The sequence below is a fragment of the Squalius cephalus genome, assembly GCF_949319135.1.
Source record: "Squalius cephalus genome assembly, chromosome: 20".
Taxonomy (NCBI): Eukaryota; Metazoa; Chordata; class Actinopteri; order Cypriniformes; family Leuciscidae; genus Squalius; species Squalius cephalus.
The window spans coordinates 25,329,420-25,390,367 of NC_137141.1; the positions used below are offsets into that span (position 1 = coordinate 25,329,420).

At 36.5% G+C, this 60,948-nt stretch overlaps 5 protein-coding genes across 8 annotated transcripts in view; 2 read left to right on the forward strand and 3 right to left on the reverse strand.

Moving 5' to 3' along the window:
* Positions 1 to 1,115, reverse strand: part of fank1 (fibronectin type III and ankyrin repeat domains 1) — a gene marked incomplete at its 5' end in the record, with an annotated part of 2,453 nt that extends 1,338 nt beyond the window's left edge. Inside the window, 4 exons of the mRNA XM_079854134.1 lie at positions 337 to 352; positions 448 to 521; positions 700 to 799; positions 909 to 1,115. Of these exons, the coding sequence (XP_079710260.1) occupies positions 337 to 352; positions 448 to 521; positions 700 to 799; positions 909 to 1,115 (397 nt within the window). The remainder of the gene's footprint in view (positions 1 to 336; positions 353 to 447; positions 522 to 699; positions 800 to 908) is intronic.
* A 2,117-nt stretch (positions 1,116 to 3,232) lies between these two features.
* dhx32b (DEAH (Asp-Glu-Ala-His) box polypeptide 32b) lies at positions 3,233 to 12,640 on the forward strand. Of its 2 annotated transcripts, XM_079853731.1 has the most exons (12): positions 3,233 to 3,347; positions 3,441 to 3,711; positions 4,032 to 4,225; positions 4,718 to 5,096; positions 5,621 to 5,851; positions 5,968 to 6,061; positions 7,196 to 7,345; positions 8,852 to 9,043; positions 9,426 to 9,566; positions 9,684 to 9,874; positions 10,234 to 10,424; positions 11,507 to 12,640. In XM_079853731.1, the coding sequence occupies exons 2-12, from the start codon at positions 3,469 to 3,471 to the stop codon at positions 11,685 to 11,687; spliced, it is 2,187 nt and encodes a 728-aa protein (XP_079709857.1). In that variant the 5' UTR covers positions 3,233 to 3,347; positions 3,441 to 3,468; the 3' UTR covers positions 11,688 to 12,640. The 2 variants fall into 2 exon arrangements, with proteins under 2 accessions (XP_079709857.1, XP_079709856.1); XM_079853730.1 differs by having other exon boundaries at positions 3,267 to 3,711.
* Positions 12,641 to 12,957: 317 nt separating this feature from the next.
* LOC307147739 (uncharacterized protein) lies at positions 12,958 to 17,405 on the forward strand. 2 transcript variants are annotated; one of them, XR_013819355.1, is made up of 4 exons: positions 12,958 to 13,514; positions 13,662 to 13,720; positions 14,936 to 15,051; positions 15,244 to 17,405. XR_013819355.1 is itself a non-coding variant. In XM_079852681.1 (3 exons), exons 1-3 carry the CDS (start codon positions 13,053 to 13,055, stop codon positions 15,341 to 15,343), a joined length of 621 nt encoding a protein of 206 aa, XP_079708807.1. In that variant the 5' UTR covers positions 12,958 to 13,052; the 3' UTR covers positions 15,344 to 17,405. The 2 variants fall into 2 exon arrangements, 1 of the variants encoding a protein (XP_079708807.1); XM_079852681.1 differs by lacking the exon at positions 14,936 to 15,051.
* Positions 17,264 to 21,513, reverse strand: klf11b (Kruppel like factor 11b). Of its 2 annotated transcripts, none has more exons than XM_079852679.1 (4): positions 21,267 to 21,513; positions 19,804 to 20,058; positions 18,045 to 18,819; positions 17,264 to 17,962 (listed from the first exon to the last, which is right to left on the reverse strand). In XM_079852679.1, the coding sequence occupies exons 1-4, from the start codon at positions 21,306 to 21,308 to the stop codon at positions 17,667 to 17,669; spliced, it is 1,368 nt and encodes a 455-aa protein (XP_079708805.1). In that variant the 5' UTR covers positions 21,309 to 21,513; the 3' UTR covers positions 17,264 to 17,666. The 2 variants fall into 2 exon arrangements, with proteins under 2 accessions (XP_079708805.1, XP_079708806.1); XM_079852680.1 differs by lacking the exon at positions 21,267 to 21,513 and adding an exon at positions 20,144 to 20,279.
* Positions 21,514 to 31,764: 10,251 nt separating this feature from the next.
* Positions 31,765 to 50,980, reverse strand: grhl1 (grainyhead-like transcription factor 1). The gene is made up of 15 exons (XM_079852682.1): positions 50,810 to 50,980; positions 48,071 to 48,257; positions 46,824 to 46,897; positions 45,731 to 46,073; positions 45,204 to 45,280; positions 44,753 to 44,909; positions 44,052 to 44,163; positions 43,421 to 43,515; positions 40,547 to 40,793; positions 40,289 to 40,419; positions 36,580 to 36,608; positions 36,215 to 36,300; positions 34,682 to 34,767; positions 33,188 to 33,252; positions 31,765 to 32,652 (listed from the first exon to the last, which is right to left on the reverse strand). The coding sequence occupies exons 1-15, from the start codon at positions 50,827 to 50,829 to the stop codon at positions 32,538 to 32,540; spliced, it is 1,824 nt and encodes a 607-aa protein (XP_079708808.1). The 5' UTR covers positions 50,830 to 50,980; the 3' UTR covers positions 31,765 to 32,537.
* Positions 50,981 to 60,948: the final 9,968 nt, after the last annotated feature.

Consider the following 60,948-nt stretch of genomic DNA (forward strand, 5'->3'; position numbering starts at 1 on the left):
ATAGATAAACAAAATTGAGTAGATGATATGAATGATTATAACATGAAACTGCATCTGCACTGAAAAGGCATATGCAAGCTCACCTGTTTTTTCCAGTGCTATCTCTCTTTTTAATATCAGCTCCGTGCCTCACCAAAATGTCTGCTAAGCTACAAACCAAACAGATGCTGATCTCAATCGTGTTTTTCTCTCATGAAACCACATAGCAACTGGGAGTAATGGGAGATTCAGCAGCTCGCTGCTAAATTAGCTTTAGAAACATCAGATGCAATTTTACCTGGTGAAACCTTTCTGTGCTGCTACCATGAGAGGGGTGAAACCCATTTAGTCACGAACATCCACATTGACCATTCTAGGGAGAGGAATTACATGAGATGGGTTATGAACAATATGTCAACTGGTATTTAAAGTGATTTTGTGGTCTTCCAGATGGTCAGTGGTTCTCACCCTGACTGTGGTCAGCTCCTGCTCATTCTCCCTGTTCAACGCCTGGTGGAGGTTCTTCCCACTGAAAGGCTCTCCTGTGGTCACACCATCAGAACATTAACCATGCTTGCTGAGTAAAAATATTCATTTCTTCTTCTTCTTTTTAAATGGACCACAAACTTTTGAAACTGTTTTTGAAGATTTGTTTGTTTCTAATCAATAAAAGCAAGGAAAATGAGATTTACTAGGTTTAAAATAGGTAAAATATCTCACGGTTGGTGAAGACAGAGACTGCGGGGCTGAAGCTGCACTCCCCTGAAGGTCTGGTGACCATCAGTCTAAAACTGTGATTGGTGCTGGACTTCTGTACCCTCTGTGATAAAACACCAAAACAGGGCTGTGTTGCTGAAAAGACAGTTTAAATATGTTGTAATAATTTAAGTATTTAAAGAAATAATCAATCAGAGAGATAGGACACTGACATGTATATGGAGCTGAATGTGTGTTTTGGGGTCCATCTGCTCCACAGAGAAGTGGGTCCAGTGTTCAGGGGGGCCAGTTCGAGATGTGTTCTCTTCATTCATCCAGCTCATCTCGATACTGTGGTGACTGACCTTCCCAATCACAGGAGCCTGAGGGAGGTCTGGAGATTTTGCTGGAGAAAATAAGTGGCACGATCTTAACAACATTATGTACATTGTTTGTATTAAAGTGTAGGATTGATGTGAATTTTAGGCATATCTTTGCAGTAATTTCCAACACAGTTATATTACTTTTTGTTAACCATACGCGTGTTTTGACAAGGGCTGAAACCCAAACCAATCCATGGTTATGCAGTTATTTGATACTGCAGCATCCATGGAATGATTTTGCTATTCAGGTGTGACATATACTGTATGGGTAAACAGCAGCCTATTGGTTTCATCTTAATAAAGGTCATGAATATCATGTACCAATGCACTAAGAATAACTAACAGAAGATTGTTCCTGGATTAGTGATTAAGTTAAAAGATTATCCATTACTTTTTAATCACTGTTGCAGATCAGATGTAGCATTATTTTCCAAATACATAAATACATTTGTATTATATAAATCAAATATAAGAGAGGAATAAAGGAACTTTATGTGGTATAAGAAAATTAATTTATTGAAGGTATTTTGTGGTGGTGTTGTTTTGAATAAAGCTTGTTCCTGGATTAGTGATTAAGTTAAAAGAGTATCCATTACTTTTTACTCACTGTTGCTGGAGAAAACTTGCGGATGTTTTTATTTTAATTTTTTTATTTTAAACAGGTCTGGCAATGTAGCATAATTTCCCAACTAACTACAGTAACTGGATAAATAAATGCAGCTCTTCATAAAGTTAAAAACCTGATATTGTAATAAATGTAGGCTATTAAAATGTATAATATATATATATACGTTTTTTCTTATATTAATCAAATATAAGAGAGGAATAAAAACTAGGCCTATATGGTATATTAAAATTATTGAAATAATTTTGTGTTGTTGCTTTGAATAAAGCTTGTCTGAAAAAGTTGTAAACAATTCTATCAAGCATTACGCATGCCAGGCCTGCAGTTTCCATCTCTTCTTTATGTTTTCCTCTATTAGGCTATATTTTACAAACGTAAACAAGTTTTTTGGAAATATGTTTTTTATGTTGATAAAATGCCCTGACAATAAACTAGTAGCCACGAAACACAAATCAAATGTCTATCTGGGTTCATCGTCGTCTCAGTCAGCGTCCTTGTATTGAGAAATTCCCCACACGGAGGATGATAGTTCTGCTGCTGTCTGTGTGTGTGTGTGTGTGTGTGTGTGTGTGTGTGTGTTTGTCACTCTCACAACTCTCTATGCTAGCAACATCATCGTCACTGTGACAATATGACAGTTGGTACTGCAGACAGTAGGCTATACGCGCAATCTGTGGACCATTGTTTATTGCACGAAACACGAGTTTCCCAATTTCAGCATATGTTTTTGTTTAAACATGAGAGCGAAGTAGCCTACGGTTATCAAGACTGAACCTTGTTAATGTGTTTACCCTGCACTAGTCACTTTCATCATCTGGGGCTCTATTGTGATGATGAGATTAAATGACCACATGACCGCTTAAAATCTCTGCCGCTGCGCGTCCGAGCGGTGATTCAGTGCGCATATGACGGTAAGACCGAATCGGTTCTTTTGAACAATTCATGTTAAAAAGAACTGGGTCAAAAAGATTCAGTGATTATTTTACGTCATCACGTGGTCCATGGTAAATTACATCATGATTATACATGACTTAAAATATTTTATAGTAGGCCTATATATTTTTAATATTATATAAAACATAGACCTAGGCTAGGCTACTCATTATAACAATGCTTGTGGTGTTTTAAAATGTTATAAAATGTCACACTTTTCAAATTAATAAATATTAAATTCATCTTGAGGCTCCCTTGGAAATTTGCTGAGGCCCCCTTATGGGCCCCGGCTCCTGGTTGAGAAACACTTTTCTTTTTTTTTTTCTTTTTTTTCCCCATGTATCCACATTTAGCTTGTTTGGTACCTAAACATACATTTACAACAAACAATAGGCCTAGTAGGCTACATTAAATTATTTATTTAAAAAAAATTATAGCCTATCATGTGTAGGCTATTATTAAAACTGTCAAACAAACTTTTCACTTAAATCCTTGGTGCACTTAAAATGCTATTACCATGCTGACTCGAGAACCACTCGGACCGATTTAGTGCAACTGGTAAACGAACCGGTTTTGTTCATTAAAAGGATCCGATTCAAAAGAACGATTCATTCACGAATCGAACATCGCTAGTGCGCTGAGCGGGAGTCGGGACAACTGATGTCACAAAGAGTCTGTATCGCCTGAGCGCGGGTCTCTAAAACTCATCTGGAAGAGGTCATCTATTTAAGGTCATAAATATGTCACATAATTAATAGAGCGTATAATCGTATCGTATACAGAAAAGTCAACTTGTTCCTTTTGATTTATTTGTGCAATTGAAGAGAGAGGTGAATTAGGAAAGCGACGGAGATGGAGCTATCAACAGATTTGGAAAAACTATCCGAAACCAACGAAACTCAAGATGTTGATTCGGATGATCTGCTGGAGTTAAATCAGTTCGACGGGCTCCCTTTTTCTTCAAGATATTACAAACTATTAAGAGAAAGAAAAGGTCTGCCGGTGTGGGGAGCGAAATGCGAGTTTATGGACAGTTTGATCAACAGTCAGATTGTGATAGTAACTGGCACAGCTAAAACAGGACAAAGCACTCAGGTGAGTTTATGTCTTTTGAACATGGATATTATTTTGTACATTAAAATGCTATTAAAGAAATATTTTAATGTTTTTTTTACTCATTATTCCATATTCTGCCCTAAAGGACACATTAGGGCTAAATTTTGAACTGAATTGAGGTTATTGTTATTGAATTTAATGTGAACACATTGCTTCATCTTTAAAGCAAATGTAAATAAAGTAAATGGACGGGGCAGATACAACATATTCACTACTAGTTTAGCATTGAAAGTACCAAAGGTGTGTTATTTGTGAGTTTTATTTTTGAGCATGTGTTATCCGTCTTAATCTTCATTTAGATCCCTCAGTGGTGTGCAGAGTTTTGCCTGTCTACGCAGTATCAGAATGGCATGGTAGTGTGCACTCAGATTCACCAACAGAGCACGGTGGAACTGGCCCTCCGTGTGGCCGACGAGATGGACGTGAACATCGGCAATGAGGTCGGATACAGCATCCCACTTCAGACCTGCTCCTCCCCTGACACTGTACTGAGGTGTGTATGATCCCGAGGCATCTTCAGAAATGTGAAGCCTGCACAACATTATTTGGCCATTTGCCCTGGACATTTTCGTCCATTAAATTCCACTATCTTCCCCTCCCCCCGTCATTACCACCACACGTGCATCTCCTTTTCAGGGGCGCCTGTCCTTCTAAACAATATAAAAGCTAACAAAAGGCTGAGGGGGCTCGGTCTGAGGGTCTCCACGGCAGCTGCCGTACTTCCATGCTGCCCATATGCTTCATCAGACCTTTCAGAGCCGCCATAAGTCAGTCTGGCGAACAAAGAGCCAGAACAGTGATTAGAACAGCTGAGAGGGTCTGACTTAATGAAAATGCTGACCCTTAAGAAAACACTGACAATTCCCAAAGTAAATTATCATCTAATCGTGTCTGCCTGTCTTCACTTAGCTCGTTATTTTTGTTTGTAGATGCATACAAGGATTTTATATTAAATAGCACTGCAATGACATCTGTTGCTTTGCAGGTACTGCACAGATGATGTGCTGCTCCGGGAAATGATGTCGGACCCCCTCTTGGAGCAGTGTGGTGTGGTGATCATTGATCAGGCCCAGGAACGCACCGTCAGCACAGACCTGCTCCTCGGGCTGCTCAAAGACGTGCTCCTCGCACGGCCAGAGCTCAGACTGGTCATCCTCACCGCCACTCACTCCGCTGAGAAACTGCTACGACACTATGGGAGCGTTCCTCAGATCCGGCTGGAAGGGCCACAGCCGTGCGAGGTGGTGTATGGGAGTGGGAGAGGAGGTGTGAAGGATTACCTCTGCTCTGCTCTTAGACTGGCGCTGGAGATACATCAGAATCAAAACCATGGAGACATTGTGACATTTCTGGCAACTGAGCAAGTAAGAGACATTTAAACGTTGATAGATGAGACAGTGCTGCTGGACTAGTTGATTACATTTTGTTGACTTTTCTGAAAATATGTATTATTTACAAATAATTTTATAAATTAACAAATGAATATTTTTTCTTTAAACTATCATATAATATAGTCGTTTTATTTTTTTATAATTAATATTTATATTTATAAATAATTTAATTTATGAATAAATATAATGTCTAATTATTTAAAAGTTGTTTAAAAGTTATTTAAAGTTATGTAATTATTTAATTTTCTTATTTAAAACAAAGAATAATTATCTATAACATTTACTAAAATTGTATGTTTTGACTGTGTATATTTTTATGTATATTTTATCTCAACCTGTATGAGTCCAGGCAACTTGCAGATCATTATTTTTTAATGGATCCTTAGTTTTTGTGCCACGTAAATGTCCCCGTCTTCCTTCGACGTATCTAGCATAGAATTGAAAAAGGTCCCATTTCCATGTTAATAGAAACTTTCCTTTCTTGTTTCATTTTCAAGGAGATTGAATGTGCCCATGCCATTTTGCGGCGAGAGGGAGTCAATCTTGCACTGTCTCATGGCGAGCTGGTGCCCGTGTCTCTGTGCCCTGCGCAAGGAGACAGTCTCTCAGTGCTCTCTGAGGAGAGCAAGAGTAGGAGAGTCTTCCTCACCTGCAGCCCCAGTGAAGACTTATTCTGGGCCGTTCAGAGCATTCGCTTTGTGATTGATGCTGGAGTGCAAAAAAGATATGTATGTAGTGATTGTTTCATTTTATTTAGAACTTTACAGAGACTATTTCTTATTATTAGCTCTGCTTTATACATTTTCATTGGTGGACATGAAACAGTGATGTTTCATTGTGACAGGTTTACAATCCTAGAATCAGAGCCAACTCCATTGTTATTCGACCAATCAGCAAGAGCCAAGCTGAGAGCCGAAAACAACTTGCAGGCCCAACAGGTGAGTGCTTTTTGCTTTCTAAAATTATAAAATAAAGATATTACTAATTTTAAAATAATTAAATATTTCCTCATACACTAGCGTTCAAAACGTTTGGGGTAGGTATTTTTTTTAAGTAAGTTATATTTTTATTCAGCAAAGAAAAGACACATTAAATTGATCAGCAAAGACATTTATAATATCAAAAATGTCTACATCAGTTAAATGCTGTTCATTTAAACTTTCAATTAATCAATGAAAAAAAAGTTTCCAGAGAAATATTAAGAACAACTGTTGCACTTACTTTTGATCGTCCCCTTTAGATATTCTGTTGACTACATAACGTTGCACCTAAATGTCAACTAACTCTCATTGGAGTATTAGTTGAGCATTAGTAGACTTTCAGGGATAGGATTAGGGTTATCAGAATAAAGGGTTATGGGTTAGTAGAATAAGTTGACATGTAGTTGCGAAGTTACTTATAGTCAACAAAATGTCTAATCAAAATAAAGTGTTACCAGAACAACTGTTATCAACATTGACTGTGATAAGACATGTTTCTTGAGCACTAAAATGGACCTGGCATATTATGATTTCTGAAGGATCATGTGACACTGAAGACTGGCGTAATTAACTGCCATCAGAGAAATAGATTACATTTTAAAATGTAATAAAACAGAAAACAGTTATTTAAAATTTTAGAAATATTTCACAAAGTTAATTTATTTTTGATTAAATTATTGCAGCCTTGGTGAGCATAAGAGACTTATTTCAAAAACATAAAAAAATCTTACTAACCCCAAACTTCAACGTTCAAACAGAACGATGATCAAAACATAGATGGAGTAGATCGAGTCCATCAAAGCTTATAAAGTCATATACCACTTCCTGGGTCGACATTTCATTCTGTAACATTAGGCAGTTTGGATTTATATACTGTTTAATGTTGACGATCACATTTGTTTGTTTCTGTTTCTTCTTCGCCTGTGTTTTGATCAAGAGATTCTGAATTCTTTCAGATGTCATAGCGCCCCCTAACATATAACAATGAAAACACGGAAAGCCGGAAATTTCTGTCAATGGCTGGGAAAAAGTTAAAACAAGTGTTTCTGGCATGTTTTTAAATCATATAACAGAGATGTTTCATGTATGCAGGCAAGTGTTTCTGTTTGTATCAAGAGGACACGTCACTTCCTGTTGAGAGCGTCCCTCACATTCTTGAGTCTGACATCACTTCCACTGTGCTCTTCCTAAAGCGCATGGAAATTGCTGGCCTGAGCCACTGTGACTTCATTGACAGACCAGGTGAGATCCTTCTTATTTAATCAAACCTCTTACTTCCAAATCAAAAAAGCCCACTCTAGATCTGGTTCGGGTCCTGCCCTCAATGTAAATGTAAGGGATTTTTTGCACTACTATTGAAATATTGTGTAATTATACTAATTTCAAACAGTGAATGTATGCATGTTTTCCACATATTGGAGATAACCGCATTCAATAATTCATACTCTTAAACTAGAATCCCTCGCATGAATCTATGCAGTCCATCTGAATACAAACAAGTTGTTCACCCTCCGCTGTTTACAGCAGCCAAGCAAAGCTGGGATCAGGCAGGTTCTCTTGGCTCACAGCAAGGGTGCAGATGGGCCTGTTCTGCTCACTGCTGGTATTAAGAGGTGGTGAGCCGTGCTTTAGCTGAGCCGACAGCACTCTGATTGCGTTCATTGTTCCAGAGATAACCTGCTTCCATAACATGCACCAGTCAGATGAGCGGCATCATTAGTGGAGCTACGACAAGAGCGATGAACTAGATGAACTTGTTTATCTCATGATGCAACTGAGGAAATATGTGGGGTGCTTTTGTTATGATGCCACAAATTAGTGAGAGTTTATTGTCTGTTTACTGTCTGCTCTGTCGGACTAACAAGCGTTTCTATTCAGAAAATGCATTGCAGCTAACAGTTGAGAACCTTTTGACTTATTCCCACAATAATACTTGCTCAGGTGGTTTTTACCTATAGACCTTATTCGAGGCTGTGAGGGATAGACTTGCCGTGTTTTCAATTACATCCGTTGTATGAAGCTCCTAGATCACTTATAATTTTCCACAGCTCATGTTGTCTGGAGTTTTTTGTCTACTGTAATTTCTCAGAAAGATATTTTTGCAATGTTTCATCAGCAGAACAGTGTCTATCCCTCACAGCCTCGATTTCATTCTCGTTAAAAATCAAAGATGGCGCTGCTGTGAAAAAGGTCTATAGTTTTTAATTTTACAACCCATAATTTTACTGTTTTGTTCTTATTTTATTCAAATTAACCAGTCTACTACTTTTAAAACAATTACTCATTTATTGTTATGAGTTAATTGCTTTATTTATTTAATTATTATTTATATACAATTTGTGTTATACACAATATGTTTATTAATACTTTGAATTAACTATTTTCGGGTTTCATTTTTCTTTTTCATTGTCAAGTTTTAGTCATTTTATTATGTGCTTTTGTCTTTTTTTTATTCCTATTTAGCTTTAATTTATTTTTATTTCAGCTTGAGTTTCAGTAATTATAGCACTTCAACTACAGTAAAGAAAATAGTTTATCATCTAATATTATATTTTATTTCAGTGCTATTTCAATTAACGAAAATTATTTGAATGGTTTTAGTTAAGAATAACACCACTGGGTCATTTTTTTTTTAAATCAGCCTATCAACTATTCGGCATATTTTTCTAGAATAGATTAATGCCACACTTGGAAAACTGTGATTAATAGTTTGAAATATACTAAATATTTGATTTCACTCTATCATAGATCCAGAAGGCCTCATGCAAGCTTTAGAGGAACTCGACTATCTTGCTGCTTTGGATGATGACGGGAATCTGTCCGAGATTGGAATTATCATGTCAGAGTTTCCTCTCGAGCCACAGATGGCTAAGACTTTGCTTGCGTCTTGTGAATTCGACTGTGTGAGTGAAGTGCTGACCATCGCTGCCATGCTAACAGGTAATCCTGTCTCAGTTGCAATCCACTCAACAGGTGTACCACCATGTGTCAGCATTTCCGATATGACTTTGCTCCATCCAGTTATATTTGGAAATCATGTCAGATCACTGTTGTTGTCCCAAAGTGATTGTACCTTTTTCACCCCATTAAAATGTATGGATAATTTGACCTCTACTAATACATTCAGTTACTCCGCCACTATTATTATTATGAATACTAAAAAAAAAATACAATACTTTAACAAATATTTATTTTTATTATATTATATTTTGTTTTTTTATTATTATTATTATTATTATAACATTTAATTATTAAAAAAATATATATATAATTGATTATAAAGCTTTAAATTGCTCTCTTTCTCTCTCTCTTTTTAATTTAGCTCCGAGCTGTTTCCTTACACCCCCAGTGGAAACGAGACAGAAGGCCTTGCTGTGTCATCAGAGGTTCCAGCATGCAGAAGGAGACCACTTCACCCTTATTAACATATTTAATGCTTACAGATATGCTAAGGAAGGGCCATGTGAGTGATGCAAAGCACAAAAAGTATATAGCCTATAATAGCCAATGTGATGAACAGGACTGTAATATAGGCTACTCGATTTAATATAGTCGATTCACATTCACATTTGTATTTCAGACTCTAGTGTGGAAGAGTGGTGTGAAGACCATTTCCTTAGTCTGGCTGCTCTTCAGACAGCAGATGCGATACGCTCTGAGCTAACAGAAATCCTGAAACGGATAGAGCTGCCAGTGTCCTTACCCGCCTTTGGCTCTAAAAACAACAGCTTGAACATCAAACGTGCATTACTAGCTGGCTTCTTCATGCAGGTATGGATATAGAGGTTAAATACATAATACAGAATAATATTGTACTTAGCACTTTGGAAATATCTAATAAATTGCTGGGCTTTGTTCCTAATGGTAAAAGGTCAGAGTTTCTCTAAAACTGAATAACAAAGAGGATTAATCTCTTTCTAAAATGCACTGTGTTAATGCACAGCAGTGAAAACCAGTGCACTAATTCTCTTTCAAATTATTGCCTTGGGACAGTAATGTCTGTGATTAAGGCAGATTAGCAAATGGCACAGTGATTTACATATTTAAGTATCTTTAGTGCTCCTAAAACACTGCCTGGGTGCTTTTCTAGTGCATTTTCAAATGTTTAATCTCTCTGTTGGGTTTTCCAGGTGGCGAGGGACATTGACGGGTCAGGGAATTACTTCATGCTAACCCATAAACATGTGGCTCAGATCCACCCACTGTCTGGCTACGGAACCGAGATGAACAAGAAGAATCTGCCAGAATGGGTTTTGTACCATGAGCACACGCTGTCAGAGAACAACTGTATCAGAACCGTCTCTCAGATCTCAGCACATGAGTAAGTACTGGATCATCTGCTTAGTCTAGAAAACCAGACGACAGAATTACTACTCACAATGTAAACAACTCCAGCTGCATTTGTTTCAGAAAGTGACTTCATTATTATTATTATTATTATTATTCATTTAGCTATGCTAATTCTCAGAAACAAAAGCTCCAAACTGACTTGAAAGATTAAGTACTTTGCTGTAGTTAATGCTTGTGATAGAGCAAATGTATCTCATGAGAAAAGGTTTTGTATTAACTTGTTCAATTTGAATCATACGGAAGCAGACAATTTTTAGAAAAAAAAGAAAGCAAGAAGGTCCAACCCTCTACCCCCAAACATATAACCGTAAGCAGACCATACGCAAACGTACTAATGAGATCGTATGAATTCATAGGAATTAGCCACTAACTGGCCAAAACGTACAATAGTTATGAATTGCCATGAGTGTGTACACCCCAACACTCAAAGAGGAAAAAGGCTTAAAAGGGATAGTTCACCCCAAAATGAAAATGAAGTCATAATTTACTCACCCTGGTGTTGTTCTAATGCCGTATGTCATTTTTTTCTTTTTAATGGACCATAACAGAATTTTTTTTAAATGTCTCGTTCAAGTTAAAAAAAAAAGAAAGATACTTAAAAAGATTTTATTTGATGTACAAAGAGCTTTAAATAAATATGTAATATAAAGTATTTAAAAAAAAAATATATATATATATATAAACAGTAATATAACCATTAAATAACAAAATAAATAAAAAAACAAAATGGAACTAAAAGAATAAGAAACATAAAAATGCATAAAACAGCAGAGTTGGCTGAATATTTTAATATATTCCAATATAGAACCTTAATTGCCAATTATTTTCATTTAAAACATGCATTGAATTGTAAATAATCAGTCATTAATAATAACAATAATTTAATTTAGCTCAGTCTCTTATAACTTCATTAAAAAAAAAATCATTTCAAATGTCCTTATGAAGCTTTTTAATTTGGTTAGCAAGCCATTTACTCTTTCTTTCAACCATTTGAGCAATTTTTTCTTCTGTGCATTGTAATTTTATAGTTTCTTTGCTGTTTGCTTGTGACAGGTTCATTCAGATGGCGCCACAGTACTTCTTCTATAACCTGCCACCTAGTGAGAGTAAAGACGTACTGCAGCACATTATAGATCACGGTTCAGCTGCCCCATCTAAAGGCGTGAGAAAATCCCAGACCCCCAGCAGCCCTGCCAGTGCGGAGCAGCCCCATGAGCGCTGTACCATACAGTGACTGGGGAAATGGCATACCTTGCTACTGCGTTACCCTGACATTGACAGTGTGAAAACGGGATGCTTACACAGCTGGCCTGCTATACAGTAACCATGGAATGTATGAGGCACAATGAGGAATCTCAATAGACTCACCTAATTAGTTTGATTAATCAATAATGATGAAGAAAAGAACAATCTGTTATGTAATCTGTTGCTTAAATTCAAAGGGCGTGCAGAAAAAACATTTAGTGTGCCCGGGATAATGCTTCTAGGAAATAACAGTTTGTACAGTTGTCTTCTCTCTGCTGAATTTATAACAATTTAAATAACCTACTGCTGTGCAGTAGTTAATGAATAAATTGTCATTGACTTTATGGTGTCTAAAATGTATTTTATAAACTGTAGCTACTAGTTAGCATTTTTACATAATATGCGTGATTTAGCCATGTGCATCATGATAGTACAATGAAACATTATTTTCCTTTTTGCATTGATTGTGTTTCCCATTGGTTGTATTTAGTTCAGCAGAGCTGTGATAGACTGTAATTGTTTTTTTGTTTTGTTTTCCCAGTTGTATACGTATTTATTTGTAAGGCATTTGTTTAGCTAATATAATATTTTTTTTAATTAATCTCCACTTCACCTTGATAATTCACTCAAAATAAGAAATTACATTTAAAAATATTGTTAATATTGTATCTCTGATTTTTTTTTCTATAAAGCTCTCATACAGTTTAAATAAAGTTCAAAATGTTCTGAAATGATCTACTTGATTTATATCATATTTATTAAGCTGTTACATATGCACAAATATCACTGCAACTTCAAACTGAACACTGCAGTAAAGTCATGCAAACATCTAGGGAATCATTTTTTAAATCAAAGCAGAAAATGCTAGAAATGTCTTAAAATTAGACAGTCCTGTGGTGAAACACCCATTTTGATGTTGAAAATTAATGTGTAATATAATTTAAAAAAAAAAAAAAATTATTAGAAAATAACTGTTTAGTTGTAATATTTTTTAATGATTTTAAATGTTTGGGTTTTTTAGTCAAACAGCAATTCTTGTATTGTATCGTCACCCAGCTGTTCCAGTTCACTCACATGACAGATGGCGGAGGTGGACCGAGGTGGACGCGACGCTTGCGGTTTGTAAACAAAGTCTTTGATTGGTCGAATGAGTGCCGACGTCATCCACAACTCCCACACGCGTCGCGTACTTGCAGCGCGTACTTTTGCGTTGTAGTTTGTTGCGTAGCGTCACTGGTTGCAACGACTGCATTATTAAATCTAATAAGATAAAAAAAAAATATATATAGACTATTTGAGTAGCTGACTTTCCAGTATGTCAAATAGTTTGTTAGGCATTTGAGAGCATTGGGAAATGGGCACAACAAAAAGCAGGATGAAAAAAGTCGCACCTATGTCAGTGACAGAGGAAAACGTCTGTTGCAGCGGCAGTCAACGGGATGCAAGTCAATTGTTTGGTCCCTCAAACAACAAAACTTCAGATCGGCGCTTGTCTGTCAGAAGAAGAGCCCAGGGAGACTGTAACAGTGACGGGCAGGACTCAGAGTTTTCAGCCGAAGATCTTGCGGTGGAGGTGGACAGAATTCTCGATGAGTGTGACACCACTGATATAACACTACGGACTTCCTATAATATGCCAATATTTGGATCAAAGTCGTCTGGACTTTACTCTGACAAAAGACAAGACAGCAACAACGTTTACAGTGGCAATACACATGATGGATCACAGTTTGGTGTTTATGTGACGATTGGCGAATTTAAGGACAAAAATAAAGTTAACTCGGTGAACAAACCCACCTCAAACATTCATGAAAAGGTATGGCGGCTGCAACTTTTTTTTAGATGAAGGTCTCGCCAGTTTCCAATAGGCCAATGACAACTAGAATCAACTGTGAATTATTAATAGAAACAATTAAAGTCATTAAGTACGGAATCCGTATCTATTTCCTTGCTTTCTGAATAGATCATGCCTCCAAAGGACCTGTTGGGCGGTACTAAAATTGAGAGCACAGCAACAGCTTCGTAAGTGTTTTTCATTTATTGATCTGAACGTTTATTATTGATCATTTCCACTGAAAGAAGTTAGGTTGTGTCCAGTGCTATGTTTGGTCGAGAGTGGTGGCCTGTGTATTAATTCAAATGTTAATGTTTAAATGGGTGGTATAATGCCCTTTTCACAAGATGTAAAATAAGTCTTTGATGTCCCCAGAGTGTGTATCTGAAGTTTGAGCTCAAAATACCCCACAGATATTTTTATATAGCATGTTAAATTAGTCACTTTTTGAGGGTGAGCAAAAACGCACCATTTTTGTGTCTGTCCCTTTAAATGAAAATGAGCTGCTACTCCTGGCACAGGGGGCGGAGCTACAACAGCTTATGTCCTTTTAACTCACACAGACATGCACTGAAAATTTCAAAAACGTTTAGCCTTTTATGTTCAAACCGAAGTCAGAAAGATGGAGACTAATGAAGAAGTGACAACATGTAGACAACATTTCTGAATGGTTATTTGGTGAATTTATGTAGCTTATGTGTAGTTATCTTCTAGTCATTGATTAGCATATTCTGTCTTGATGATCTATAAATCGCATTCCCGGGGGCGGAGTTTATGTAAATTTTAGGGTTAGTGATGTCACTAACCCGGGAAGAATGTCATGTAGTCCCTACCAGCCGTTTGTTGTAGTCCTTAAAAAGGAATTTCTTTAAAAGGAAATATCTCCCTTTGCTTTGAACTTTGAGCGTCGTAACTTTGCAGATTTATGCTCAAACAGCAACATTACACACTAACTAAAGTTAGAAAAGTTAAATCATATTCAACCACCCCTTTAACAAAGGTATGTGACCCCACTTCAAGAGTGCACTTTAATTTATCATTTGAAGACTTTGGATGTCTATTGAAAATGAAAAATCCCTGTATTAAAATGTATTAATACCTAATTTGGTGTTACCTTGACCAGCCATGTCAAATTGCTTGTAAATCTCTCATTATGCTACAATCACCAAATATTGGATTCAATGTTTTTGTCAAGTTGTTGTATTTTATTAGCACAGGTGTTTTATTTCTTTATGCACCTCAGTTTTTGAGTAAAAAAAGTTATTTCTAGCTTCTTCATCTAAAGAAAAATGGGGTGCATAAGCTCAGATCAATGAGGCCTACGATCAGTCAGTTCCAAAAATAAATACAAAACCTGTGCTAGTTGATAAAAAGATTGAATAATGAAAGATTTATTTTTGTAGGACGGCTATTTTTAACTGGGAACAAATGTAACACATTAGTCCAATGTGATAACATTAGTATTTTCGGGAAAATGAAAATCCTCTCCATGTCAAAGCGGCTGGAACACAACATGAAGGTTTATATGACATCCTCTTTTTTATTTTTAGTGGTTAATTAAATAAAAAATAAATATTGATGTATTACCTGTATATTTTATAATTTTTTTTTTTATCATTTAAAGATTTTAGTTTCTTCTGAAAAGGAAAGGCCCCTGTATTAACTTTGAAATCCTCTTTATTTTTTTTTATTTTTTTTTATTTTTTTTAAGAGGTTATGGAATTGGTGGTGGCTCATCTCTGGCCTTGCCTATCATGTATGATGCTTCAGAAGAGGACCTCATGAACACCATCGAGAGCGAGTTTAGTTAACGAACATAATGATCTTCTGAGACAACTATGAAAAGAGAAAATGTATGAGAAGGATTATTGGATTATCACTACACTACAAAGTATTGTGAATCATTTTTATATCTGTCACTGATATTACAGCATATTTTTCATTTTAAGGCATATATATGGCACATATATATATAATTCTTTTATTTTTATTTCAAATTACAGCTGGTCAAATAAAATAAAAAAGAATAAAACGTACTTTCCTTTTGACATTTTTTTCATATAATATTATTCTGTAAAGCAGCTTGCCTGAGAGAAAAACATATGGAGTGGATAAGTAATTTAGTTCCATTTCCTGACCACATTTCCAAAATCCTCCACCCATCTAAGACAGGAATGCACATCAGCAGTTTTTAGTGACTCCATGGAGGCCCCCAACTACCCTAAACTACGCTGATGTGTATGTTCAGCCAACTGAACGGCCTCCATAATGCTGAATACAATTTCTTTTGAGGTACAATGAAAATCTGCATGTCACAGTTGGAATTAATCAGGTGTATTATGTTTCTTTAAAATGATTTAGTTCATTTTAGGTAACCTATTAGTAGCTATAGCAACACCAGAAAAAGGAAATGGCTCCTGCATTTAATACATGTTTTTATTTTTTTGAAAGCTGTCAATATTGTTTATATCTGTCGAGAAAATTCAGTGGATGGAGATGAAAATCTGTAGACATTTTGTAGTCTCCTGTCATTCATTCAAGATATTTGTCAATGTGTTTAATAAATATATTTTTTTGTAATTTGTAATTGTTATTTTCGCGTTTAGTGATAAGGAAACCACCCAAAAGGATAAACACATTCACAAAATGGAAGAGTAGGCTAGATAGGTTTTGAAGCTTGTTTTTTCGAGTCAATAGGCTATTTTAAACTAGCCCATATTAAACTGCCTGGCCTTTGATTGCAGAAATTAAATAGCACAATATTATATGTTTATTTTATTATCTTCTCAATAAACGCACCTTTCCGAGATAAAGAAAAAAGACATAACGCAATAAGCCACACGGTTTCGCTGTTGCTGCATTTTTGGACAATCGATTGAAGGCTTGTTCATGGTTGGGGAAAGTCGGTCAGTAAGGCAGGAGGCGGGGCACTGTTCTAAAAGCTGATTGGTCGCGCCTCCCACACCTACAGTTAGTCTTGCAATCTGATTGGCCATCGTAAAACGCAATAGTATACGGAATATTTTCTATTTAAATATGTTTGACAGTGGTCTGAGCGATAATTACAGGCATCCGGTTTCAATCTCTGTGGGAACATTAGTATGACTGGAAAGCACACGATTTATTCCATGCCTGTGGTAATGAACAAAACTTTTTTCTTTTTTGTTGCTTCACAATGTCCCTTTCCAAAACTAATAAAAGTTGTTTTTTCTCATCGGAACAGCATGTGTTTGGCAAATAGAGAAGGCTTTTCGTGATAAAAGTACATAACTTACAAAAAAAACAATATTTATACCTTATAAGAGAAGGAATTAATAGTAAGGACATTTATCGAAACATGTCAACAGCCAACTTTATAATAAACTAATGATATATTGTTCGCTCAGAGGAGTTTATTTTCAAATAAAGAGCAACTTTGCTAACTTTTTACTGACTTAATGGCTACTGAACGAAAATGACTGTCAACTTGCTGCTGAGAATGGCCTATTAAAAGGTGATGCATGAGACAAAATATCCAGTACACAGACCTCACGAATCCGACAGGAAGTGATGCATCATGCCAACAATGTGAGTGGAAGATCTGTTACTGCCAAGAGCAGCGAGAAGCAGAACAGCCAAAACACTCCAAACCACATAGGAGTTGCTGGATTTTTCTGATGTCACAGATTTTTTTTTACCTTTAGTGCTTAAAAAAAAAAAAAAAAAAAAAAAAAAAAATCACAAAAACACACTTAAACTTCATTGTTTAATAAAAAAGGAGTATTAAATAAAAGGCATTATATGATAATCACAGTGTAGATAATTATCCACATATATATTTTTACATATTTTCCTTTTTCTAATTTTGTGTGGTTTAGCATACATCATACATTTCCATTAGATATGTACAAAAAAAAAAAATGAAGAAGAAAAAGTAAGAAATTTTAAGACAAACATAGTACAAAGACTGGCAAAAAGAGTGCATAAATCTTTTACACAATAGTAAACAAAATGTGCGAAATATGTGCAGCAAAAGAAGACAGGAGTCCAGTGCATAATAACGTTTTTGCCCATGAGAGAATCAGCAGCCTTGCCCTCATAACATGAGTCCCTGCATAACAATGGTGAGGGTTTAGAGTTCAGTCTCCATCAAAGTCAGTTAGAGGCTGGCAGCAACATGCTGACCGGTAGTGCTGTGCCAGTGGGCAAGGCCTTGGCAGCGGTGATCTTGTTGAGGTTCCGCACCTCTGTTTGCCAGGATGGGATCTTCTTGGTGGTCATGTGTCGCCGTGCGTGTTTGGTGAGGTGGTCGCTGCGCATAAACCTTCGGTCACACACCGGGCAGACAAACTTCTTTTCCCCAGTGTGCGTTCGCCGATGCCGAGAGAGCTCGTCAGAGCGAGCGAATTTCTTATCGCAGCCTTCCCAGTTGCAGCTAAAAGGTTTCTCTCCTGGAAGGCAGAACAAGACATGTTAGATGACCTGCTTGATCTAGACTTTAGAAGTTGACGCTACATACTGATCATTATTTACCTGTGTGGGTTCTGAGATGAGCCTTTAGGTGAGAACTTTTAAAATAGGTCTTCTGACAACCTGGGAAATTGCAGACGTAGTTGCGCCTGCGGGAAAAGTCGACCTGCGTGATGCTGCTCTGCCCCGAGGGCATGTAAACAGGCGCGGGAGCCAGAGGCAGGAGCTTGGTGTTGCCTAGAGTCATAACAGTCTGTTGGCACTGTGGGGCCGAAGACACCGGTGACTGGGGCATCACGAACATCACCGTCCCCTGAGGCACCGGAGAGCCCATCAGGAGCGGCTGTGGTAAGATAGACTTCACCCCAGGGCTGGGCTTCTGAATAAACGTCGCTGAGATGACTCCAGGTTGGGCCACCGGGAACATCTGGCATATGATTGGTGGACTAGAGGTTGGGGGCGGTGGCTGAGGAGATGATGTAATGAAGCACTTTTCATCCTTAGAAAGAAGTCTGCTGCTGTTTTGGCATGGCGGCGTGGTGTCGGTCTGGGGTTGGCAGGACAGGGTGGGTGATGATGATGAAGGAACAGTCTTTTGTGGAATGTTCTGATACAGGGAGCTGTCGGCCGTGTGCCGTATTACGCTGGTTGCCATGGCTCTGCAAGGCAGGGGTGTGGTCTTTTCTGTGGGGTCCTGAGTGGTGGAGGCCATGGTGGGGCATACAGATCTCGGGCTGGGGAGGCTGGGACAGGACCGGGTAAGTGGTGAGGGGGAGGCTGGCACTGATGTGGTGTTGGAGGTCTCAGTAAAGCTCGGGCTGTGTGGTGGGGTCATGCACTGCAAGGAGAGAAGACAATCAGAGTTAAGAAGTGTCCAGTATATCAAGGCCATATTGGTTATCAGATTTCTATATCGATATTGTATATTTAATTGTGCATGCTCATTTCCCCTATTTTTACATTTAGATTACATTTGTCGTCTTCTAATGCTCACTTAAAGTTAACTTTTTTAAGGAGTGCACCAATATTAAAATGGCCAATACAGATACACCGATAATTATTTTCATGTTATGATCGAGAAGTGATAAATGGTTGATATTGAATAAAAAATAAAAGACTAACTAAACTAAACTTAAATTTACACAAATTATAAACAATGTACAGAATGAAAAACATTTTAAATAAATTTTAAATAAAAACACTAATAATTTATTAACACTGTTAAATGTAAGCTTTAGAAAATCTAAAAATAACTATAAATTTTCCATACTATACACTATACCTAAATTCAAGTATGACTTTGGTTTTAGTGTTTTATATTTAATTTTCTTAAAATAGTACAGAATTTTAATACCGGACATTTATCAGTTACCGACCATAACATGCAAATAATTATTGGCTTATCATCGTATCGGCCATCATAATATTGGTGCATTCCTAAAAATCAAGCTCTTTTGCAAACAACTAGTGGAATCTCCTTATGGATGAATGGCTGCTCTATTCACTATGTCACAGCAGTGCTACTTTGTCCATTCATCTCTCAGCATCATTACAGCACAGGTGAGTCGTGTAAACACAGTAAAGGAGCCTGTGCTGAAGTTCAGTTTGCAGATGTAGCTTATCTCAAGACTACCACCTGTCCAGGGTGTCATAAAACCTTCCCAAAGTTTTCAGCAAACAAATCAGGTTCTGATAAGAGCTTTGTGCTACGCTGTGCGGCGCCTGAGGTTCCCCGGTGTGAATGTTGACAAATTAAACAGAGCTTGAAGTGTACATATTTTACCTTCTAGCAGATCGTTTCAACGAAAGAAGACTCGCTTACCAGTGAAGATAGCGAGACGAAGTCCCTCGGGGTCTCCGGTGGTTCTGGGGGCAGGAAAGAATCGCAGGAGTCTGAAGCTGGTGTGAGAGGGCGAGGTTTGAAGGTGTTGGGTTTTGGAGACATCTGACTCCAGAAGCTCATGTAGACCAGAGCCTCAGCAGCCTCAAGATCATTGTATTCCAGAACACTGCACGAAGAGTGCTCACTGTGCTTTTTCACTTCCAGAAAATCCTCACAGTCCTCCATCCGAGCTCCCTGAGAACCACAAGAAAACAACAAAACTAATGTAAGGTAATGTGTTAAAGATGAAAGAAAACCCTCTGGTTGTTTTGACACATACAGCTCAGCTGCTGGGTGGATCTGAATGAGTCTTTCTCAGTCTTTATCTATTCATGGATCCAAAAGCAGTATGACAGTTTAACAGAGGAGCCCTTTTTAATGCAGCCCGTCTGCAGGGACCCTCTATCACTAGGGCTGAAGTCAACTCCCACTGCCAAATAAAGCCAAAACAATGACGTGCTCACAAGCTGGCCATGTGAAATGGCTGAGAGCAAAACTTGAAACCCCCTGATAGACACGGGAGCAGTGCCAGAGGCCAGAAAACTTTGACTGAAAGCCCCTCCCAGCCAATGCTCTTCAGAGAAATAACGCCATTAGTGAGCAGCATGCACTGATTTTCTTTTTTTTTTTTTTTTTTTAAAGCAGTGTCAACAAGGTGATTGCCAACACACCTGATTGACTTCTGTACAGTCTGCATATAGTGTGCAGTATGGTACTCAACTGCTTTACATAATACAATGCACTGGTGGGATATTTAGGTTCCAAAAGACCACTTCTCTTTTGCATATTTCTAAGTTTGCATATTTGTAATTTTTTTTTCATTCTTACCAAATATAATATTTAAAGTTTAATAAATATAACACTAGAAATCCACTTGTCAAAATAAATTAACAACATATGAGACTAAGGAAAAACATGATAAAAGTGTCTATGTGTGTTTGTGTGAGAGAGGGGGTGAGTGTATACACATACATTTAAAAAAAATAAAGGCAAGACAGGAGAATTAAGATACAAAATTGCGCACAATGATTACTTGGTTGTCAACTTGAGGGTTAAATGAGTCCAACAGGAATAACGGTGCCCACTGAAACTGAATGTAGACTACAACAGATCCGTATTGTTTACTATAACAGGGCCAGTCAACTCGAAGAAGACGGCTACATGTTTTCAGAACTTTACAATGTTATACATTGTAACATTTCGTAAGGATACGGCAAATACAGTTACAATGTAACATTAAGTAAGAGTTGACGTCATTCACCTCAGTTCCATAACCAGTTAAACACAATCAGCAATGACCAGTCAGTGTCAGTAAATCACAAGCAACTCATTAAAAAAAAAAAAAAGTCAAAAAGTATATTACATAAATATAAATGCTATATAACGAAATATTCCGATCTTACCCCACATAATCGTTCCATGTTAGAAAACTGGCGTGTTGACATCTATTCAAACGTATGAAAAAATATTAAATGAAAAGTAGAGCAGAACAAAGACATGGAGCTGCTCCGCCCGTTCAGTGACGCGACTCACACCGGAATTCAGTTCGCTTTTACCAGCAGCTGAGTAAAACAAGCCTCCGAAAAAAAGAGAAAACAAAATTCACAACAGTCTGGCGGGTGGCAACACGCCACCAATGAAAAACAAATGTGTGTGAGACCTTGGCCAATGGGGTGAAGGCCGGCGCGTGATCAGTGCGTGATAGGCGAGCGATTGGAGGAAGAGGGGTGCGTGGCTGCAGATGGGCGTGTGGAGGGAGTCAACAGTGTCGCTGTAAACTCGCTGAACTATGAGAGGACGGAACTGGGCGAAAGGTCGCAGCCTTTAGGAGCCATATAATAGTGAAACATGTTTGTGCATCTATAGTCAGCTTAAACAGGTAACGGCTAAACACACAACACGAGGAGCCAAATTAGCTTAGCAGGCATGGAGAAGCAAAAACAATAAGCCATAGGCTACTTACAACCAAGTTTATGAATAACATTAACGTTTAATTGGTAACATTTTACAATAAGGTTCCATTTGTAACATTATTGTTACATCAGCTAACAAGAGCTAACAATGACACATGCTTCTAAAGCATTTTTACATGTTAGGTAATTTTAATTTCAACATTTACTAACACATGAAGTTGTGTCTGTTGATGTAATGAACAGTTGTATTTGTATTAAAATCTGTTTAAAAAAAGGTTAATAAATAGGCTACTGTAACATATTTACGGATGTATTGCAAATTTTTAGCCAACATAATGCATTACCTAACGTTGACTAATTAGCCTCATCGTTATTCAACAATCCTTATTTAATAACATTAAATTATGCAACCATGACTAAGGATTATGGGGTGATGACAAATTGGGATTAGTGGTTTAATCATCAAGTAAGAAGAATTAAAATGCTTGTTTTTACTATCATTTTTAATAATAACGTTTTTTTCTCACTGTATTTTTTATTTTTTACAAAAAATCAATGTGCTATTTTATACCTCATTTACTTTTAACACATAGTGTTTGAAGGGGGAGTTTTCTGTTTTGACAACAAAATAATTTACTGCTTTTTAATAAGATTTTTTTAATTGTTAATATTATTTCTGCTCTCCATATTGCCTTTTAAACGTATTTTTGGACAAATTAATAGATAATTTCCTAACATGACTGCACAGAAATGTGAATGCAAAAATGTGAACAGTGAATTTCAATCACTTTCCAGATGCTTATAATAACAACAAGAGTATGCAAATAAATACACACATAAACAAATAACATATAATAGAAATTGTCTGTGCAAAAAATATCAATATTTTGAATGTTTTAATCTAAAATATTTCAATTTATACTATGAACACGATTTTATTCATTTCCAGGCCTGGAATTTTACAATTGTTTCCTGTAGTATATAGATCCTGCAATGTAATAAATTGTGAAAACACTTTAGGTTCAGGGCAGAATGTTTATAGTCTTTATAGTTTACTCAATATGCACCTCATTCAAATCTGGAAGAGCAGTTATTACGATACAGTGCTAGTACAATAAACATTCTTACCTCAATCTCTGGTCTGATCCGAACCCATTTAATGACCTTTAAAAAAACAACAATAATTATTGGAGTTGTAAGGTGGATGTAACTGTCTTTATTTATAATAATGTGTCAAAAATCCTTTTATCTAGCTTGAATTCATACGTGTTTTAGTCACACCCTCTCTGACTGGGAGGATGGGATTACACTAACTCGTCATTTTTCTGCCTTTAAAAGTAGTGACATTTAAGTAAGTCAATGTTCAACGAAGTCATCCTGGAAAATGTCAGGATGTTCTGATCACAGTTCCTGCAGGTGATAGATGATGCTGTAAAAGTGCCATAGATGAGGTTATTCTTTGAAAGAAAAATCTTTTCAGGGAATATCTTTTTTTAGTCCCAGCTAGAAATACACACTGATACTGAGACACTGAGCATGAATTCTGTCAGGTGTCCAAGCTTGTTATCTCGACCCTAAGCCATTTATCAGTCATTGTAGTTATAATTTAATAACTGAAATACTTACATTATGCTTGAGTCTTTGAAGAGAATTAGAGAAAGAGTTAAAGAGTTAGTTCACTCAAAAAATTAACATTTCGTCGTTCCAAACCCGTATGACTTTAGTTCATCTTTGATACAAAAATATATTTGAATGAAATCTGAGCAATTTCTGTCCCTCCATTGACTGTCCACGCAACTACCACTTTGGCAATTCAAAAAGTTCATAGAGAGATCGTAAAACTAATCCAAATGAATTGAGTGGTTTAGTCCAAATTTTCTGAAGAGACATGCATGAATGCTCAAGCATTCTTGCTTGATGCGCTCTTGCACAATGAGGTTCCTTCTTGTGTGTTATTGTGCATTTTTGAGCTTCTGCAAGAACCAGTGAGGTTTGTTCTTGCGTGTAAAGCAAGTACAGTTGAGTTTCTGTTTCTGTTTCTACACCCCTAAATTGCATTATTAAAGTCACTGAAATATTCATGAAACAATATATTCCAATATTCCAGCATGAAGGTTGTTGGTGATTACTCTCAGGAACATTTGGACCTATGTGACAGGATTTTCTAAATTAATACTGTTGATCACATCAGCAATGGCTCAAATAAGATGGTAATGTCATCATGCTTAACATGTTTAAACATATTAAGATATATTAGGGTAAAAATTATTTAAAAAGGATTGTTGTCATAAACTACTAATTACAGCTTATTAGTGGTTAGTAAGGTAGTTAAGTTTCGGTACTGGATAGAATTAAGGGATGTAGAAAATGGTAATGCAGAATAAGGCATTAATATGTGGTTTATAAGTACTAATAAACAGCCAATATCCTAGTAATATGCATGCTAACAAGCAACTAGTTAATAGTGAAAACTGGACCCAAAGCTAAAGTGTTACCAGGAAAAAATGTTGTATCTTTGGGTTAGGGTTAGACCCCTTAAACCCTCTTCATATTTATTTGAGGTTCCTCCAGGTTGGGAATCATTGCTCTAATCAATGCAATTTTTCAAATCACTACATAAGCAATCAGAACAGCAGTAAACATCCTCCTCAACTGGCCGTCTAGGATGTAGGCCACATGTCAGTTTGTCTGCCGGTGGGCACTCAGGAAAGCAGCGGGGTCAGAGACAGCAGAATGCATCACGTAAGCTTAGACAGTATGTGCTGTAGTGACCGATAGTGTTCTGCCAACTGCAGTACGGCGAGTGGTGTGTGGGATGTGTAGGAGTTATGTGAGGACTGAGAAGCATGCTTGTGATATAAGTGAGCCAGACTGAGAGAGAGAGAAAGGAAGGAAACTAGAGGAAAGGTTATGCTATTCACTTCAACCCATTCCCACTGGTCCCAGTCCTCCCAGCACCCGACACCAGTTCTCACATAACGGCTTCAGTCCAGAGAAGAGCGTGGGTCAGTTATTTTTAGAGGTGTTAAATATACTACTGTGCTTGAAGTGTTGTTGTATTATGCACACAATCTGGTCTCATGTTTGTGTAACGTTCAATATACAGCAAGTGTTTAATAGGCCTATATTTTTCTATATTTCTCTTATTAAGATCTGAAGACATCAGCAGCAGTCATTAAAAGGTATTGGGCACGCGTGTGTGTGTGTGTGTTTTGGCAGCACATACAGGCAATTCAGATGTCCGTAGAACTCAACAACAGGCTGATCAACAGAAACTCCTCACTTGCTTCATAGTGGGTGTGTATCTGGGTGAAAGGGCAACAATTGGGACTGAACGTCATTTTTGTTTAAGAACAGATCCTGTTCTGTGGTATGTTAGGTGCTGAGTCGCACATTTGTCAAAGTCATCTGGTCTGCCATGCGGAGTGACTTAGATGTGACTTAGATGGTTGAGATGATAATGCAAATTATGCTTTAAGATTACATTTACTTCACATTGAGGGACAAATGATAAAAATATGGACAACATTAAAGCATCTTTTTTTTTTTTTTTTATTATGAAAACAAATGTTTTCAGCTGTGTTTGTAAGATGTGTTCCATCCAGGCTATACAGATCATCTGACGCATGGTTCATCACTGTACTTTACAGTATTTTCCAGATATGTCAGTTATGAGTAAAGTGTTTTTTAAATGATTCTTATCTTCAGAAAGCCCAAACATTTGGTATTGTTTTTGTTGTCAGATGATTTCTTCATGATGGGGGTGTTTAAGAACAGCACTGTCTTAAATGCATCACAGACTAATCATTACACGTACATTTATGATTTGTTTTTTTGTGAGATCCACTCATAAAGATCTGCCCTATCATTGTGCACAGAAGTTATACAAATCATAAAAAGTCAATTTAATCTATAAAGACACTGTAAGACTAGGACATATGCAACCAAAATAGATGGGCAAAGTCAGTAAACAATTTTCTGTAATTTCACATAAAAAGCTTGTGAGACACATTCAAATTTATCTTACAATTTAGAACTCATAGACATTTTTATCATAAGGACACTTAAAACGTGATGTTCTTTTAATACGTTTATGTAAATTACCAAATTTACCTGTTCAGAACTTTTGGGATTTTTTAATTGTCTGTTAAATCACAAAATAAGTGAAGCTTAAGAACCATTTTGGGGATTGATTCAGCATTTGAATCAATTCCCTTGTGCACAAAAGTTCACAAAATATACATATACGTACCATAAATATCCATGCACAGAAAATATTTAATTCTCTTAAGTTTATTTTCAGTGCTTCAAATGAATGTCAACATCGCTGATGAGGTATGTATGCATATTGAAAAAACAAAGGCAATTGAACTGACCAATGAACAATGAACATTTTGCATACAAGCTCCTCTTGCATTTGAAAAAGCATCCACAAAACCATAAACAACAGGTGTAGAAGAATGACACCTACAGGGAAAAACTTTAAAAGTTTTGTTTGACTACATACTGTAGTCCATCACTGTGACAGTTTGTGTTCTAGATTACTGTATATGGGAAAGAGTTACTCTGTCAATGCCACAAACAGGAAGAGTGAACTGGGTAATTTGCTTGCTTGAGGTCACTACTGTAAGTGGAACTCTGATATTAATGAATCCAGGAATAAAGTTTAGTACAAGTTAGGTCAAAAGCCAAATAACATTGCTAAAACTTCAATTGATCAGTTATCCAAAACAATTCACTTTCTTGGATTTAAGACACGAGAAACAGGTGGAAAAACACTTTGGACCTTCCAAAGTCATCAGGCATCTTTAGTGAGATTCCAAATCACAGGGATCGTATATGTCGATCAGTCCGTAGAGCACTGCAAATTGCGTAGGGAATATGTACACATGGACGTATATCTTTACCCATCAGTCGTTGCGTTTGCATTTATTATTCAGCTTAACTCACTTAATTTATGGCAAATGGATGCAACTACTAAAGCTGTTAGCATGACAATGGGTTATGCTAAATGTTATATTATTATAAAAACATATAAATATATTATATGTAATGTTTTTGAAAGAAGTCTCTTATGCTTACCAAGGCTGTATTTATTCATTAAAGATACAGTAAAAACAGTAATATTGCAATAAAAACATTTTCTATTTTAATATATTTATATTGTATTTTATATATGAATTCCTGTGATAGCAAAGCTACATTTTCAGCAGCCATTGCCCCAGCCCTTCAGAAATCATTCTAATATGCTGATTTTGTTCTTAAGATGCATTTCTTATTATTGTTAATGTTGAATTATTAATGTTTTTTTTTTTTGTTTTGTTTTTGAAAACCTTGATACATTTTTTTCAGTATTCTTTGACTTACAGAAGATTTAAACTAACAGCAATTATTTAAAATATATAAATCTTTTGTAACATTATAAATTACTTTAGTGACACTTTTTATTTTTAAAAACTTTTAAACACTTTTTAAAAAACAAATAATGATGTATGAACGCAATGACCAATCAGAGGTGTTTAAGGGTAGAAAAGTTCTGTACGCTTGCAAACTCTCTGACAAAGTGTATGTAAATAAGAGATTCATTGTGTTGTTTCATTAAAGGAACCTTTTTGAGATTGCGATGAATGAGTGACAGCTTTTTAGTGATTATAAAGGGAGTGCTCTTTGCACGCTGTCTATGTGATGGTAATTCATATAATATATTCAGAATTTAAAGAACACTTGTTTTTCATGCTTGACAAGCAGCCATGTACACGCTTCAATAAATAGGCTCATTTGCATGAGAAATATAAATGCCTCAGTCATGTGTCCTGCCGCCGGGCCTGCCTCAATTGTAGAAGTGAACTAAAATAACCCACATTTATTTCCGATAAGTTTCCAAGAATAGGTCAAGACGAGCAATGCAGTGTATGTTTTACCAGTTCTCTCAGACACAAAAGGTGTAGTTCAAGTCTACAGCAATAGGGCTTGAATACTGTTGTCTCTTGCCCTATCAATCAGTTGTCTGAGCGAGTGGACGAGAGAAGGGTGTGTCTGTGCTGAGAAGTACTGAGGTAATCCAGTAAGATTGTGCTGACTCAGAGAGGCGATGACACAGTCCTCGAGACTTAAATAGTCACAGCTGCGAATAGGGCCATTTTGAATCTACATTGTTTCTCCACATTGCCTTTGTTTTCTTTGCCCATTTTTAGCCATTAACACAAAGCAAAGTGTTTAGAGCTGAAATGTCGCGTTTCAAGAAAAGAGTAACCATTGACAAGAACGGGGGAAGGGAAAAAAACAGGATCTGTGGAGAGATTCTGTTTCCCTCCCCTAATAACTTTGTCACAGCATGGGATTTTTTGCTGGCCTTTCAGCATTTTACCCACTTGAGAACAAGCAAGTGCTGTTATTGGGAATGGATTAGGACAAGAATGTTAGCAAACAACATAATGGGAGTTTTTGTGTGCGTGCACAGACACACACAGGAAGAACAGGCGACTTAATATCCTTCCTGACCTATATTTTAACATTTTAAGTGTGTCAAACTTTCCACAGGTATAAAACAAACTCATTACTTTTTCTCTTAAAGCTATAGTACATCACACCTAATATCAACGATTACGACAACAACAAACGTGTAAAACGCTATCTTTATGGATTTATTCAACTTTGTCAGCTCTAAAAAAGCCTTACACACTTATATAAATGCTATAAAAAAGCACTTATCCTTATTAAATGTATTATTGAGGGGTAAGTGCAAGGATGAAGCTGAATCCATTACGTTAGGTGAAGTTAATATTATAAGGTTGCATAAGGACAGAAAGGGTTCAAGGAAAACTGTGGAGTGTGGAAGAAAGATGGAGAGGTGAAACTTAAAGCAGATGGCTCAACGCATTGTTGTGACGCTAGATTTCCTCTGGTAAAAACTATCCAGGGGTGTGTTTCCTGTTCAACAACGTAACTCGCTGCTTAAAGGAACACGCCGACTTTTTGGGAATTTAACTTCCCAGTGTGTATACGGTTAGAAGATTGCTGTGTCTCATGTGACCTTGTTATTTGAACACACTGTGACTATACAAATCACAACATGTAAATAGGAAAATGTTGGCGTTATTTTGTCACTTATTGGGAGCAGTAGGCTAGCTGGAGCTGTTTACCTCCAGTCTTTGTGCTAAGCTAGGTTAGCGGTGGGTGCGTCAGACAGTTACGGCACGCACGGAGATGAAAAGGGTATGTGTGGACTTATCTAACTCTGGGGGATACGTGAATAAGCTAAAGTCCCAAAAAGTCAGCGTGTTCCTTTAACTACCATATGATGCATCGTTGAAGAAGGTAGTCATGACTGTTTCCCGAAACCATATTGTAGCAAATTTGTCGTTCAATCAACCACGTTGGTTAATAATGTCAGGCAGGTGGTGGAGTAACAACTTCGTAGTAATCCTTTTTGAGATCTTTTCTTTTCCAGAATTTTTGCTATAAATTGCAGACATGGCATCTGTGGACTAAATAAAAAATTTCTTAGTTATTTAGCTTTATTAACTTTATTAGCTTTGTTCAATCATAGGCTCCTTCTTACGTACCAGAGCACATTCGCACATACGCACTCTTCAAAAGATAAAAATATAAATGTTATATAAAAGTTTTAAAAAATGATCTAACAATAAATATAAATGGAATACAACATAAAAATAAATTTAAATGGAATATAAAAATAAAAATAAACAAATGGAATATAAAAATAAATATAAGTTGTACTGTATACAAATGTAGAAATAAATGTAACTGGAGTATATATATATACCTCTGAAAGTGTCCTGTGGTATCTGGCACCAATACATACATTAGCTGCAAGTTGCGAGGTGGGGTCTCCATAGATTTTGTTAGTCCAGCACGTCCTGACCTTTGCCAAGGCAACACCTTGAACTCTTTGACATGTTCCTCAAATAAATCATGAACTTTTTTCTTTCAGTGTGGCAGGGTGCATTATACTGCTGAAAGAGGCCACTGCCATCAGGGAACACCATTGCCATGCAGGGCTGTACGTGGTCTGCAACAATCTTTAGGTAGGTGGCACGTGTCAAAGTGACATCCACATGAATGCCAAGACCCAAGGTTTCCTAGCAGAACATTGGCCAGAGCATCACACTGCCTCTGCCGGCTTATCGTCTTCCCATAGTGCACCCTGCTGCCATCTCTTCCCCAGATAAACGACACTCACGCACCCGGCCATCCACCTGATCTGAAAGAAAATGTGATACCTCAGATCAGGAAACCTTCTTCCATTGCTCCATGGTCCAGTTCTGAATCTGATGCTCGCATGCCCATTGTAGACGCTTTCGGCGGTGGACAAGGGACATAATGCGCACTCAGACCGGTCTGAGCCTATGCAGTCTCATACACAGCAAAATGTGATGCACTGTGTTCTGACACCTTTCTATCATGGGCAGCATAACGTTTTTCAGCAATTTGAGCTATAGTAGCTGTTCTGTGGGATCAGACCAGACGGGCTAGGATTCGCTCCCCAAGTCCCCATGTGCATCAGTAAGCCTTGGGTGCCCATGACCCTGGTTGTCCCTCATTGCATCACTTTGATACTAACCACTGGGAACACCCCTCAAAACATGCCGTTTTGGAGATGCTCTGACCCAATCGTCTAGCAATCACTATTTGGCCCTTGTCAAAGTCCCTCAGATCTTTTCACTTGCCCATTTATCCTGCTTCCAACACATGCAATTCAAATACTTGCTGAATTCGGAACCGCATATTAGTCTTAATAATTGAGCCATAGAAAGATATGCTAAAAATAGTAAGAGTTGTATTCTAGTATGCAGGTCCAACTTCAGCAACTGACTGTTCACTTGCTGGCCAATATATGCTACCCCTTGACAGGTGCCATTGTAACGATATAATCAAAGTCATTCACTTCACTTGTCAGTTTAATGCAGCTGATAAGTGTGCATAATATATCGCCAGTATTGTAGATGTCTCATTCCAAAATATTGTTAATGATATTAAATTATATATATATATATATATATTGTGCATTACATGTCATCTGGTTCCTCCCTGGTGAAGAGTGAATATTTTTTCCAAGAAGGAACTTAAAGGAGGTAAACTGAGGCTGAGGGGGTATTTGAGGCCACTTCTGATTCAAAACACTCTCTATTTAGCTGGCCACTTCCTGTCCACCAGACAGATGGGCTATTGGAGCACAGCCTGTTTCCATGACAACTGCTTTGGCTACAGCTAGCTGAAAACCACAGAACACACAGACAGCCAAATAAAATACACAGTCCCAAGTGGCTTTTATTGGAGCTTAAGATGTGTATTTGATACAAAAGGAAACATATCTGACTAACAGTTCAGTAAAGGAAAATAGTATCTTTGCATATAAGAACACTTAAATATGCACATTAAAACCAAATCAGACATTAATAACAAACTAAAAAATTTCCAATTTGCATAAATAGATCATTTAGAATGATTTCATTTAAAATTTTAAAAAGATACATTAGAAAACTGACCTTTTGCTATAGTTATAAAAAAAAAGTCCCATCCCAGTAATAAATATATACACAATAAATGATACAAAAGAGAGTATCAGTTATTTAGAAAACATTTAGAAGCTTTTTCAAAATGAATTAAAACCTGTACATTTCATCAACGACAACAGAAAGGATGAATACGTTCTCCTCTCAAAGTAACAGCAGTTTTATGGGGCATCATATAATGGGTACTGTAACCACATAAGCTAAATCTAATACTACTTATTTGCTGATTTTCAAAGATTCGTGCATGTATGTTTTTGGGCAAAACTGATATAGCAGTAGCTACAGGAACTCTGGTAGTCATGAATTACATTAGAACTGATCGCAAATTTCTGTTATAAATTTGTAGGGTTTCTTGGCATGTTTGTAGAGCATTTCAGTTCATTCACCAACGATTAATATAATGAAACAGAATAATGTTTATAAATCTGTATTGTTTTTTTGTAAAAAAAAAAAAAAAAAAAAAAAGGTTTATACTGATTATTTGTGGATCACATTTTGAAAATACCTCCTGAAGGATTAATCAGAGGGCCTGATGTATGGACCGTATTTGTTCATATTAGGAATGACAAACTTTGGGGAAAGTCTGAAACTGAAAATTGGTGAAATGACCATTGTTGGTTAAAAAAAGGGTTGTACCACTACATTTTTAAATCTTAATGCACACACACACACACACATACACACAGTGCTTATGGCACTGCACCTCATGGAGTTGCTGAGCAAGGGATAATATACTGTACTCACTAAATACTGCTCAGGGTATTTGTATCAATACAGTGAAGCAAATAGGATCCCCCAAACCCATTTTACTACAGAAGTAACACCCTGTTCATTTGTCCTTTTCAGAGATTAGCGTCTCCAGTGCTATGACTTTAAACAGGAAAACGAAGAGTAAATTGTTATTGTGATCTCTTTCAGAGTCAAAAAACGAATGAGAAATAGTAAAAAGCCATAGCTGTTCGCTTATACTCAGGAAAATTACGAAATATGGCTCAAAACCTTTAAGGTGTTTGGAAGAAACACTTGAAAGAGATACTCTACATTATTTCACTCTAAATTCACAAAGTACTTAAGGCTCATACACTTGGTCACGCGAAAACTGTTCATTAGATTATTCTGAAAGATGACAGCGAGTTGCTGAGGGATCTCTGGTATCCTAATAGAGTAGGAGGAAGGGTCTGTGGACTTGTGTAAACCAGTCTGTAGGATGACTCAAAAATAACTCTCAAATCTCTGTCAGTGTAAGCTTAATCATTCCTCCCATTTCCTCCATCTGGATCTGGAAGGTGTCCTCGTTAGAGTAGTGCTTGATGATGTTATCATCCATGTTAACCATGATCCTGAAATGAAGCAGAGATGGTGGGACACTATGGTTTAGTTTTACCCCAGACTGACTGTGGTTCAGTGACTAATCAAAGGACATGTGTGGGATACATGAATAAAAATACATTTGATGTATGATCACACACCACAAACAGCATGTGGGTATATTAGGTATATTAGGGTCCAATTCTCACTATTAACTATGACTTTTGCCTCAATAAACTCCTAATCACTGCTCATTAGTAGTTAGTAAGGTAGTTGTTAAGTTTAGGTATTGGGTAGGATTAAGGGATGTAGAATATGGTCATGCAAAATAAGGCATTAATATGTGCTTTATAAGTACTAACAAACATCCAATATCCCAGTAATATGCAAAAATTGGACCCTAAACTTAAGTGTTACCAAATATATAAATAAAAAATCTGATAAATACCAGTAAAAAAAAAGACATTTTTTTTAATATTAATAATAGAGAATGAATGTGATGCAAATCGTGCTCTTTATACTGTAATCAATTTACAGCCATAGTTTAAAGAAACCTGTGTGTCTTACCCTTTCTTGCATTTCTTGAAGACTTTTCCCATCTTCTCAAGAGGAACTTCATATTTCTCTGAAATCTGGTGGATAGGAGATCCATTAGCAGGCGCCAGAAGTAAAACTTTACATTACTGTGTCTATCTGGCATGCATGTTATTGTCATTTACATTGCAATGGATCATTTTAAGCAACTCAGCACAATAATTATGAAGCATTCGTGCAGTAATTCATGGTGAGTAATGCAACCCTATGCACTTATTAAATGGAACATTTGTAGACCTAAGTCATTTTTCAAGCCAACTAGTATCAAAGTTCATCTTATTTCGGGATACAAATGGTTGAGCTTAATGTTTTCCCAACCCCCCTGACGTTATCCTAACATTCCCTTTCCTCATTCTCATAGCTAGCTGAAGTGTTGCAATGCTTGGAAAGCGTTCTATTACGCACACCACACAAAAACACGCACACTTTCTTATACCTGTCGCGGGACCCTGTATAGGCCATGCCAGCATTTGTTTTTATTAGCTGGATGTGTTTTTGAGGCAGTGTGATTCACATGCTGGCCTCCTGCTATGTTTTAATGCAGACGGCCTGTTGACAGTCAATCCTCTTGCTATATAACTCAAAGTGCCTATTAAATCACCCTGCTTCAGGCTCTAATTTCAGGGACTCTGCATTGACCACATGCAGTTACTGCACTTTTCTAGATCTGTTTTTCTTGTCTTTTTTCCTAATTTTCTCTGGGAGGTGCTGTGCTGCATTAGAAACGTGGCTGTAGTTTTGGATGGGATGTATAATTTTTGGGAGGGAGCTCTCTTGGAAACAGTGTTTGTGTGTGTTATTGTCTGTTTGTGGTGCAATTAAAGAATGCATTACTAAACAAAATTATACTGTTACAATGTTTAGAACATAGAATGTTTTTTTCTCCATTATTTCTGACTATGTCCTTAAATAACCCTCCACTAAAGGCATTGAAACATTAGAATAGTATTAGTTAAATTAGATTTAGATTTCCTGAAGAAATGTGAGTGGTTCTTGCCTGAGTTAAAACCCAGCACCATGATGTAAGAGTGTTGTGTATGGACAGCAGGGCGGTGTTATTTGCTGAGGTACTCTTGGGGTTTTTAGTTCACTTCTATCAGTTTTATCATCATCCGGGAGAAAATTACAAGTATGATTGTTTCAAAACGTGCCAGAACATGTCTTCTAACAAGATGCAGGATTTGGCTTGACCAGCAATTGATTTCAATAGAGCAGGCATTCTCAAAATAGCAGGCCGCGGTCTGGCACTATTGGCATTATTATTTGATAATATATTTAATAATAATAATCTTCAATTATACTATTTAATGGATAGCTTTCGAAGTCCTCTATTTTGGATATATTTGTTACACAGAGCTCATCAATTCATTATGGGAATGTGTGTTCAAATTCATAATCCTATGTGCCTTAGCAGACTGCACTAATAATGTTGAATGAGGACATTTGGGAAAAGAGAAGTGAACTCACCGCTTCCACTAGGCCTTTTACAGTAGGAGTTTTCAGCATGAGAGCATCAAACACTTCTTCTGTCTCCTTGCGCACATACAGCAAAACTGCAAAGGCAGAAAAATGTGGTTAGCTATATGGTAAATCATGCACAAACTGCAAGCCCAGTTTTCTTGAATGTGAGGTCAGATTTGCAAACCAAAATAAACCAAAGTAAATTCGAAGTCTACTGCCAAGACTTTCATGTGGCAGATGATTTGATATGTTTTTATGATGCATGCCTTTAATGACTTTGTATCTCACATGCTGGTCCCTGTAGTTGTGGTTTCTGCTCATGTCTATAAACTCTGACCGGTCCCGCCCCCCTCCTCCCCTTTCACCCAAAAACCCGAGAAGGACTGGGCAGCATCCCAAACCATTACTGGGAACACTGTGCTTACAGCAAGGGACTTTCAGTAATGTGGACAGTCCGGAGTACACAGATTACAAACATTACATCCTATTCCAAAGCCGACGTGTTGCCTTTGGCAAGAGTATTTTTTTTACATAGATACAAACATCCACACAAACCCACAAATGGCTGACCATGACTGACTGCTATTTAACAGGCGAACAAGCTGGAGACGGCACATCGTGTTGGGAGGGCTAGCAGCCTCAAATGACCTGCAAATTTCCATTCTTTTTTTACCGGATCCCACAGATGTTTGGTTCTACATCCTTTGTTGAAGTGACCGAAGCAGCAGAGTTTGCCTCTGAAATGCTGAGACACACTGGTCTATAATTAGGCCCTTTCAGGGTACAAAACAAATAGCTCTGTTCCAAAACCTATAGTCAGCTACCTTACTAGTACGTACTACCTACATAGGCAACTGGCTTCTAAGGCAGCATCCTAATGTCATGGAACCTCATAAGTGATGACCTGGAACACTTGGTAGAGTCATGTCACATAAGTAATGCCACTCACATGCAATTGGTTCCAATAAAGTTTGATATTAGTATATTGCAAAACTAATGCTGCAATACTCTAATAAGCATAAAATTAATGGCATTGCACACAAATACTGGGCAAAATAATCCAAATGAAAAACAATATTTGAACATTTATTTTTATTATATTTTTTACAATTATTAGATCATATGTATTATATTATTGAATGTTATTATATTTTATATACTATTTTATGGATACTTTTCAGTTCTGAACAAAGTATAGTCAATCGCCTGCCATCTTGATTTTTTTTTACTGAACTTGTTGCAGTGCATTATGGGATTGCCTTCTCCATGAAGGATACATGTGATTTTGCCTTTGAATATGTCTAAAACAAGGCATCTTATGAGGTATCCACCATAGGCAGCACACTAGGTTTTGAAACAGAGCAAATGTGTTTTGAATTAGGGTGTTTTTGTGTGCGGTTACTTGTAAGCAACCAAATGGCATTGCACCATAACAGCGCTAATACTATAGTGCCAACAATACTGAAATAAACACAGAAATACCCAAAGATCTGTCTCATCCACCAAATCACATACAACTCAGTTCCAGTTAAAACACACCTCTTTTGGGCTCATCCATCCTTGCCAGCTTATTGGGAGGTGATCCAAACTCCTCCTCGGAATAAGGTAATCTCTTCATAGCTGAGCTGAAGAACATGAGGGAAAGAGGAAAAGTGAGGAGACGAGGAGGGAGATGCAATAGATGAGTGTAGTTCTGAGAAAACCTCCATCCCAATAGAAAAAACGAGGCGAGTACATCATTACCAATTACACAAACAGCACCTGCACATTTCCTGGAAACGCTATACTCCAGGGAAAAGCTAAAGGCTGTTTGCTCTTTAATGCACATTTTGAACCCTTCCCCTGTCTTGAACAAGCATTCCGAACATAAATGAGCTCAAAGAAGATAAGAGACAGAAACGTACCCCTCCTCTGAGTCCTCCGGTGAGAAAGGCTATAATGAGAAAAGCACAATACAGCATTAACAAAAAATATAGAACCATTTTAACAGTTAATTTACCATTCTTTAACAAAAACCTTTAATATTTCAGAATAAAGAGGCATTTTAGAGTTATTCCCCATGGTGAATAAAGAGATAGAGCCCAGTTACATATTGTATTAAAACTGAATGTTGCTATTTAAGTCTGGCCTATAATAACAGAATATACCGTATAAATATACACTAACGTTCAAAAGTTAAGTGTCAGGGGTATTTGTTCTGTCTTAGTTTTCATTGTGTTCAGTGTCTATTTTCCTTTGACCCAGTTTTCCCATTTATCTCATTGATTCATCCCATTCACTTATTAATTAACTCATTAGCTCCTTTGTTTGCCCTCTGTACTTAAGCCCTCAGTTTCAGTCTGTTCCTTATTCTGTATTGTTTAACGTCTACGTTGAAGTGGTTGTTCTAGTCCAGTGTCGGCTCCAGCCCATGAGCCCGCTCTAGAGTATGCTCCAGCATATGAGTCCGCTCCAGTTCACAACCCCATAGCTTCTTCCAAGAAAGTTTGGGGGAGGGGGGGAGTGGCTGTATGTCCCCAGCCATAGTGGCCGAGCCAAGCTCCAGTGTCAAGGCCACGGAGGCCGATCCTTCCTGGCTCCTGGCACTACTGGTGCCTCCCTGGTTTCCTGAACTTCCGGTGCCTCCCTGGCTCCCTGAATTGCTGGTACCTCCCTGGCTCCTGTATTACCGGTGTCACCCTTGAGGCTTCCTAGCCTGCCAGCACTGCCCTGGACACTTGCCCGTTACCTTCCACCACTCCAGGGTGCCCAGTTGAACTCTTTTTGGGTTTTTGATCCATCTTAGTTTTCATTGTGTTCAGTTGCTATTTTCCTTTGACCCAGTTTTCCCGTTTGCCTTATATCAGTAACATAACGTGACACTAAGATTCTTCTTCTTTTTTTAAGAAGGACTCATTAACATGATAAAAAGTGGCAGCAAATACTTTTACATTGCTACAAAAAATCAAAGAAATTCTTTAATCAAAGAATCCTGAACATTTTTTTATCAGTTTCCACAAAAATATTAAGCATCACAACTGTTTTCAACATTGAAGAAATGTTATTTGAGCACCAAATTAAAATGTTTTTTTTTCTTTTTTTTCTGAAGGATAATGTGACACTGAAGACTGAAATTTCAGCTTTGCATCAGATGAATACATTTAAATTGTAATAATATTTCAAAACATTACTGTTTTTACTGTATATTTAATCACATAAAAGCAGCTTTGATGAGCATAAGAGACTTATTTCAATACCCCAAACCTTTGAACGATAGTGTACAGGATATTTACATGAAGCTTACATTAGAAAGACTTTAAAATGTTACATTTTAATTTTACTTAATATATTTTAATGTAGGTGGAAAATTAAACCTTCAGCTGAAATTTCAGCTTCTAAAATTCTTTATTTTTTTCCACAAAAATCAGTTTGAGATGAAACTGTATAACCCTGCAGGGCCACCACAGTCGCCCTGCTGAAGACCCAATGGGTTAAACCATTAACACATACATTTTCACCTACTTGTGATGATTAATGATCCACTCCTAAATTCAGATCAACTTTCTTTCTTTTTATGTAATCTTTTATTTACATTTTTTATGCAGTTCCTGCATACTGCAATGTAAACTCAATACAAAAGCTGTCAGACCCCCAGAGCATAAAGCAGATCATTCAGAACATTTGAATCAGCACAGGTGCATTGCATAAGCACATAAAAGCACATTAACATCCTTCCATGGCTCTAAACTTCATTTGTGTGGCACTAGAAAAGTATGGCAAAGTTCACATTTCTTGTTAATTTTGTGTGATTTAGTGAAAAGTAAATAGCCAGAAGGTTTATTTTTGGCTCTAGATACACTCTGGGCATCAATGTCACACAACTACTGATGATCAAAGGTCATGTTTAAGGACAGTGTCTAACATTTGCTTTCCTACAGAACAGGGAGTCATGTGATTTTTGCCATATGGGTGAACAGGTTTGTGAGCCAAAGGTGGAGGGTGAAGTAAAAGGAAGGGTTCTACCAAGAAACTGAAATGATTTAAAAAATAACTTCCAGGTCTAAGAACCTTAAAGTTAAAAGACATGTGATCCAGTGATGGGTACCATTGATGTTTATGGTATTTGGTAAACTGAATGGTACTCTGAACAAAGCTGGCAGGACAAATTAGGCATGTTTTGATTCGTTATGAAAGCGTGTGTGGGCTTAAGATAAGATTCCTTGCCAAGAACTTTCTGATAACAGCCAAACCCATGCCATAAATGCCAGATTTTATAACTGTGAGAAACGACTATATTCCTTGCAACTGACTGCATCATTCCGGTCACCGTGACCCAACGACAATCTGCTATTTCTGTGAAATGTTACAGTAGTCTGCGCTCACACATGCAATAAAAAGCACTGAAATGATGTTGATGTGCTTTTACGCAAAGCCACTTATATGTGGAATGATTATGTTAGGGGCTTTGTCATAGTGCTACTGACATTTAGATCATTAATCATTTTGGCAAGAGACCACAAATTTTAATATTAAAAAAATCATTTTGTTTACACTATAAGGGCATTTTAATAGGTTGAAAAAACATTGCAGTGTCAGGTTAATTTTCTTAATTTGATGTGATTGGAAATAAAAACTTGAATTCAAAAACAAAATAAAAAATTCACTGAGGTTTGACTAGGTCAGGTGAAATGATAAAAAAAAAATTATTGATAAGAAAAATAATAAGAGGTTCATTTTCCAAACATATAATAATTAATTATAATTATAAGAATTTTTTTTTATTATTTATTTTTTATTTTTATATTTATTAATAAATAACATTGTCATTTAATAAATTTTAATTATAGAATGTATTTATAATGCTTACTTTTTTACATGTTTATCACTGGTTCTCTGGGACACACAAAAAAAGGCACATCTTTTAATTATTGTTTGATTGATTGATTGACTGACTGATCTGTCAACAATCTTTCTGTTCCAAGCCACTGAGTGCATTTTCATGCATTTTACACTGTTTGTGTTTAATAACCCGTATTGTACAAGTTCATGTAAACACATAAAGCAGTGTTCTTCTTATGGGGAAATGTCATAAACTGTTTAAACAAAAGACAATTTGCCCTGTGGCTTTTTGCCAATCACCCTGTTCTCGCACCGGCATTCTGGTGTCATTCATTTTTCTCTGATTGGACCATCGAGGCTAAGCCTAACAGATAAGATATGGGGGTAATGCAGAAACTGCAGTTAATGAGGTCAAAATCATTCTAAACTATATGATTGTGCTCACATGCTGCAGAAATGTACATTATCGTACATTCTCCTATCTTTGTATCTTATCACCAGTGCTCACATGCAATGTTTCACAACACACACTGCACCTGTACACCTGTAGAGCACAGAGCATTTGAGTTTCATAAGTCTGCCAATGATGTAAATGTTAAAAAGCTGTGAATATCATAATCTTGCCCCCTTTTTTGGTCTATAAACCTGATACACACTTATTGACCCCCAAAGAGGTCATCTGAAACGTTGTAACTTATGATATTTACTAAATATCTGGTATGTTCAAATGTGAAATTTGTGCACAAAAAAAAAAAAAAAAAAAATTTGCACAGAATGTTAAGGACTGGTACTCACATGACGCTGGAAGGTAGAGAAGTGGATGTCGGGGATAAAAAGAACAGGCTGCGTCTCGTATTCTGTCATTGTCTTGAAGACAGTGATGTCGCTGCGCTTGTGCAGGAGGGGCACCTTGACATCTGGCCCAACTGAGAAAAATGGGGCAAGAATAAAGTGAAAGTCTCTCCAGAGCTCAGACTTACATTTTCAACGAAAGTACCATCGGGTCAGTTCAAATCTATGTGTCAAATTAAAAAAACCTGAACGTGTGCTTACAGTTTCCCATAGCAGGGTTGACGTCAGGGCCCTTGCTCTTCCTACGGGACTGTTTCCTCTCCTCATCACGGATTTTGCGTTCTGCACCCTTGTCGCAGAAGACCTTAATCTGGCAGAATGCGCGGTGGATGGGTTTATTACTGCGGTTGTTGTAGCTGTAGGTGTCGATCTGTAGGTTGAGCGGAAGGCCCTTCACTCCCTTCTGAGAGGAGAAGTCTGTGCTCAGACAATTCACTGAGATAAAGATCTAAGGAGAGAAGAGAGGGAACAATTAATGTTACAATGTTTGTTACATCATTTGTTACAAATCAATCCTTGGAAATAGAGAGTATTGTTGCGTTCAGTCCAACTTTTCTTTTTTTTCCTTTTTTTTTTTTTTTTTTTTTTTTTCCTTCACTTGCATGAAGCAAAACAAAAAGCTGCACACTGAACAAAAATTCAGACTGGTTTATTACATGTTCAACAAAACAAAAAAAGTGCAGTAAAGTAAAATAGATTAAATAGACTGATTTTAAATTAAAAACCAAGAGAAAACCACAAAGTGGAATGCAATTTAAAAATTGGTTTTAGTCAAAAACTTTATTCAGTGTGTGGATAGCGTTGTTTGTTTTGAAATTATAAATTCTGTTTTCTGTAAATGCTCAGGGTAAAACGTTTGTGAGAGGTGAAATGGGAACACCAGAGTGTCATGTATTGTATGTCGCCCCCTTTTGGTAACAAAATAGAATCACAACACAAAGTTTTTAAGAGCATTCTGGAAGTGCTCTTCCATCACTATCTAATAAATAAAATATTAGTTTATGATGTGATGAAATAAATATAACTTTAATACAAACTGTGGCATTTTATTATTATTTATTATTATTCTGCTTTTGAAAGCATCCTGCTTTTTAATTCAAATTCAGACACAACTGAAGTATATTTATGGAAGTTTGAGTATATATATATATATATATATATATTATTATAAAAAAAATTTTTAATACATGCATTTCCCTTTATAAATTTGGGGTCGTGAGATTTTTTATTTATTTATTTATTTATTAATTGGAAAGGCATCTCTTATGCTCATCAAGGCTGAAATTTATTTGATCAAGAATACAGTAAAAAAAACAATATTGTGAAATATCATTACAATGTAAATGTATTAATAATGTAAATTGCAAATAAATGTAGTAAAATATAATTTATTCCTGTGGTGGTGAAGCTGATTTTTATTACTTTACTTTTTATTACTTTTATTTTATTGCCATTGCCACTCCAGTCTAATATGGTGATTTGGTGCATTTCTCATTATTATCATCAGTGATGAAAACAGTTGTGCTGTTTAATATCTTTTGTTGGAAACCGCGATGCATTTTTTTCCAGAATTCTTTGATAAATAAAAAGTTCAAAAGAACAGCATTGATTTGAAATACTCTTTTTGTAACAATGTAAACGTCTTTACTGTAACTTTGATCAACTCAATACGTCCTTGCTGATTAAAAATATAAAAAAATTATACTGACCCCAAACTTTTGATCTGTTGTGTATATGTAAACCTCTCGATCCTCATCTGTTTATTCCAACCACTGTATCACCAATGCAAAATTTACTTAACTTTATCCAATGACAATACCGCATCTTACGTAATAATGGATTAACAACAAAAGGCCTGAGACAAAATGAGAATTACAAACAAATGGGCATTCAACTAATCAAATATTTGCACAAGCATTCACTAAATGCCTGTAATGTCTCAAAAAGTCCACTAGGGTGCGCCACAATAACATTCCAGCCATCCTTTTCCAAAACCTTTTAAGTGTTTTGCCCTGATCTCTCTCTCTTCGAGTTCTGTTTCTCACCCAAGTGCACAGAATCCAAACCACGCCCACATCCGACACTGCCAACAGTGTTAGACACTGTAGACTGAGCACACGGATGAGTATCCTACAGCGCAGGCCTATCTTATGATCTGCATCCTGGTTATAGGACAACACTGCACACTCCAAAATACTCAATTTCATTCTTTAAACTTTGAATTGTTTACTTTAATGGGATAATTATACTTACATCAATACACAAATGTTCGTGACTATTCCTTTAACAGCCTGCTACGATCCTTCAACTTACACAGATGAAAAATCAAAACTAATCAGACAGAGGTAGAAGATTTTAACCAAAATCTGTTCGTCACTTGATGACGGGTTTAACCCGACCAGTCTGGACACACTCGTCGAACAGGATTCCATCAGCCTTCCTGTCACAGTGCTCCCCCGTTTATGTTTCCTCATTCTTAACGCTATTGTTGGGCGCGTCTCCTCATTAACACGTCAGTTTCGCACAAAATAATGATCCGAGAACAAATCGTACACTACTCAAAGTCAGCGAACAACAAATATCTCCATCAGTCCAGCATCTGCATCTGAAGACAACTGAACTAAAAGCTTTGATCAATGTTGGAAACACCAATGACCAGCTCAAGTAACTAAGCTTGACCAAAATAATCTTGGAAAGCCCGTTCTTCCCTCTTTCTTTTATGATTTTTCTTATGGGCCACAGCACACTTTGTTTGTGGTTCCTGAATAAATCCTTTGTTTGTGCACAAGTATTGAGCATCAGGTTTATTTTGAGTGTAAATCTCCATGTCAGTCATACTTTTCCTTTTTATCTCTATTTTAAGATTATTTATCCACATACCAAAAATAAATACCAAGAATTCTAACAGAAGGAAATTATTCACCTTTAGCCTAAATCGAACAGAAAGCCATTTTCACTAATCTCATATTAATTTCTTTAGATATCAAGAGATGTATCAAATAAAAAGAGCAATAATGTTGTTTATTGATTATAAACTATGAAAATAGTGTTACAAGTGCCCAAAAATGTCTTTACCTTTGCTTCCTCACTTATGTCCCATGTGAATGAAATGGCGTTGTATGAAATCTCCTCAATATTACTGATGGTGTTGAAACTTTCTTTGTAGTCCGCTGTGGGAGACAAGAGAGGCTTGATTAATGAGTATTTTGAGAATTCATTTTGTAAATGAAGGAGGTAAATGGGGAAGGAAATGTCATATTTTTAAATCTCAGTTGCAGATATAAGACAAGTAGAACTGACTATAGTAGACTCTAATTACATGTTTATGAGCTTTTTAGATCAAATCAAGACAGTTAAATGTAATCAATTCAACATATGATGGAAAAACTGTTGTAATACAACATTATAACAAATTTGTAATGTAATATTAAGTCTCAAAAGGTATTTTCCCTCAGAAGTCGACTTTCATTGAAAGCAAGATAATGCTGTGTTACCCTTTCAAGCTTTACAATGTTCATCGTTTATTTGTTGTGTCATTGATGGCTCTCCCCTTGCCCTATTGTCTTGTCCCCACCTGCAGCCCCCCTTCCCTGCGTCCAGTTTGTCTGTGTTTGCTATCTGTATCGTTACTCCACCCTGAACTGCACTGGACCCAAAGAGAATTGAAAGTGTGACTGTGAGATCAGAGGTGTATTGATATCCTCACCGATATCAATGCATCTCTGTTTGGCCGTGTGCTGTCTGGAGTGCCAGTATTTCCAGTGCTTGAGTTGGTCATCTCTGGTCTTCTCCTCTCCAAACACTACCATCACAACACTCTGAAAAACAGCAGGGTGTTACTGCTTTCCATTATAGTGTACACACTCAAACAAGTGCTCATTTATTCAACGCTCCAAAAAGTATTTAAGTCACGCTTAAATATATACTGATTTGATTGGAAAGTATCTGGAAAGTATCTAGCCTCATTATATTAGACTAGAATATGTGGCATCTGCAAAACAAATGAATAGTAGAGATTTTTTTCAGAGCCATTTTTGGTGTGTGTGTGTGTTCGTGCACATGTGTGTGGTTCAGGTATTCCCTGCATTGTAATACCAGAAATGTTTGATCTTGTGGGGAAATTGTTTTGGTCCCCATGTGGAAAACAGCTTATAAATCATATTAAATAACGCATTTTTGAAAATGTAAAAATGCAGAAAGTTTAGGGCTGTGTTTATGGTTATATGGGATATAATACAGTCAGTACAGTATAAAAATCATTATGTCAATGAAAAGTTCCCATAAAACATGAAAACCCAACGTGCGTGCATGTGTGTGTGAATTGTTTTAAAAAAATGTAGATGAAGTGTCCAAATACTGTTTTGGGCCAAAAAAAAATAAAAAATCTTATTTTCAAACTAATCTTACCCTGACTTTACAGATGGGGCCGTGCATCAGTTTGCCATTGTCGGTTTCCCTGAGGGTGATGGGATAGAACTGGCCCTTGTTGAGGTACGTCATTGTGCCATCACCAGACTTCTGTCTGAGAGACTTGGAGGCTTCTAACGTGTATTCAAAATTATTACTGTTGACCAAACACAAAAAAAGGGGGTCATCACATACAGTAATACATATTTGCACCATCCGACAAAATACACCCATGACAACTTCCCTGTTTGCTATTACACAGAAGAGCTCATCGTATTTGTTTTAGGCTCACTTTCATTTGCCCATGGGCCATGTGCACCTGTCAGGATCCACCAGTGACCCTATTCTGTTTGCACACACTCAGCTGATAAAATCTGCTGACACTCGGGAGACTCTTAAAGGGAATGAGGTTTTTCTCTGGGGTTGTTTTTGGCAGTAAACGTTCGCTTACCTTGACACTGTGTCAAAAGTTCCGTAGTCCTCCTGCGAGACCATGCGTAACTGGAGATCCCCTGGGAACGAGAACACCTGTAGTGCACAAAAGAGGGGCGAGAGGGCCTGGCATTAGCGCAAACAACCACCACGCTGCCACACAGTCAGTCAGTGAGAGAAAGCTGATTGCTGAGCCAAAGAAAAAAACAAACGGCTCTCCCAGCTCCCTGTGTGTGTAAGGTTTTTGTGGAACTATCATTTCTAAGGAAATCCTCCCTCCAGGTTTAAAGAGAGAGTAGAGAGAGGGAGCGGGAATGAGAGCGGGCAAGAGAGAGAGAGGGAGGGAAAAGGCCCTGGCTATTATGTGAGAGGAAAATACAGCACTTTATTGTGTAAGAGAGACAATGGCATAATGACATGCTAGCTGCTATTTTGGCATGTTCAAATAAAAATAGGGAGGGGGCTCAATACAACAATGTCTTTAGAGTCGCCAGGTAAATGAAGTATTGTCTGAGGGTGGGAGACAGGAGATGTGTGTGAACTCACATCTGAGTTCTCTGGGAAGGTCGAGTCTGGGGTGCGCGGCTGTGTGTTCGGGCTGAACTGGTTGTGGGGGAGCTGACGGTCAAATCCAACCGTGTGACTGTCTGTTTCTGAGCAGTGGGGGTTGGGGACTGTGACGGAGAAACTGTGGGATGAACCCTCGGTCTTCACTGAGTAGTTCGGCACAGCCGCAATGGACACCGTCACCGTAGTGTCAGGTGAGGGGAAAAGGCCTCTCTTGTCCTGTTGGTTCCCTGGAAGAACGATATTTACGGGTACTCCTTTCAGAAGCTGAAGTCTGTTCTCCGACGGCATTGACGTCTCTTGGAGAGGGGCCATCATGTTCCTGTTGAGAATGTAAATAACAAAATATACAATCTAAATGTTTGTTTTTGAACATTTCAACGACCTACAAGCACATGCACATGCCTTAGTTTAAAGTTTAACAATTACTTTTCTCTCTTTTTTTTGCGAAATGTAAACATTTTCCTGGTTTTAAACAAGATTAAAATACAGAATATAGATAATAATATATCTGTGCTGGGGAGAAACTATCACAAGCTCATTAAAGTCACCATGAAATCGACACAGACTAATCTTTCTTTCTTTCTTTTTTTTGTTGGGAATATTGTAGGAATTATTATAAATGATCACAGCACTAGCAAACCACAACCCTCCAACGACCCAATCAGTTTTCAATGGACAAATTCAAGTCCATTGTCCTACATTTAGTCTTGTTCGAGAAATCGTTTCAGATTTACATCAAAATAGGGAAGAAATGCACACTGACCCGGCAGAACGGCAACATTAAACTCTATGCGCATGATATTTGAAGCTTTTAATATAAAGTGCACTTATGCTAGGAACAGTTTAGCTTGTGCACGTTTTTGCTACTATAAAGTCACTGACTTGGCTTCTGCGTGCCCGGCAAACAGACCAAACAAATCAATCGTATAAATGGTTGTCGACTATTTTCTTAAAAGATTATTATTGATTGTATTTGCATTCCTAAAAGAGAATAATAAAAAGAAGGGTCTCGTCTTCTCAGTGTGGAAAAAAATGGCATTCATTATTGCATCTTTGATGAGAGCTTCACCTTTTGTTGGGATCCACATCAGAGCCCAGGACGTCAGTCTTTTGCTGGGATATTGTTCTCTTTTCCCGTGGCACCTGGGGAAAGTAAACAAACTCTATGTTAGTCTGACCACATCCAATAGCATCAGCTTTACCCATTATATCTGTCAGTGAACATATTTAACAGACTTAGATGTCAGATATCATTAAATTCATCCTTAGTTAAGTAGAACTCAAATAATAATCATACTGATATAAACATTAAATAAGGTTAGTTTTTTTTAAGTGCCTCCTTCCTTCCTTCCTTCTGTAAAATAATAATTATATGATGTTTCCATTGGTCTGTTTTAAGATACAGTCAAACTAAAACTTATTCAGACACCAGATATAATTTGTGATATTTTTTTACTTGTGGGTGCAGGATACTATAGTTCATTTATGTAAGTGAGGATAAACTGTGACATTATACCCAAAAATTCTCCATACAATGAGACCAGTTAAACATACTTTGACCTAACCATGTTTTGCTTAAGTGTTTTGTCTTTAATTGATAATGCGAACTTATTACACCACAGACTGAACAAAATTAAGCATTGCTTGGTTATTGGTTGACCTAAATTGGTATTATCTAATTGTGAACTTAAATTTAACAGCTGACAGCTATTTAACTTAATTCATTTGTGAGACAGTCTAACACCAGTGAAATATCAACTGATTTGATAACTCTGAGTTCTTGTCATATTTTATTACCATTTTATCAACTATAGCGAATAAACTGTGATAATGTGAGAAATGTTGAAGGTGTATGAATAAATTTTGGTTTGACTGTATTAATAAAAACTCATTTTTAAATAATTAATAAGGTTACACTTTATTTTAAGGTGCCCTTGTTACAGTGTAATTATAGTACTGGGTAAGTACCACAACCCTCTGCTTAGTGTGCTTACTAATTAGGGTTAGGGTTTGGTTTAGTTGCTTGTAATTATGATAATTTACTCTTACTACAATGTTAAGTACATGCAAGATGTGTTACAGGGACACTGTAAAATAAAGTGCTACTGGTAATAATTTATTAATTACAATTAATGTAATATAAAATCATTCTTTGTATATTTTTGTTTGCTTATTTAACCTGATATTTTATTGTGTTCATTGATTGAATTGAGTGCTTATTTTGCTAGTAGTATTTTGGGTCTTAGAAAACCAATTGCTTTTATTATTATTACTATCATTTTTCTTAATCTTCTCTTCTTCTTCTTCTTCTTTTACCTTGTAGTAGTCGTATAGCAAACCCAGAGCTGCGGCACTGTCCTCATCTCCATTAATGCTCATCATGGCCTTGGTGGCGGCTGTGAGGGGGTTCTCCAGGAACGACTTCCAGGCCTCATCCTCACTTGTGTAAGGCCGCCGCTGGTTGTAAGCCGTCTCATTCGGTACCACGAGCACAGGCCGCTTACTGTGAGGAACAGATCAGAAAGAGCCATCAGTACAACACTAAAAGATATATGAATCTCCGGGCAGAGAAACAATCAAAACAGTTAAAAGGAACGAAAAGATGGACGATGAGCTTCAACAATCTGAAGATGTTTTGGCGATATTGCTGGTGTTAAAGTTAACAGAAGAGCAGGTTGTTGTGAAAGGCCTTCTTTATCTCAGGATCTGTGACAAAAACTGCGCCTAACAACAAATCTCTGCACAGACCGCAGCTTCCCGTTTGACAACATGTTTCACTGGCTCTTCCAGTAAGACAGCAAGTAAAGTGTCAAAAGGAGATCTGGTGACTTTTCACTAACTGTGACAAAGTTCATTAAGAAAAACCGGTTATGGCCTTTTTCATCATCATTAGGTCATTCTCATGAGTACCATCTTATATTTTTTAGACAAAGGTGGTTCACAGAGATTGGATTTCTCATAGCGAGTGTCATGGCAGACCAGCAAACCCAACATAATTTTGCAAATACTACTGTTGTTTGTCACGGAATGTAGTTTTAAGAGTTTTTTGGGCGAGAATGTATTTGCCGATTTAAAAATGTGCTTCGACGTTTTCAGAGATGTGAGCTCCAGGCCGTCAGCGGCCGTTTATTGCTCTTGTACCCGCCGAGAACAGTTTTATCTCAGCCAGTCCTTTGGGAATTTGCCACTGGCTCTTATGCAGACAGTGTTTAAACATGAGGTATAATTCATTTTGGGTATATCAAACAAGCAATCTTTGCTCTTATTAATCAATTACTTGTTCCAGATTTCACGGTGAATCTCCTTAACTGTTAAAATGAAGCGTTCCTTTATTGCTAGTTCTAAAGTGACGTTTTAGATCTAGTAACTGAGGCTTGGGCTCAACTGTTAATCTGTCAGTTTGAGATTTGAATCCATGGCGGAAGGAAGTAGTTTAGCACAAAATAGATTTTTTGTTTTTTTCTTTCCTTATTTATTTTTTTTACACACTTGTGCCGTCAAACTGTTGTTTAAATGCAATATCACGTTATCGCACGGCCAGTGTGATATTGCTCATATTTAAGTGTTGAAATATCTGACAATAAAATAAAAGCAAAAGTATAATTTCTTTCTCAACTTGGCTGGGGGAGAAGGGTGAGGTTAAGGTTGGGAACTCTGCCATCAAATAAATGTGACTTTTTCAAATTAAATCTACTGTATTTAAGCACATACATTTTTTTCGAGAGGATCAAGTTTTAGAGTATAAACTTAGAACATGCCTTTTCGATTTTATTTAGAAATGGCTTCAACTTGATGATGGTTAGATCTTGGTTTACTTGTCACACAACACTGTAGTAGCCTTTAATAATAGAATGAATCCATTTAAAGTTGCTATGACAAAACTTTGCATCCAGAATTGTTTTACGCAAACGGATTATGGGTAATTTGATAACTAATTGTACCATTCTTTCTCCTTGTTTGATTTTAGTTTTGCAACCTGATAGATCCGTTATCCTGGGACAATAAAACCTTGTGGAAACGCAATCCCACTTCTAAAACAAAAGAGGTGACCAAGCGCAAAATTACTAATGATGTGTTTGTGGGCACATCCGCCAAACTCCAAACACTAACCAAGGAGAGTTTTCCCTTCAGGATTCACAGATACAAGGTCTCACATTTCTTACACTATGGTTATGGTCGTCAACAAAGCTCTGTTTGCATGTAGAAAACCTCACCAATGGGCAAATATTTGGGGTATATACTTTGGTGTTTGATGTTCTTTAGAACCAATTCTGAGAATTAAAAAAAAAATAACTTTTCCTAAAAGGTCGCCTAAGATTCTGTTTAGATTTGCATGCTTTAAACAATGTACAACAAGCTTAAACACTGTTCCTAAGAAATTACCAACGCCTAGAGAGCAGACTGTTTCAATCAACTCTTCTTACAAAACAAAATTTGACAAAATTTAACTTGATCAATCATAAAATAATATAATCCATAACATTATTATTAAAAAACGTATCATTCACGTACTGCAAATACAACATTATCTAAAAACCTAACAATTTCAGCCGACATGTATCACCAATTATTACCTTTCCAAAAACACAGATGTTGGTTCCAGCTGTATTTACATAAGCAGCCTTTTAATAAATTCTCACAAGCTTCCACAAATTTCCCATTTAGACTCGATGTAATTTCACTCCAAACAAGGAATATCAATACACAAAAACCCAAATATCACGCAAATCTGTCAAACAGAGAGCTGTGCTCGTAACTCCCGCGGCAGGTGCATACACCTGTACCGGAGCAGGTCTGAACATGACAGGTGAACTGAAGAGCCCAAACCGCACAACTGTGTAGTGGAATCGGCTCTCGGCTGTCAGACAGACTCCTCGTGGTAAGCCACATATTTTCCAGAATTACTGAGACGAGTCAGACTAGAGAAGCTAATCTTTGTCAGTTCCAGCAAATAAAGCAGTATTAAGCAGTAAATAGTGAGTAATATTTCAATCATAAGATCCTTTTCTGTTGATCGTCCCTCGGTAAACTATGGACCTACAGAGGTGAACTTACTTGTCATGATCCTGTGACATCTCTTATGGTCGAACTGGACTTTCTAGTTGGTACTGTAAATCCGATCCTTCTTCTTCTTGTATGGAACAACGCTTTCAGAATGGGATGAGGGCTGCGTTAGAATTGCCTGTATGAGAACGGGTTTTGTTGGCTTTTCTCGCTTTTTTGGATATACTGAGAAATCGGGGCCGGTTTTACCTGTGACAGGGCACTGGATTGGATTACACCTGTGAGGAGGAGCTTAATATTCAACAATACTCATTGCTTATGGTCCTGCCTGTTTAACCTAAAATAATCTGATGAAATTAACGGTGCAGTGTGATATATATATATATATATATATATATATATATATATATATATATATATATAATTTTAGCACCACATAACAACAAAATCTTTAAATAAAAACAAATCCAGAATGATCTTAAAATAGTTCAGGGCTAAATTTAGCTGTAAATTTACATACAATTTTAACATTTTGCAAACATGTCTGATTTAAATTTAACATAAATGATACTTCTTTACATTTAATACAATTGTAGATTACTTTTATGTACAAGTGGGAGAACAATTTTAAACCAGTATGGCTAAGACTTCTGTATAATGACAGAATTTGTATTAAAAAAAAGAAAATCAGTGTCACAGAAATCATGAAAATGTTTAATGCTGTTTTGTCTTACTGCATGCTAAAAACAGACTGAGTTTGGTGAAAAACCTAAAAACTAGTAGTTAAAGTTGTTGATGAAGTATGATGTTTCTGAAGATAAGCAAAAATAGTCTAAAAAAAATCTCTGTTTTACTCAAATGTAATTAGAATTTCACTTAAATTGTAGGTCTACACTGTTGAGAGTGAGAGTAACAGACACATTTAAACAATTGATATGTTATTTTGCTGTAAAATTTGTTTTCATGTTGTAAGTCTTATGCAGCAGGTTGACAGCATTTCTATTCATGTGCCTTTAGTTTCCTGTGATTTGTGTGCATAACAATATTAGGTGTTGCCAATACAACACTAAGTCCGCTGTGTTCATTTAGCATATTAGGATCAGCCCAATTCAAACTGCTGTTAACACCCACACCAACCCAAAACTGAAGATTAGAGCTCTTTAACTGAACAAAAAAGAAGGGTTTAATGCAAATATATTTATCAAAGCTGGTCAATTACTTTATATAATATAATACTATAGAATTATATAGAATAATGAGGTTCCATGCTAATTATGTAAATGTTCAAGAGAAAAATTATATTGATTTTAACCCTAATGTTGCCTTAAAGAAATACACTTCAAGCAAAATGTGAACAGTAATCTTCTGATTAATCTGTTTGTTTGTTTATGAGCTAAACACTGATTTGTATGTATTTGCATGCAATTTGAGTTGAATAGGCTACAAAAGCAGAAGGGAGATGTATAATTGCTTGCTGTTGCTAAATTTCAAGACATTTGCATTTTTTTTTAAATATGCAAATCACCCAACTTCATGAAACTCATTTCTCTGTCAGTTTCTGGGACAGCTTTCACTCTAAAGGATAATTAATATCCCCATCATCAGTGTAGAGAGTCGTTCTCGCTACAGGCTAAGTGAGTTTAGACAGTTAAGTGGAGATCATTCCTAAAAAGTTACAAGGATAAGAAAATAAACAGCAACTCTCCTTAGTGAGAGAAGGCTTTAGAGATGCTATCATTCAGTTTTTAGTTTATACTCCCCCTTCCATAAACACACCCACCAACACACTTCTGCTCAGAGTCCTGCTGCAATGTTTATTTACCCTAATGCTGAGACTCCTGCTTGAACACACTGTTTATATTTGCTGTCATGGCCTTGAATGTGTGCTGACAGCAGGAACTTATTAGAGTGTATGCAAGTGGAATGGTCGTTCAAATGGTTGCTGGAAACTGTCAAACCTAATTCAGTTAGTGCTGCTTATAACGTATTATTATAATATATTGTATTATTATATATTATAACATAATAATATATTTAACGCAGAATTCATTTTTTCTCCCTGTCATCCTGTGGCTAGTGTTTATGGAAGCTTGTTACTGCCATGGAATAATTTTTTTTTTTTTTAAATAGATAAGTGCTTTGTATCTCACAATTCTGATATTTTTTCTCTCAGAATTAAGAGATATAAACTAGCAATTGCGGGAAATAAAATCAGAATTTCTAGATATAGACTCGCAATTCTGTGAAAAAAAAAAGAATTGCAATTTTCTCAGAATTGCACATTATAGTATTAGAATTGTGAGATACCGTATAAACTTGCAAGTGATTTTAAACCATTCAAGCGTGATAAGATGAAAAAAAAATAGAAAAATAGCCAGTACCGCATTGATATCTCTTTTGGACAAAAACACAAAAAAACTGTCGAAATGCCCATTTTGGGTCAGTATCTTCATAACCAAACTCTTAAATGAGTTAAAAAGTCTTAAATGAACGTAAAGAGTTGGATGTGCGTCAGGTCTTAAAAGGGTAGTATACCCAAAAATGAAAATTCTGTCATTAATTACACTTCTATGATTACTTCGTGCACTCAAGTCCAGTATTTTTATTCTTTATTTATTTATTTTTATTGCTGTTTTTTATTGACATTGTTATTTATTGTTATTTTCTGTTTTAATATTGTTACTGTTGCTACTTGTTGTACGGTGACCTTGAGCGGTTTGAAAGGCGCCTTAAATAAAATGCATTATTATTATTATTATTACTCATGTCTTTCCAAAACCCATAAAACTTTCGATCATCTTCGAAACACAAATAAAGATCTTTTTAATGAAATATGAGAGCTTTCTGTCCCTCCATTGACAGATATGCAACTACCACTTTGACACTTTTCCAAATTTTCTGAAGAGACAGTCGCTTTATATGACGAACAGATTGAATTTAGTCTTTTATTCACATATAAATATTCAACTCACACATCAGTTATGGTAAATGGAAGCTCAAGTTTGCTTGACGTGTGAGAACCAATTTCACATGTTACCTAATGACTAATTAGGGCTGTCATTTTTGTGAAAAAATCCTGTTAGATTTTTGAGACATTGAATCATGAAATGAAAGGTTCATTGAATCGATTGTAAAATCGATTTTCCATGTCTAAAGACGTTTCCATTTTAAACGCCAAATATAGGCAAATCTACGGACAACTAACAGGCATTAGGACGAACGTAAAGAGGGCGCTTGAGACGCGCACAAGTTAGCAATATTTCTGATGATTTATTGGCGTGAAGTTTCGTTCACAATGACAAACAGGAGTGAAACATTCTCGAAAAACAATAAGCAGAGTGGACTGCCATAACATCAATGAAAAACATTAGGCTACTGCAGACTTCAACATGGCTGTGTTTAAGATTAGAAATGTCAAACAAATTTCACCTATACGTAGGCGATTGTTCCCCGTAGCCCGAATCTGTATCTGTCTGCATGAGATTGTCTGAATACCGGTAGAATTCACATTTTTGTAGTAAAAAGAGATAGTTAGAAAGTATAATTTGCTGTTATGTGTGTTTGTGACGCGCGTTCGCTGCGGGTGTATCGTGACGAGCTGGACGCGCTCCGAGAGAAGGCCGTTAAAATCGATTCCCTATTTTCGTTTTCGAAACTTGTGTTGGTTGGTCCGATCGATTGTGCAATCGATTTTCAAACGTAAAGTGACAGTCCTAATGACTAATGTTACGCAGCATGTTTGAGCCTCCGCAAGAACCAATGAGGTTTGTTCTTGCACGTCGAGCAAGGTTGAGCTTTTGTTTATGTTCGCTGATCAGTGTTTATGTGAATAAAAGACTATTAAATATGTTCATAATATAAATTGATCGAGTCTCTTTAGAAATTTTGGACTAAACCACTAAATTATAGGATGTCCTACTTGCCTGTCATACCTCAGCGCACCCTGCTCACACAGACATCAATTCCTTTTTAATACATAGTTTCCATGACAGAGTTAAAGATAAATCTTTTCATTATTGAAAGCTGCCAGTTTGCTACGTTTCAAATGACTTTTAAAACAGCAAGCACAAACTATGCAAAAGCGGCTGTCTTGACTGAATAACTTTCATAGCTTTAATATGGGTTAATCTATATTCAATTTATAGTTTATGTGAAGATTGTTTTAACATCCTTATGTTGGTTCTACATTAATTTGTAGATTCAATGTGAAATTATAATAATATAGAAATATAATCGCAATTAATTACCATTTGCATTAGGGTGGTAATAATGTTTGTAGACACAATAAAATGCATTTATAATTTGCTTTTAATACATACATATATATATATATATATATATATAGATAGATAGATAGATAGATAGATAGATATATTGTATTTGTATTTTATAAAAATAGAGATTAGGCTCACTGCTGTACTTGGCAGTTCTTTCATTAAGAGCAATGTCAAATGTCCTAAAATCTTGTTTGAACTCAAGAAGGAGCCGTGATTGTAGACATGAAACTAACTTAATAACGATTTATTGACTTGCTCATTGCAAAACAACTGAACCAACACCCATTGAAGAACACCCTACAAAACTATGCATTCAAAGAAAATCCTTAAAAGCCTGGAGCAAAATTATAGTCAACCAGGTTTTTTTTTAAACAAATTTTTTTTTATTTGTTTCAAAGTAAATTTGTAGTATTTCTTTATATGTGATAGTAGTATATATATATTGTCATATGTTCCTTGTGTAAACATGTAATCTGTGAACTAAATGAATACTGTATATGGAAGAAACTATATTATATTGAAAGCATCAACAAGGAAGTACAGTAACAGCAGCCTCTATAGCCATCGCTGGAATAGAACAGAATTAAACCTGCTTGAATAAGAGTTAATTTGCATAGGCCTCTGTGACAAACAGAGTAAACTTCAGCACAAGCAATATGTATCCCTCTAGATTTTGGTCACAAGTGAAAATGAGGACAGTAAAGATCATGCAGAATGTCAGTGTTGAAGTGTTTGAAAAATAATATCAAAAGAAATATATATTCTTGAGAATATGGGATAAAACAAAATCTAAAACATTTACATAAATATTTTTAAATATAATACAGTATGTATACTTTCAAATTATACATTGAAATGATATTGATTAACATATTTCTTAGAAGGAAGATCATGAATTTGCTTGAGTCTATTTGCAGTTCCCCCAGGATGTGGTGCGTGATTCCTTTCTGTTTGTGTTCTATCTCCTAATTCCTCTTGACAGTTATTTGCCTGCTTCAGTCACAAGTCTCAATGAAGAGCACCAGGATGTGAGGGTAATAAGATGCAAATGCAGACCACCTTTTAGACTTGCCAGGACTCATCCTGAATGCATGTACCTAGAGTCTAGTGTTTCTCATCCAGGTACCAATAAAGTAGTACTGATCTCCAGTACATCCAAGCCACATCCTATTTGCTCACAGTAACGGCTGCTCTCCTCTTCATTGCCATTTGACCAGTTACTGCCTCGAGACAAAAGTGGAATGTTAAGTAAATAAAATAGAAATACTGAAGGATCTTCATGATGTGCTGAAATTGACATACCCAAACAACTAACTGCTTTTTGCGTTTTCCCAATAAACAGACCAGCGGTGAAGGTTGCTGGGATAAGCTCTGGTGTTTTGGAGAAACTATTAGGAAGATGTTATCAAGGTGTCTTTTGTGCTTACAGTGCAAACACAGCGAGACGGTGAGGGTAGAGTGCTAGCGTGGGCCCGTATGATGAACCCACCTCTATCCCAGTCCTTTCATTTCTGCCTTGAGGACAGCAGAAAGGTCGAGTTTTGGGACATCAGCAGACTGACTGGCTGCTTTATTTTTGCGGATTTAAAAATGGCTCGACTCGAGAATATATTGCTAGCCTCAGTTCAATTGACATCATTATATAGACATATATATATATATATATATATATATATATATATATATATATATATATATATACATTAAACACAAATTTATGCTATTAATCACTATTAATCGATTAGATAGCACATGAAAGTAGCCTACCTGGATGTGTTCTTGATATCGAGGATGCATCGACTGCAGACTTGTGAGAATCGAACCGTTAGAAATCCCAGAACTAAGATACTGCGGACGGTCGACGTACGGAAGCCTGTAAGCTTTAAACTTCATGTTCTCACTTAAAGGGTACATAACATGCACCTAATCACCTAATCTCATGTTAATCTTGAGTACCTATAGAGTAGTAGTACATCCTTAATATCTCAAAAAAGTGTTTAGTTTTATTAAATTTATAAAAGAAAAATACAGCTTTCCGATTCTCTCCGGAAAAAGCCGAAGTCCTGGAGGCGGAGCTATAGAGTCAAGCGTAGCTGCTAGCTTTCCAGCAAAAGACAGAAATCTGATCCAGTTGTACTTACATGAATGGGGTCTTTTATCACTGGGACCACTCCACGTTTTAATAGCAAACGTTTTGCAAATCCAGCGTCGACCTGGGCCTTGTTAATAAAACATTCGTCACTGAAATGGCCAGAACACACAACCGCACTTCCTACACTCCGTTGCTGCCCCGGAAAAACAAACTGCATCCACTGTTCCTGTAACACTGGGTTCTTTGGAAAACTGAACACGGTAAGCTTTCCCTCACATCCAAATACACACTTTTTTGGAGACATTCTTGAACAAATCCTATGCAGCGCTGGCTGCCGATGATTTCCTGTTGAAGCGCGTTGATGTGCACGGTCTCGCTCTCCTCTGGTCGACGTGTGCGCGGGCGAGCTTTTCCGAGAGAAATGCTCATATAAGGAGTTCCACTCTTATCTACGTCATTAAATTCACGGTCGAAAAAAAACCAGCCGAAACTTGTACCAACCCGGAAGTAAGATTTTCAGCACAGAAATTCTCCATTATTCGTCCAAAATATTTTTTTAAAACTTTGCCCATGTTTAACATGAGAATCCATCTCTTTAACACTGTAAACAACTCTGAATACATGAAACACCATGGTACCCCCCCTTTAAGAGATTCCACTGCAAACTCGCAAATACGTGACAGCTCGTGAAAGTAAATATTTGTCCGTTTGTTATGCTTAATTTCAATAAAGTGATAACCTTAAGAAAACCTGCAGTATTTTTATTGTCATATTAAAAATAATCTTAACATTGACAATTAAGCATAGGTAATAGGCAACTCATTTTCATAAATACACGCGGTTAAATAAAAATATCAAATTATGGAAATAATGTCTATGATAATATAAAATAAATGCTTTAATAGGTTGTGACATTCGTTTGTGATTTTATGCTGTAGCGATTTTGAATTAGCCGCTATTTGGACAGTCACTGAGCAACAAGATTGCAACACATCTCAATTCTCACAAGTAGGCCTATGTGCGTTCCATGTCCTCGATGGATTTGTATTTTAATTTATTTTTGAATGATTAGTTAACATCACATCACTGACCAGTTGTTAAAGCTGGACATTCTACCTGTAGCTTAAACAGCTCAAACTTCTTTGTTTTCCTGAAGTAGGCCATTTAGAAATCCAAATAATGACCAATAGGCCTATTATTTCCATATAGGCAACTTCAGTTACATGTCACAACAGGCTGACAGTAAATGTTGACTCATGTTTATATCCAAAGTTTTGCCCATTTAGGTTTGGTAAAAGAGCTAATTTGTGCAATAATAGATGGTGGGATGTGTTCCATTGTGAAGATGTTGCAAGATGCCTGATTGGCTTGAGCTTGCAACTGTCAAGACTGAAAAACTGACCCTTTTCCCACAACAGTTTCACTCACTTATCATTTTCTTTCCTTGTGTTTACTCTAGCAGTTGAAATATGCAGGTTGAAACATGCTTGAAGCACAGAGCAATGCTTCAGCACGCCCATTCTGGAAAAAAAAAAATGACATCAGGTGCATTTGATAAGCAGAAACCCACAGCCTCACAAAATAATTCTCATAGGGAAACCGCAAACTGCATTACACTGTCTTTTATTTTTTCTTACCAAGCTAATTGCTAAGTGACAAAACGAATTACTAAAGCAAACAGCAGTCAGACTCGTGGGTTGTGTAGTTTGTTTTAAAACTGTATTTAATATGTACATATATTTTGCATATTGTATAGACGCAATAGTTCTCAGTTGAAATATTAACTTTGTCTCATGAAAAAAAATCATTAGGATAAATATGACACAAATGAGACAATTGTTTTAATGCAGTGGGAGTGCAGAAATTGATTGAATTGAACATCATTTGATCTTGGAAGAATTTGATGAGGAAAGTTTGATTTCATGTTGAAAACTTTTGCATGCATGTCATGAGTGATCATAGTAAATATGCTGGGTCACTTAGGTTTGATGTTTACTGGTTGCTTCAACATGAACCGAACAGGAATGCTGATGAACAAAACTGTCTGCATTCCATTTAGTTCCAGCACTCAAACGAAGCCTCAGAAAAATCACTTTTAAGATTTTGAATAGAGTTGGTATGCCACTTTCACCATAGCTTAATTTAAATAAGACTTTTAGTTTTATTTCAATTTAGATCGAGGATGCTGTTACCCCTTGTGAAAAAGAAAATGTTTTAGGACACTGAGTTACATGTTAATTGCCATTAAATGAAAATGTATTATAGTTTACATTCATATTAAGTGTTGAACTTTTGTTTTTTGAACACTTATCTTTATCCCCTTGATTCAAAGACAAGGCTTAAGCCTATAGTCCCAGACTACAATGAATGCTTAAACTGTTTTAACTAAAAGCAACTTACACTGATATATCTTAAAATATGTTAGTGCCATTGTTCTGTCTAAAGATGCACAACAGAAATTAGTATTTTTTTTTCTAAGGCATTTTTCACTAATGTTTTTATCTAAGGCACATTTATAAAAGCTACTTAAATGTCCTAATTGAACTAAGGTCTAATCCTGGCTTGATCTAAGCCCTGTCTGTTAAACCAGGCCATTGTGATACTTCTTCTGTCGAATATTCTGACCAGCATTTATATAAAATAAAGTATACTTAAATGTCGTTTCTACTGAAACTTGTAAGCTGTCATGTATTTAAATATATTTTGAATCCTCCATTTGTAATGATGAAGTTGCAATTTAGCTAAAATCTATTATACTAATATGTATCATAATAATACTGAAAAACAAACTAAAAGTTAAAATGATATTCTTTAAAGTCCCCCTGTGGTGAAAATCAAGCTTTTAATGTTGTTAATTTGTCTATGTGGTGTTTTTAAAATGATTTAAGACAAAACCATGTATAAATGCATAAGTCGACAACATTGTGGAGTATTTTCTCTTTAAAACTGCAGTGAACCAAAGACAGTCTCAAAAACGCAATTTGAAATCGCTGGTTTTTCTGACGTCACAAACTACCTTGTAACCAATCATGTCAACGTGTGATTGCCAGCTCAGGATCTCTGAGCTGGTGTGAGTGAATGGAGACGGGGCTAATTTACATATTCATAGAACTGCGTATAAATGAGGCAAGGATGTAGAGTTACATTCAAGCTATTTTAAGCCATTTCATGTAACTTTTAAGCTGTTAAACTATTTTGCTGATAAAATCGTCTGAGCAATGCTGACAACACGTTTCTGTCTGAGTGTCCGTACTGTATATGTGTTTGAGTGAGAGAGAAAGAGCGGGAGAAAGAGAGAATGGGCTTTCCTTAATTTTGTGGCAAAAAAGAAACAAAACATGGAAAACATTTGTCGGTTTTATCCTACTATTTAGCCTACTATATTTATTTCCTTGGTGTCATTGTGGCTTTTGGTTCTTTTGCTGTTGTAGGCTGTGAGGAATTTTGAAATAAATAATTTGGCAAAGTGATATGGGCAGGTAATGCAGTCAAGACTTGCCTGGTACTTTAGCCACGTGTTTCACTGGAAATAATTGCACACCTTAACGTTCATCAGCCAATCAGACTCAAGCATTCAACAACCCCATAGTATAACACACAAAAGTGCACTGTTTAAAAGTATCTTTTAAAACTTAACTGTGTTAAGAAATATATGGAAGTGTACTCTTTTTAAGTACAGTTGAGTGGCATTTTATTAATATTTATATTTTATTAATATAATATTATCTTCATGTAGATAGCCTACAGTTAATATTTGAAGTACACTACAAGTGCACATTCATAACAACCACCTTGCCTTAGTATACTTACTTTAGGTATAC

Excerpts from the sequence above, each read along its gene's own strand:
- dhx32b (XM_079853731.1), top strand. The coding sequence starts at position 3,469 with ATGGAGCTATCAACAGATTTGGAAAAACTATCCGAAACCAACGAAACT. Across the intron at positions 4,226-4,717 it reads TCCCCTGACACTGTACTGAG|GTACTGCACAGATGATGTGC; the intron begins GTGTGTATGATC and ends GTTGCTTTGCAG. Across the intron at positions 10,425-11,506 it reads TCTCAGATCTCAGCACATGA|GTTCATTCAGATGGCGCCAC; the intron begins GTAAGTACTGGA and ends TGCTTGTGACAG.
- LOC307147739 (XM_079852681.1), top strand. The coding sequence starts at position 13,053 with ATGGGCACAACAAAAAGCAGGATGAAAAAAGTCGCACCTATGTCAGTG. Across the intron at positions 13,515-13,661 it reads CCTCAAACATTCATGAAAAG|ATCATGCCTCCAAAGGACCT; the intron begins GTATGGCGGCTG and ends CTTTCTGAATAG. Across the intron at positions 13,721-15,243 it reads GAGAGCACAGCAACAGCTTC|AGGTTATGGAATTGGTGGTG; the intron begins GTAAGTGTTTTT and ends ATTTTTTTTAAG.
- klf11b (XM_079852679.1), bottom strand. The coding sequence starts at position 21,308 with ATGTCAACACGCCAGTTTTCTAACATGGAACGATTATGTGGG. Across the intron at positions 20,059-21,266 it reads ACATGGAACGATTATGTGGG|GGAGCTCGGATGGAGGACTG; the intron begins GTAAGATCGGAA and ends TGTGGTTCTCAG. Across the intron at positions 18,820-19,803 it reads TCGTCTCGCTATCTTCACTG|TGCATGACCCCACCACACAG; the intron begins GTAAGCGAGTCT and ends CTCTCCTTGCAG.
- grhl1 (XM_079852682.1), bottom strand. The coding sequence starts at position 50,829 with ATGTCACAGGATCATGACAA. Across the intron at positions 46,898-48,070 it reads TGCTATACGACTACTACAAG|GTGCCACGGGAAAAGAGAAC; the intron begins GTAAAAGAAGAA and ends TACTTTCCCCAG. Across the intron at positions 46,074-46,823 it reads GATGTGGATCCCAACAAAAG|GAACATGATGGCCCCTCTCC; the intron begins GTGAAGCTCTCA and ends CATTCTCAACAG.